General features: G+C 39.3%; 6 protein-coding genes and 2 long non-coding RNA genes across 11 annotated transcripts; 2 read left to right on the top strand and 6 right to left on the bottom strand.

Moving 5' to 3' along the window:
- Positions 1–29057: 29057 nt before the first annotated feature.
- On the bottom strand, positions 29058–31278 carry LOC124321000. 3 transcript variants are annotated; one of them, XR_006914097.1, is made up of 5 exons: positions 31080–31278; positions 30868–31015; positions 30231–30784; positions 29732–30167; positions 29058–29546 (listed from the first exon to the last, which is right to left on the bottom strand). It is a non-coding gene; the product is annotated as an uncharacterized LOC124321000 (long non-coding RNA). The 3 variants fall into 3 exon arrangements; XR_006914098.1 differs by having other exon boundaries at positions 29058–29852; positions 29988–30167; XR_006914096.1 differs by having other exon boundaries at positions 29058–30167.
- A 1240-nt stretch (positions 31279–32518) lies between these two features.
- Positions 32519–33863, top strand: LOC124329493 (voltage-dependent calcium channel gamma-5 subunit-like). The gene is made up of 5 exons (XM_046788563.1): positions 32519–32673; positions 32743–32835; positions 32911–33051; positions 33125–33287; positions 33363–33863. Exons 1-4 carry the CDS (start codon positions 32577–32579, stop codon positions 33217–33219), a joined length of 426 nt encoding a protein of 141 aa, XP_046644519.1. The 5' UTR covers positions 32519–32576; the 3' UTR covers positions 33220–33287; positions 33363–33863.
- Positions 33864–36048: 2185 nt separating this feature from the next.
- LOC124320742 (integrator complex subunit 1-like) lies at positions 36049–38420 on the bottom strand. Of its 2 annotated transcripts, XR_006914029.1 has the most exons (8): positions 38383–38420; positions 38123–38266; positions 37480–37953; positions 37115–37422; positions 36909–37054; positions 36746–36834; positions 36507–36674; positions 36049–36428 (listed from the first exon to the last, which is right to left on the bottom strand). XR_006914029.1 is itself a non-coding variant. In XM_046783624.1 (5 exons), exons 1-3 carry the CDS (start codon positions 37532–37534, stop codon positions 36920–36922), a joined length of 498 nt encoding a protein of 165 aa, XP_046639580.1. In that variant the 5' UTR covers positions 37535–37576; the 3' UTR covers positions 36049–36428; positions 36507–36834; positions 36909–36919. The 2 variants fall into 2 exon arrangements, 1 of the variants encoding a protein (XP_046639580.1); XM_046783624.1 differs by lacking the exons at positions 38123–38266; positions 38383–38420 and having other exon boundaries at positions 36507–36834; positions 37480–37576.
- A 1165-nt stretch (positions 38421–39585) lies between these two features.
- LOC124326440 (protein bicaudal C-like) lies at positions 39586–41189 on the bottom strand. Its single transcript, XM_046785276.1, has 4 exons — positions 41017–41189; positions 40772–40955; positions 40593–40712; positions 39586–40529 (listed from the first exon to the last, which is right to left on the bottom strand). The coding sequence occupies exons 1-4, from the start codon at positions 41158–41160 to the stop codon at positions 40447–40449; spliced, it is 531 nt and encodes a 176-aa protein (XP_046641232.1). The 5' UTR covers positions 41161–41189; the 3' UTR covers positions 39586–40446.
- Positions 41190–43019: 1830 nt separating this feature from the next.
- LOC124326454 lies at positions 43020–44752 on the top strand. Its single transcript, XR_006915563.1, has 4 exons — positions 43020–43280; positions 44242–44306; positions 44469–44643; positions 44705–44752. It is a non-coding gene; the product is annotated as an uncharacterized LOC124326454 (long non-coding RNA).
- Positions 44753–45769: 1017 nt separating this feature from the next.
- LOC124326449 (transcription activator MSS11-like) lies at positions 45770–47189 on the bottom strand. Its single transcript, XM_046785288.1, has 3 exons — positions 47077–47189; positions 46795–47009; positions 45770–46728 (listed from the first exon to the last, which is right to left on the bottom strand). The coding sequence occupies exons 1-3, from the start codon at positions 47120–47122 to the stop codon at positions 46480–46482; spliced, it is 510 nt and encodes a 169-aa protein (XP_046641244.1). The 5' UTR covers positions 47123–47189; the 3' UTR covers positions 45770–46479.
- A 1702-nt stretch (positions 47190–48891) lies between these two features.
- LOC124320956 lies at positions 48892–50615 on the bottom strand. Its single transcript, XM_046783869.1, has 3 exons — positions 50600–50615; positions 50268–50552; positions 48892–49207 (listed from the first exon to the last, which is right to left on the bottom strand). The coding sequence occupies exons 1-3, from the start codon at positions 50613–50615 to the stop codon at positions 49197–49199; spliced, it is 312 nt and encodes a 103-aa protein (XP_046639825.1). The 3' UTR covers positions 48892–49196.
- On the bottom strand, positions 50463–51737 carry LOC124329789. Its single transcript, XM_046788665.1, has 2 exons — positions 50705–51737; positions 50463–50552 (listed from the first exon to the last, which is right to left on the bottom strand). The coding sequence occupies exon 1, from the start codon at positions 51720–51722 to the stop codon at positions 50778–50780; it is 945 nt and encodes a 314-aa protein (XP_046644621.1). The 5' UTR covers positions 51723–51737; the 3' UTR covers positions 50463–50552; positions 50705–50777.
- Positions 51738–70507: the final 18770 nt, after the last annotated feature.

The raw sequence follows: 70507 nt of genomic DNA, 5'->3' as shown, positions 1-70507 counted from the left end.
TTTGGGGGTCTTTTACTTAAAAAAAAACCCCTTAGATTAGGTTTTCTGGCAAAGTCCCGGCGTATCCCAGAAACAAAAAGTGGAAGCACTGCACACAACGGTAACAAAAAACAACTGGCAGATGTAAGAATCTGCGTTTCTACTAAAATCGGAGAACAACTCATTAAAGGAATTAGACCCACAATCAAATCAGCAAAAACTGCGGCAGCAAAATTCGCTTTGGCTCCTGTAGATATTATATGTTAAAACTAAATGATAAATGCATGCAATTGACAGATAATAAGAGTTTAATACCAAAGTATACTTTACGAGAACACACTTCACACTTTACAGATGATAAATTCAGACAGAATACTTATATGTTGAAACGCGGTTGAAGTAGAAGAAGAAGTGTATAAGACGTCGCATAGCAGACGAAGGAAACTTTGACAAGAAGAAGTGGAAGAGAAAGGTTTTGGCAACAGTTGGGTTCAGCAAAAGAGTTGGGGGAACTCTTGAATTGGAAAACACAACAGCTCTTTTTCCCTTGATTGAAGGTAAAAATCTTCACGAAAACTTACAAACAGCTAGGCAGTACCGAGTACTAGAGGAATGAAAGTCGAACGTAAAAGGAACAAAAGTGGATTCTAAGATAAGAAGCAAAAACATTGAAAAACTCACTGATTAAAATGAACAAAATTTTCCCTCAACAGTTTTCCTCAGTTGACTTTAAAAACATGAAAACTTTTTTTTAACAATGTCACAATATTCCGTCGTCGAATTTAATTTCGATTCAGAGAACATTTTTTTACCGAATTCATAAATGTGAGAATAACGAGTTGCGACACTAATACAGAAAATGTTTGTAGAATTTCCATTTTAAAAATGTATCCAAAAACAAGGGGTTAATGTTGAAAATACAGTCAACATGAGTGTAAATAAAAAAATATATATGTATATTAACCTAATTTTATTCATTTTGATAAAAAAAAGGAACCGAAAAAAGTTGCCAGACGGGCACGGGAAGGGAGAAAATGTAACCTGTGGTAGCGAGGTCAAGAGGCGATTTGTCTGAGAGAGAGAATAAGATGTGAACTTTCTTGAAGTGGGCCTGGTGACTTCTGCTTTTTTCTAGCGAAGGGGGTGTCAAAAAAGGGGGTAAGAGAAGGTTGCGAAACGAAGATTCTGGAAAATTGCAACATAAACATAATTATGGAATAATTGGAGATAAACCGTGGACCCAGATCAGAATCCACATTTCGAGCATCTTGACTTCGCAAAGAAGAAGTAGCACCGCGAAGAACTGAAGATGGAATTCATCTTTTTAGGCCTTGGGATTCCTAGATAGATCTATTTAGAGAATAGAATGTTCGTAAGCTATAGGAAATCAAAAGTAAAATATAAACGATTTCAATTTAATTAAAATTCTTCTAATTTAACTCGAAAAACAAAAAAACGGTAACAGGAACATAGTAAACAGCAATTAGCACAAATTTACCCTTTTGTCGTTCATAGCCATCTTATTTTAAATGACAACAAATTTTTACCCCACAATATTGATGATTGAAATTAAATCAAAATTCAAGCAAAGCTTCTTCGTAGATAAAGTTGGCGCGGGAAGTGGCTCGTGGCCACCGACCAGAATGAATGTACGGTTTTTTATTCAATTCCTTTGAATAAGAATAGTTTAAGAAAAATACCAAGAGGGATTAATTCAGGTTGAATCAGCCTTCACACAAACAGATTTTGATTGTGTGTGAGATAAATTTGAGTGCGTAAAGAACTGACACAAGCTATATTAATGACATATTTTTCAGTAGATTCATCAAGAAGGTATGGTTCAAACAAGTGTTTCCTTTCGAGTCAATCCATGTAGAAAACAGATGTGTTACTGGTTTGTTCTACATACCCGTAATAAAATAGATGTCACATTGCTGTTTTATCTCTTTATCTTATCATTGGTACAGTTCTGTTTTCATCCTGTAAAACGGAATGCTGGTTTGGTTCTGTACTACAAATATGTTTTAAGTTTTTCTCTTATTCCCATGATGATGTGAATTTTGATTGCACAGGGTAAAACAGTTCTGTGGCAGGATTAAGTAAATCCAAATTTCGAAAATGCTGAATTATTATTGATGCAAATGGAGCTGAACACAGCTGATATTTTTGCAGTACTTTCCTATTTCGACTTTTAGCAAGGTAAGATGAAAAGAGAGAGAGCTTTATTTTACAAAAAATGATTTTAATTGTTGAATTTTAGTTTTACTTGAGAAGAAAGAAAAAAATGTATATTTTTGCTCGATTTAATTTTGAGTTTGAGTTTGATCTCCATTGAAAATTGATTTCGATCACGGTAACACTGAGGGCAGGAAACTGATATTGATTCTATGAAAAATTGTCGTCCTAATTTTTATGTATTAAACTGAGACAGAACCCACGGTACTCGTCCAGATTGGATTTTGAATTTGGATACAGTTTGGATTTTGAATGCACGAATGATGATAATCTTCCTTCTAAGAATCCAATGTTGGTAACTTTTCGTACGCCCACCTTGTTTCCCTCCCCCTGGTGTACCTCCTGGTCCAGCCCAGGCCCAGTCGCGCATTGAAGTGGCCTTGCGCACCTCGTGCCTCTTCTGCTCTGGCGTAAACTGCGGCAAAGGCTGGGTTCCCCGCCAACTCCCGGTTGAATCCACGTTGGTCTTCTTCTGTAGAGCTGGAGTCTTCTTCTGACGAATCGCATGTGCTTATCCAGCAGAGTTGGAGCTCGTCCTCTTCCTCCGGCTTGGGATGTTAGAACTCTTGGAGCCGCTGCCCCAGCTACCTCCCACTCGTCTTCACTCTCTTCGGCTGGGCCAAATGTATGCTTGGATGGAGCCGCTGCGGCCGCTGTTGGCTTCTGAGGCTCCTGGAGAGCTTGCGTTGGCTCTGGACCTTGGGCTTGAGTTGATGCTGGACGCGAAGCTGGAAGCGCAGCTGGACGCGGAGCTGAGATTATGTCCGGCAATGGAGCCTGAATTGGCGCTGGGACCAGTTGAGGGGCCGGGTCCTCTGCTTTTCGATAACGACTGTCGCCTTTGATTCATGGGCAAAGAGCTTTTGCGAATTGCTCTGCATTGAGGAATCTCCTGGCTATGGGTAGGATTCCTCGCAGATGATGGTAAAGAGCACCTGACGGCAACTTGTCGTCTTGGATTAGCTCTCGTGCTTTGTGATGAGGTGGTGGTTCCACCCAAGCGGGCAAGAGCCCTTCTCGACGCAACTGCGCCCTCTTGATCCTCTGGCTCCTCTTTCCTAATTTGAAGAAGGTTTTGGAGACCTTTCGGCTCCTCTACTAATATGTTGAGAGACAGAGAAGATTTTTAACGGCAATTTGGATGACAATAGCATGAGACTTGAAGGAGAGAGAGATAAATCATGATAGCTTGTGCGAGATGACCCCCCCCCCCCCCACAGAAAAAAATTATAATCGGTTTTTTGTTTTTACCGACGACACATAAGTTAAGGGAAGTCTAATGCTTAATGGCGACCAAGCCAATTTTTGAAATTTTAAGTGGCGTTACTGCTGGTAACGGGAGAGCTAAGAAATTCCCTAACGCCAATAAAATCAATCAATTTGGAGAAGGGGTGAGATAAATGGCGTCTTTTTGTTGTGTACAGAGCAGTAAGAGCTATGTGCCCACACGGAAACTCGGCGTGCTTAATGGCCACTCCCTTATGCTAAGAGAAAAAAAAATTTAGGCAGAGGTTTCTCATTTATTGTTTACGACTGATTATTAGCTAAATGTTTGAATGTGAAAGAAAGGAATCTATTACGTTCTAGGCACAATTAATTCTCTCTGATTTGCAAAAAAAGGAAGAAGAAAATGTTTGAGGGGCCTTCACTCTAAACAGCTTAACTAGTACTTTTTTTAGTACTACTTTTTAGAGGGACACGGTTCTTTCACTGACATTTTCGGTTATTTTCTGATTTTCGTGTTTGATTATTGTGATTACTCTTTTTTTCAATTAAAACGTAAGTAGGAATATAAGAGAGCAATTATGAGTACGATCTTTGGTTTTGGAAGCTGAAGGTTGTTTACATCATGTTATCACTTTGGGAAGTGAAGTTGTTATTGGAAAAATGTGCAGGTGCCCGTAGAAGACGGCCGATTGGAAGGTTGTGGAGACGTTTACATAACACCGAAGAAAAAAGTGAAATACATTCATGGTACAATACGATCTTAAGAGGAGTTGCAATGCACGACCAAGTCATCTTCTTTAATATCACAAGAATGACACCAACTACATTTAAGGATCTTCTTCTGCGTTTGGGTACAATGAAGTCATTGCATAAACAGGACACAAAATTCCGCAAGTTCATCCTACTAGATACCAAAGATATTAAAATATGAACACTAATGCATTACATATTTTGTTCTATAACTGCACGACTGGCCCTCACACTCTATTTTCTTGCTACTGGCGATAACCTCAGGATCCTCGGCTACGCCTTCCGTGTTTGGCATTCCACTGCAACGGAATCAGTTTAATACCATCACAGCAGCCTTCGTTCAAGTTCTAACAGGAGACGTACAGAAAAAACCTTCAACAGAAGAATGGAAAACAAAGGCGATTGACTTCTTAAACAGCTGGAATTTCACCAACTGCGTTGGTGCTGCTGATTGATGGTAAACACATATCAATCCAATATCCTGCCCACTCAGGTTCGTAATAATTGTACGATCTATCACATGTTTACATTGATAATAAATAATCATTACTATTATATATATTAAATATCTTTATACTACAACTATAAGGAATTTTTCAGTATGGTGTTTCTGGCAATCTTTGACGCTAATTATCGTTTCACGCTTGTTGACTTCGGAGCGAATGGCAGAGAAAACGATAGAAGTGTCTACAACTATTCAAAATTGAAAAAGCAGTTCGTAAAAAACTCCTTGGGTGGGCTAATTTGATTAAATTATTAATATTAATTTAGTCGGTATTGATATATCAAGGTTGTCATTTGTTGGTCATTTGTTTGTCATTAAGGTGATCGAGCTTTCTCGGTAGCGGGACCTAGAATTTGGAATTCTTTACCCGACATCGTGAAGTGTTCATCCTCTCTGGGTGATTTCAAGTCGCGACTCAAGAACTATCTGTTCTCGCGTGTGTACTCTTTGAATAATGCCAAATAACTGTAAATGATATCTTTTGTTGTCTGACTGTACATCCTGCCTTGACATTTATCTCGTCTTGCGCGACACTTGATCTAATTGGAAAGTGCGCGTAACAAATACAAAAAATTAAAAAATTAAAAATAATAATAGGACTGCCCCCACCTAGTCGTCTCCCAGACACGAATTCAATTGATTATCCTTAGATGCCTTATGGTGTTGTAGCTGATGACACATTTCCTCAAGAAGTGTACATAGAAAGCCTTTTCCAGGTTGCTGCACGGGTCTCATCCCCAGATCGTGGATGATATACAACTACAGGTAACATATTATTGTTAATAATCAAACGTGGGCGACATAATCTCTTCTAAAATCGAAACCGCTCTTTTAAAAATTAGCCAGGCTCTCCAGAGCAGAAAACGGGCTATTGAAAACGCTTTTGGGATCATGGCAGCACTGGCGCGTCTTCTTTAAAATGATTCCTTGTCATCCAAAGAATGTGAAACATTTAGTCCTGGAAAAAATGGTGCTGCACAATTTCCTATCAGTTGTTTATCCGGGGTATGCTGATGAAAACTAAGGTGACCGTTACCAGAACGGCAGATTATCAGCGGGCCAATGGCGTCAAGTCATTGGCGAAAGAGATGCACGACTTGCTGTTTCCAAGACATGGCTCCCAAAATGGGCCAAAATGCCTCACATGCAGCGAAAGATCGCAATTACCAGAGGAAGTTTTTTAACAATGACTGTAATGTTCCATGGCAGGAAGAGTATTTTTTGGAGCCCGAATAAAAAGTAAAAGTTGCGATATTGACGATTTTCTGTTTTATTGCTGTGTTTAAGTTCGTTCAAATTGCAATGGCATATGAATGGCACATTAAAATACATACAAGAAGACGAATGAAAAATCTTTTTAATCAACTCGAATCCTGTTTTATCTGTGTTTGAGGGCGAGTACTTCTCTTCGTCAGTCACTGCAACGTTTTTTTTTTCTTCTTCAGATCCTGCTTGGTACGGTGAATCACTTGCTCTATTTCGTGGCTCTGTGATATCTCACGACTCCGCGTCATCAATCGCAGCCACACGCAATCCCAAGTTTTTTGCGATAGTTGATCCAATCCTCTTTAATGTCGTTGAGGATTCGCTCGGGAGGTTTTGATTTCTTGACTTCGGGTTTGCTCTCTAAAACTTGCTTAATTGATTTCACCATCTGTCCGATTCCTTTGGCAGCGTCGCCCTCTGGCAATTCTTGTTGCCTGTTACATAACAACAACAATACGAAATGTATAGTCCACGGACAACACATAAACACATTCTTAATGATGCCTTTCGTCTTATAAAGAACTGGCTCATCAGTTCTAGTTACCGACGTACATTATAAAGGAAACTATGCTATGCTTTTAGCCCAAATTTGGGAAGCTAGGAACAAAGCGAAAGGTGGGAAGAAAGAAATAGAAGTGATAGGCTCACTTATCCACTGCTGGCCATGTCTTCCCGCCTCCCAAAAAAAAAGTTATAAATGAAACAGCAGTCTGTCTTGAACTTACGAAGCGGTTGCAATAGCCGCATGCAATAGCCTTAGGCTACAGCTCAATGTTGATTTTTCGGCAAGTGACTAAAACCGAAAACCAAAAACTGTCAAAATCAGCCATCATAAAGCGGGAAAATCAAAGTAATCGTAATGTTGATATAAACCACCTTTCATGCATGTCAAATATGAGCAAATGTACGTCGCCAATTACATCATTGCTTTGGTGATTATTAATAACTTTGATATGAATGTCAAACATGTGCAAAAGTCCGTCCTTAATGACATCATTCCTTTGGTGATTTATCACTTTAAAACATTTCATTATAGAACTAAAAAAAATAACCCTTTGACAGACAATTTAAAGATATCCTCACTTCCTCGTTATCGAGTTTTGAACTCAGAATCTTTCAGAAACCATCATATTCTTTACACCACAATTGAGTTGTTTCCTCAACAAAACTGATTGGTTTCCATATTAAAGGAAACAAATCATAAGATTGCCACACAATAATACATCGATGGTTTTACTGGATTTCTTGCTGCTGAGATACTGCGAATAACTGAGAAAGTCGGTATTAAGTTCAGTGAGGGACCATCACCATTGAGAACCCGGACAATTGCGTCACAATCAAGAGAGAGGAAGTTGACGGTAATCGGCCTGGGCTCCATCATAAGTGATCCAGCAAGTGATCCATTAAGAAGTGACTCCCAACAGCATCAATATTGAAATCAGTTGGAATTTAATTCAAATATTGTTCTAGCTGATTTTGAATTTTTACTGCTGAAGATTTTCTATATGACTTGAATGTTATCGGCTTAAAATTACCTTGAAAGTTGGTGGCTGCTCCAAGATTTCATATATCCATTGTCTGGTGATTTTATTTTTTTTGAACCCCGTTGTACCCTATTTTCCTACTCCTCTCCGGTCTCCTCCTGCTGACAGTAAAAGAGATTTGAATTTATTTTTAAGACATTTCTTTAAATCATGGAAGAGACTATCTTCAGTATTAAAATAAAACTAGTTAAATACATTTTTTATTTGCAGTGCTTTCATCAAAAATATTTTTAGATTCCCGATGTGGATGGTGTATTAAAAACCCTAACGAAATTTCTATACAAAGAATGATATTTAAAAAAGAAAGAAATAAAATAACTGAAACTTATTTTCAAATGAACTGAATTGGAGCTCACAAAAATCTGCAAAAACTGCGGTCAGAAAAATTTCCCTTTATAACTTTCTCTGGTTTGAAAAAAGTACTAGAAAAAGTACTCTTAACAAAGTATAACCAGAAAGTAAAGGAACAGCCGGGAAGGAAAAATGAGGTGAGAATATACAGTTTACGCCTTTTGAAGAAAATAACAAAAGATTTGCTACGATATTTTATTTTCTAATCAAAAATCAACTAGAAACAGTGGTTCGCCATTTTGGATCATTAACTGAATTAAGCATGAAAAAAACGCGGGTGAAAATACAAAGAATGCCGAAATCTTTGACTCATCCAACATTACATTTTGATGCAGCTGTTGACAGTTTCATGACTCACTAGTATTTTTCGTCTTCGAAGGTCACCGTTGGCAAATTAAAGTAAAGCTGGTCGCGGTATCCTCCCGGCTGAAGATGGTCAAAGCATTCCGAGCGAGTCTAAGGTCAGGCCATTTTCCACAAGGAAGTCCACCGTTGACCCACATTATGTGCCCGGAACGGATACAAAGAGCTACTTCATAGCGTAAACCGGGGCCTTTGAATTTGAGTGACCACCATTTGGGATCGAACTCTGTGGGCTCCATGATTCTGAAGTTTGTTCCGTCCAGAGAAACGAGTGTCGACGTGCCTCTTGGAGCGTTTTGAAAACGCTTATCCCAATCAATCTTTTATTCATGAATTAAATGACAGGAAATTTTAAAATAAACTTACGAAACAGCTTAAATGAATTTAAATTACCACTGGCAAGTTTGCTAAAAGACGAATGGAGGTGTGAGGCCACTTTTTGCGAAAGATTTTTTCACTAACACCAACAAAAACCACATTTACGCTCTCGATTGTATAGCGCTTTAAAAGCAGCAATGCCCATAAAAAGGTGTTTTGGTGATGACTTTCTTAACCGATGAACTAATAACAATTCCCAAACAACAACACACACCAATGGGGATCTCCCAAAAAAGTCTCTAGATTTTCAATAGCCTAGACTAATACTTCCCTCCATGTCGCGTTTAGTTATTTTGTGACCAAGACTCCAAAAAGTAACAACGGAGGACATGGATCAAAACTAACAAGCAGAGAATACACACAATAAACCAACAAAATACAGTGTCCTCAGTCTCCTACAATTTGTTTGCGTTGTCGGATCTGAAGGAATAGTTTTTTTTAATGTGTTAATAATTCTAGTTCAAACAACTTTTTAAAATAAGTAAGAAACTTAAATTATTGATTTAAAAAAAAATTATTACGTCAGATCTGGCCACTTCGAAAAAAATGCATTAGGCATATCTGAGCTGTAAATTGTGAACAGTGCATAGGCGTAGAAAGTTGTTCAAATTATATAAGTATGGGTCCTCGGTGGACACGTATAAATCCAGTTTGGGCAGCTCAGAAAATTCTCGACAAGATGTTTGTTGAAGGAAAGATAAGTAAAGATTCCACGGTTGTCGCCGTTTACAAACTCGATCCCGAATTCTTAGAGCACACTCTAGATGTCTTTCGTAATAATTTCAACTAAACTCGCAATAGACACGGGCTTGAACGTAAGCATTTATCAATCTAATGCTTCATTTAGTATTTCTAAATTAGTAATCTTTAAAGTTTACACATCCTGGTCAAACGATTCTTAGAAGAAGATAATGAATTCACTGGTATACAGTCCCCTCCATAAGTATGGGATCACCCCGCGCCGTTCCATAAGGCGGCGTGTATTTTTCATATGGGTTTTTCGGGTGGCAAAAATCGAAAAAATGACATAAATTCACCAAACTTGGGATTTATGTCATTTTACGTTTTTTCTATTGTCTGAATTTTTTTCAGATTTTTTCCCCTATTTTTTATGCCTAGAAAAGTGGCGCACAAAGTATCGGATCACTCCGACGCCGGCCGTGTTGTCTTATGGCGCAAATGGGCTTTTCATATTGCTTTTTATATAATTAATTTTCTAGAAGGAATTTTTATATTCAAACCCTATTTACATTTCCCTTTTATAAATTAACTGTAAGATTTCCATTATGATCGGAACCATTTCCGAATTTTCCCAGATTTATTAATTTCCCCAGTTGCTAAAATAAGAGACTGCAGAAGACTTCATTTACGGTTTACAACCTCTATCGCCAGCCGTAGGCCGGAAAATTAGTGTCGTTTCTATACGCCCCTTAAGTAAAAAAGGAAGCAGAGTGCCAGTGGTGTATAGAAACGACACTAATTTTCCGGCCTACGGCTGGCGATAGAGGTTGTAAACCGTAAATGAAGTCTTCTGCAGTCTCTTATTTTAGCAACTTGGGAAATTAATAAATCTGGGAAAATTCGGAAATGGTTCCGATCATAATGAAAATCTTACAGTTAATTTATAAAAGGGAAATGTAAATAGGGTTTGAATATAAAAATTCCTTCTAGAAAATTAATTATATAAAAAGCAATATGAAAAGCCCATTTGCACCATAAGACAACACGGCCGGCGTCGGAGTGATCCGATACTTTGTGCGCCACTTTTCTAGGCATAAAAAATAGGGGAAAAAATCTGAAAAAAATTCAGACAATAGAAAAAACGTAAAATGACATAAATCCCAAGTTTGGTGAATTTATGTCATTTTTTCGATTTTTGCCACCCGAAAAACCCATATGAAAAATACACGCCGCCTTATGGAACGGCGCGGGGTGATCCCATACTTATGGAGGGGACTGTACCTCTGACAGCAACAGTAAAAAAAACGATTTAAGTCAGACAATGAGAATCGTATTGAAGATGAAATATGCTCAGATTACAACATTGTGCATAACAATCAGCCCATTTTAATGGAGTTGTACGGAGATCCTGACACACAAAAAAAGACAAAGTAATCGTTGTCGGTAGTTTTTTTTTGTGATACAACCGACGTGGAATTCACGCTTCTTGGCAGTAGAACAGGTACGACTTGAACTCAAATAACTTACAAATCCACACTCTTTCAACATCAAGAAACTATTTGCCAAGGCCATTAAGTCCCAAACCATCTCATCTTGTTACCCTAAAATTGCCCAGCTAAAGAAAGATCTTCAGAACTGTCGCGCTTCAAAAGACGACACCCCTGTTGGTACAATCGACTTTACTCTATCAATTCCTGTTCTCACTAGTGAAAATTCTATCCCCAATACAGGCAGAAAGAATAAAGACGGCACCATGATTATGATCACTGAGTTGACTGCTTATGAATCTCTTTACTCTGTGAAGCCAGAAAGCAAAAAAAAATTTGTTTGACTACGAATCCGTGACTGAAAGCGTCTCACAATTTTTAAAAAATTTAAGCATTTCTTTTGTACTTTTTGCTTTTATTTTATTTTTTTACAAGTCAATATAAGTTGCTCAAGTTTAATTATAAAGGAATTTTACCACAGCCTCAGGAAAGAATCACAGTGAATGCAAATAGTAGAAGCATATCCCCTATCAAGAATCAATAAGCAAAAGAAATTCAAAAAAAAAGTTAAACTTTTTCCCAAGGCCATTAATGTTTACAATAAACCTCAAGAATGCTTAAACATTCATGTTTTATGTGTTTTTCTAGTACCGTTCTTTTGGTTACCGGTTTTATGCAATCCTCTCAATCCCCTACCCACACTCACACACGTAACCCCCTCAGACAAACCTCGCTAAAGTTTCGCCATTTTAATCAATGACTCCCGTTAAGTGATTGAATTATTGGAACGGTAGTTAATTCAGTGATGAATAATGATTAGATAAAAAAAGAAAAAATATTTGGTGTGAAAGAAAGAACTGTGAAATACCGGGTGAGCATCTCTTTCTCCGTCGTAAAACCTCAAGCACTAACTGAAAATTCTGTTATGATTTAAGGTAGCGTTTGCTATTTCAACTGATGTCTAGGATCAAATTTCAAAGTAAACACCACTGCCATCTAGCAATACAAATAAAGTTTTACAAAAAAGAAATCATTCTATGTCGTATATCGAATTAAAATGTCTAGCGTAACTAAAAATCATGTTTGCGTATATAAGCTTATTCCTTTCCTTACAGCTTAATACTTATTGCAGCACAAATCACATCATTCTTTTCTTTTCTAACTATGTGCGTACTACCAACCAAATTGACCTACCAACCATTTCGAATTCTCTTTCCTTTTTAAGGATTACATTTCTGGCCATGTTATAGTCTAAAATCTATTCTTTAAGCTCCTGGAAGAAGGATCTTGAAGGTCTCTTCAGTAGTCAAAAAATTTTCAGTACCCACACAAAGTTTAGCACATGGCGAATGCTTCAGTATTTTTAAATAAGACTGTTGTTTTTGTAAATAAAAAAATTTTCCCTTCTTTTCCTTTAGGGCCAGTTCGGGTGGTCTCCCTTAAAATCCAAGACAAGGCTATTGAGAAAAGGGTAGTCACCCATACAATTTAATTACACCGGATTAGTAAATAAAAAACAATTTTTAAGATTTAAAAATATAGATTTGAGGTATTCAAATTCAACTAATAATTCACTAATTTAAAATCTACCACAAATTTTCAAACAATTTCAAATGTGCTTACATTCATGATGAAGCAACCGGGATTAAACCAAAGGTAAAAACAACTTGCAGCTGCTACAAAAAAAGCAAAGCCCAGAAGAACAATAATGGTAGCTGAGTTAATCAAAAACGGAGTAAGGGAGAGCAACGATAAGACGAATGGTTTTTGTATCCATATTGGTACCCCCAGGCAAGAATTCAGAACTCAGAGAAATGATTCACGACAACTTCACACAAAGTCACAAATTTTTCATTTGTTTTATGTAGCTACTAAAACTTGCATACTTACATTAGCCCATCAAACCGAATTCTTGTAATAAAAATGAACTTGTTTTTTTCTTCAAAGTTTGGTTTAAAGGCTACTCGTCGTGGGCCCCACTCGAGTGTCAAAAGTAATTTGGGATGGGCGACGTTTGGCCATCTTCCGCCATTTTCGTTTAATTATTATTATCAATATCATTCTGAATCAAAATCAAGTCTGAAAATTCATGAGAAAACGCAAATAAATTCATGAGAAAACGCAAATAAATTTTAATTCATCAAAAGTACTCGCTAATACCAGATTGTAAGTTATTTTTTAAATTTTTATCATACAAAAATTGTAATAGTGGATTATCTAGTTTATAGATTCCTTTTTTAGCAAGTGCAATAAATAATTAATAATTCCGAGCCAACTTTCTCTGGAATGCCAAAATGAAACATTTGGCATCAACCAGTGGATTGAAGTTGGTTGCATTCTTTGTATTGGGAAATCAAAATTTTTGGGAAAACATTATTCTACTTTATGAACACTGAGCAATGTAAAAGTACCAATAACTCAGGTGAAGAAAGAACCTGAAAATTGAAAAAAATTTAATTACCTTGTTTATGATTTACTGTTATCAATGTCAAGGTAATCCTACACCTTGTGTAAAGTAGTTGGTGTGGCAGTAAAATAATCATGTTTAATGTTTACCTATTGAATTCCTCAACAATGTTGAGTTCATATAAAGCTTGGTAACTGCAGATGTGATAACAAAAAACATTCAGGAACTATGTTGCTATTACTCGGAATGACAACAAACCACGAAAATAAGCTCTGGTGCAATGTATAGCATACAGTTATATGTACGGCAATAAAAGAAGATGTCCAGTTTTCAATTAAATACTTGCTTGCCTAGCAAATTTACGTTTGAATTTGGTTTGTAAAAACAAGTAAAAATAAATTATGAAACTCTTAACACAGAGAAAAAAGAAAAAGGAAAATATATAACCTCCTGGGGGTGGGTACGTCTCTCATTGGTATCTAGTCTATCGGTTGATATCTAGTCTAGTCTTCTAAAATTGAAAAACAATTGATTCACATATTTATTTGATTACTTTTTTTCCTAACCCTGTTTAGAAAACTTCAAAGTAATTAAAAGAAAGTAGAACTGATCAGTGTTCATAGTCTAAACATTCAAGCCAGAAAATTATTTCTTTGAGTCTTGAGTGGTAATTTTATTATTTTCTGTGTAATCTACAATTTATTTCAGGAAAGATGAATACTAATGGAAGAAGCAACAGATGTCTAGTGGAGGAACTTCGCTATGGCAAAAGCAAGAGCTTCCCGAAAAAAGCCAATTTTGGAAATCTTCAATGAGTTTTGTGCAATTTACATCTAGCCTATTTTACACCCAGGTGTAGGCATTGGAAGACAATAGACAACGCCAAGTGGAGTGCTGCTCTTAAAATGATACGTAGAGATTCCAATGAAGAAAATTCGCGTAGGATTCTCGCTAAATAGCTCAAGGAAAGAGGTCGTGTCTTGCGTTTTTATAAAGGCATTGCATCCGAAGGCTTGGGATCATCTTTGATTTTTATAATGTCATGTCACGACACTTCGTACTTTACTTTAGATTGGGTCAATTTCATTTGACAAACACAAAATTTTTCGAAAACGCCTCAATCGTTTCTTTATTTAGGTGAAGGAAAAACGAATATGGCTGACAGAAACATTGCTGCCTCAAAAATGCTATCTAGCGTCGGAGATCCCTAGAGATACTCGATGCGGACGTGTATAACTCATGGACGAGTACTATTGAGTTCAACCTTCAAATAAGTTTTGATTTTTAAATTCAAATGTTATCATATTGTATGTATCATGATCAAAAATAAAATCAATCAATGGAAAATCAAAATCTATTGTTCATTAGTAAGACTGTAAGAGTCGACAATGACGTCTTTAATTTTCGCAGTCCTGCAATTGAGTTTGCGACAGACGTCAGGATATTTTTTTTTTGCTTTGAGAAAAAGCAAAAATTGTGGACTGAGTAGAACAGTAGAACTCAGAGTTTGCAGCAACTAAACAGAGCCACAATAAGTAAAGTACGTAAGTATTTAAAAGGTTTCGACAAAGGTCTATATGCCTATGGCATTATTGGCTTATTGGGAAAACTCAAAGAGAGAAGAGACAGTTCGGAAAACTTTCGCTGAAAATGGAATATAACCAGACTAGCCGATTTATTACAAAATGATGTTTTTAATGCAGACAACGGAAATGTTGTTACGTATGCTACTAGTAGAAGCATGGGATAAAATAGTTTTGACTGTGGGAAACACAAAAGAAGTTCCATAATGTTTTTATCGCATTTTGATGTGTCAAACTTTGGACCCATTTAGTCACTTATTGATTCCGGTTGTGTACTTTAATATTGTTTTATTCAGGTATTAATTAATTTTCAATTTTGATATTAGGGTATTTTTAATTTCTTGGGTAAGAAAAAAAAGTGTGTTTAGGGATTTTTGGTGTTATTTTTTATTTTTTTTAAGTGTTTTCTTTCCCTGATCTGGCAACTTTGGAGGCTCCAGCTTTACAACAGAAAAAGCACTTTGGGCAGCCGAGGATTCCTTCTGTATTCGACGAGCTTCTCGCCTAAATATGACAGACAGCTATAACAACGTAATTATTGTTGAACCAGAAAAGATTGTTGCATCTTTCACCCCTTGGCTACATTCCTGCCATAAACTGCAATAGTTTGACAGAGAAAAAGACATTTAATCCAAAAATGTGGGTTGAAATTAAAGATACTAAAAAAACTAACCAGAAATGCCTTTTCTTTCATTTTTATTCTCTTCTTCTTGGAAATCATTTTCTTCTTCTCATTAATTTCCATTCTTGTCTTGTTGGAAGTAAGTTAATCTTCTAAGGGAGGAATCATCATCGGTTTGCAAAAAGCACCAACCAAAAAAAATAAGATTTAAACTAATAAAGCTTGCAAAATTATTTTTCTCCTTTTTTTCCATTTGCCCCTTGATTTTTCTTTGTTTTCTTTTCCATTTTCATCTTATTCTTTGGAATCCTCTTCCTATTCTCCCTCTTGTTCTTTATCATCTTGTTGAAAGTTGAAATAATGTCCATCGCAGCATATTATTCCATATTTTGTCTGCCACAAAAGCCCACCTCGCACAACAGTAAAACGAAAAAATTCAACGTCCCGGGATAAAAAATGAGGAACGTGACTGGTCACGGACGAAGCTGGAAGCCGACGGAAGTTGGCCACAGCCCAAGAGAAGGACTGGGCAAAAAAATAGCAACTAAAAGAAAATTGTGGTGAGCTTGAGCTGGAGGCGCGCTAACTTTGAGGGACTGAGCAGAAAGCTCAGAGCGCGCTCGCGGTTTGTGGTGAGTGATGCCCGACTCCGGCAGTTGCTGCAGCTGACCTTCTATTGTCAGTCTCCATGCATGCTCCCAAAACAAGTTCATTAAATTTTTCTTTGGTGTCTCTGTACACGTGGTGGCCAGCCCCAGTAATTACATGGAGGTTTACAGTCGATACGATCCTTCTCTCATTGACAATCCGTCCCGGCTCCCTTACAATCCATGAGCTCGCTCCGTAGATGAAACTGATAGGAATATCTGGCTCTATTGCTGAGAGGCGATTTACCATTGGATATTTCGCACACTGATAATTGCTCCTTCCCATGATCGTATGGTGGAAGAACGTTTCTCCCGTTGGACTTTGTGAGTTGCAATAATAAAGATACTGAGTAATTGTCTCATAAGCATCTTCGACTGCTCCAGTAAACTTCTGAGCAAGATACCATCACCTTGACGCGATAGAAATTGCCCTAAACCTTCAGACAATCGGAGGACCGCCATCGAGTTAAAAAGCCCTGTGAGGTATTTTATTGGCCTCAACCAAAATGGAAGGTTTCCGTTGGCCTCTTCAGTAGGAAACCCCCACAATCTGCCAAGATTAGGTGCGCAACCCGTTCGGGATGCTGTAGGAAGTAAGCCGAAACAAGAAAACCACCCATGCCGTGTGGAACAAGAACAAAATGTCTTGAACCCAACACCATCGTTACCCAAGCCTCAATGGATTTAATCATTTGCCTTTCGACTTCCAATGCATCATTGCTGAAAGTTGGTCTTCCACTGGATCCAAAACCCAAAACATCAATTGCATGGACTGTTCTGTCTCTTGCAAGTTGATCTATGTTGTGGATCCATAATCCCAATGCCGAAAGAAACCCATGAATCAAGACTACTGGGGTCTTCTTTCCATTTTTGTTAACCGTTATATGGTCCTAATCAAATCATCTCCATTAGGATTAACAGATCTCCCAATGTTAACATAGTTAACTTCATATTCAGATGTTATTCCCTGCAGAATTTTATTTAAAAAAAATCCAAGGTTATCCATTGATGAAATCAAAAGATTATCAGTAGTGAAATCAATCAACTATGAAGAAAAATCCAGCTGACGAGGAGATTAGACAAAACTTTTCGGTGTGCTGTCGTTCCGGTCTCCAGACTAGACGTTCTGGAAGATTGACCTACGATGATCGGATAACTTTCTCGTCAGGAATGAGAATGAGGAAGCACACAACAGCGACTGAAGATCTGTTGTAGGAAAGCTTGTCAGGTTCTAACAGCGTGCTAGAAGAATATTAATCGGCAAATTCACGTTGAAAAACAATGTTCAACTTTCAACTTCAATTTCAACTTGAACTTTCAACTTTCAATTTGAACTTGAAAGGTTGAAACAATAGCAATACAATTAGCCCATACCTTGTCTGGCTTTGTTGGACCAATTCACTCTTTCATTTTCTCTTTCATTCACTTCAGATTACCTCAGACAAGGAGGTGCGGGCTATTGTAGCAGACGAAACCTAGAATAAAATGCTGCGTTCGATGATGGAATCAAATACGAAAAATAGATGTCGAACAGCCCTATATCAAAAGCACAAGCATTGTCTAATCTAACAGAGAAATGGTTATTAATCAAACAAATGTTTTTTTTAATGTTTTTCCAGGATCAACAACTGGTTTCGACCCCTAATGGAGATGTACTTTGGGAAATGGAATATCCCAAAGCATATGCTGACGTATTCGGTTCTGGGGCCACATGGATTGCGGAAAGGACACGAGAGTCGTCCGGAAAATTGTTGTTCAAACCATGGAAGAAACAATCGGTAAAAATTTAACTAAATTAGTTTAACTTTTAAAACCAAAATCATTATTTTGGTTTTATAAAACCAAAAACCAAAATCATTATTTTGGTTTTATAGTGAACTTCCTAAACAGAACTCCCGTGTGCTCATTGAAAAGGGTATATGACATAAACCCTCAGGCAAAGTTCAGGTAAATGAAAAGAAAATAAAATTTTTTTTATCCTAACTGCTTCACTTTGATACCAAACAGGAACAATCCACAGTTGCCGAACGGAAACTCCCACGTTACGCTGGAAGTGATCGCCTCGACACCATCCGGCCCCGCAAAATCTTTCCAAAGGTCAGGGTCATCATTCAAAACGACAAAGATGGTCGCCGCAAAACTTGCTCTCAATCATCTACCTTGGGTGAACTCCGGCATAAATAGGAAAAGAACTATGAACAGTTGTGGAAGCAGTAATGCCGGCGGAACAGGCGGAAAGAAGATGAAGTCTGCATGATAACCGAAGCTACCCCCACCCCCTTTCAGAAAAAACGTTACGTCGTCACTAAAAAAATTTATATTTGAAAAAAAACTTCTGCCGTTTCGCCATTTCTCGAAGCCTTTTTGTGACCTGACTAAAATTGTTACACTAAACAAATTTGATATTTGAAAAAAAAACTTCTGCCATTTCGCCATTTATCGAAGCCTTTTGTGCCCTGACTCAAATTGTTACGCTAAAAAATGTTATATTTGAAAAAAAAAACTTCTGCCGTTTTGCCATTTCTCGAAGCCTTTGTGTGCCCTAACTCAAATTGTTACGCCCCGCAATAAATTTTTTTTTGTATAGAAATACTAGTGCCGAAGCCATTTTTATTCTGACAACAAGCCTAGAAGAAGCAGACGACAAAAGCGAAGCGAATATCCGATTAAAAGTTTACGCCAGAAACTTGTTGAAAGTTCTGTCCGAATGCCGAGGGAAGCGTTGCGGAAATGAGCTGAACATTCAGTACCATTTTGAAAGGGACTTTCAACTTCCCGAAAATGTCAAATGTCCAAAGACGATTGCATCGAATCCTCCTTTTGACCTATTATCCCGACCCGGGTCGCAGTTTATATCCCCCCCCGTTCGCTTTTATACTGTTTATATTCATGCTCCATCCACACGCTAATAGATATCGTAGATCACCATTAAATTAATAAAATGAAACGCTGGGATTTTACTTGAATGATGTATGAATGATTGAAAATTGATGAAGTACACAAACTATTAATGGAAACTAGACACTTGAAAAATCCAATGGAATAATGAAAGGGGGCGATAAATCAATGAAGGTGAACGAGAGTGAAAGAACAAAGGAAATAAACACTTGGCACTTTTTTCGCACAGAGCGGTTTTCGGTTGGTTGTTTCTGAGACAGATGTTGTTTGGAATATGATTTTTCCCTGAATGGAAAAGAAATTGGTCGGCGTATCGTCGCTTGTAGTGCCACTCGACTCGGCTCCCTTTCTCCCGCTCAGAGGTCCAGTCTCTTTCTAGGGCGCACCTTCAGGCCGGCTCTCGCAACGACGGAGTTTTCTACACTCCCCCCTTGCTGGACGTCTTGAGGGACGTCTTGCAATAATTCCGGTTGATTTTCTTCCGGTTGTGAGATCGCGTCGGCAAATGACACTGACGGATGAATCTCCTCCGCTTCGGCGTCATTCTGAACAACCGATAGAAGCTCATTCTCCCATGGATTGTTTTCATTAATTTCCAGCTCACAAAGCCTTTGCACGGGTCGGCGCAATTGGCCGGAAGCAGTTCGGAGAAGAACTTGTCGGACGACACCGTCAGATGACGGGATGGTCTCCTTGATGACTCCAATGTCCCACTGCCGACGTTTCATATTGTCTTCTTGAATCAGGACAACTTCTCCTATGCGAATAGGTTCAACTCGATGCTGATGCTTAAAATTAAGAGCTCGTTCTTGCAGATATTCTGTATGCCATCTTTTCTTGAAATCAGCTGTGAGCTCCCCATAATATTCAACTCGCTCAACCAGCTCTCTTTGAGTTGCATTAGTTTCCGTTGCGGATTGAGTGATTGGGGTCAGAGTCATCAATCAGTCGCTGCACTTCTTCATGGTCGTTGTAAACAAACGTAAGAGGGCGCGAATTCACTACTGCTTCTATTTTGCAAAGTGTAGTTCGGAGCTCCTCTTCGGTTAAATGAGCCGTTCCGGTTATCTTGATTAGCGCTTGTTTCGTAGTTTTTAACGTTCGCTCCCAGAAGCCACCTCACCAGGAGTCACCTTCTGGGATGAATTTCCACATGATTCCGCGGTTGGCAAGATCGGTCAAAATTTCTGGTTCGGCCCCTTTCCAAATTTTGGCTAAATCCTTGTTGGCTCGGTGAAATGTCTTCGCATTGTCTGAATAGACTATTCGACAAATCCCAAATCTGGATACGAAACGGTCGAACGCCATAAGAAAACCGACGGCTGTCAGCGTTTGCACCAATTCCAAATGAAGAGCGCGGGTCACCGCCCATGTGAAGAGACAAATCCAAGATTTTGCGTTAGACCCACGTATATAATGAACTGGCCCAGAGAAATCGACGCCGGTGACGTCGAACGGTGGCGACATCGTGCATCGATAAACTGGCAAAGGTCCAGTCGGTTGGTCATACGGCTTTCTTGAAAATTGAGTTCAGATCAATCAATCAGATAAAAGGAGGAAAAATTGACCCGAATATTTGTAGCTGCATCTCATAAACCGTTAGCTTATTTCTTGATCCCGGAGGGCGCCATAAAAAATACACTTTTGGATTATGATCGTAAATTCTTCGCATTTCTCACATTACTGAATATTACAAAAATACAATTTAACTTTTTTATACTATAGCCTACCTCACCTGCCCAAAACCCAGTAACTGCGACCGTGTTCTTGGAGGAAATTCTGGTGGACCGCTTGAAAAACGAAAGACTACATCCGGCCCTGACTCAACCTGACTAAACCACGGCCAACCTAACAAGCTGCACAGTTAAGAACGGAGACAGGTTGGAGGTTCTCGGTGATGCTGTATTGGGTAACTTGTCGGAAAGACGAATTAAAAGATGTTTGCACTTCACGATGATTTCCCCCAATAATTTAACCCTACTTACCGGATAAAGCAGTGATAAACATTTATATGAGTTTTTCTTTTTTAAAATTTCCAGACCTTTTTGCTTTTTTACATCTTAAGTTAGATTTCCAGCCTGAATAGCTTTCATTTGTTCATGCAAATAAAAAAATTGAATAATGTTTTGAACGGAAACCTAACTATGGAGTTGGCGAATATTCCGATGTCAAATCGACATTTACATGTAATGATACATTACCCAACATTTACATAAAAAATGGCTTGCATGTCTTTATAAAACATAAGTTGTCACTGAACTCCAAATCAAACCTGATGAAATTCGTCGATCAACAGACGGAAAATAGACAGCTATTGTCCCATAAAAAAGTATTTATCCACCAAATGTATTAAAAACAATGTTCGCCTTAGTCTAACAGAAAAATGGTTCTTAATCAATCAAATTTTTGGGAAATGGTTTGGGAAATGGATTACACTAAAATCCATGCCAACATATTTGAGGCGGTACTTGGCGTTATTCACAAAGATTGCGAAAAAGACACGCAAAGGAATTCTTCAAACCATGGAAGAAACAATTGGTAAGAAATCGGAAAAATTTGTGAAACTTTAATACTTAATTTTGTTTAATAGAAAATTTCTTATAAAGGATTTCCATATGCCAGATAAGGAGAGTATTTAACATTATGTCCAATGTAATCTTTAGGTAAATAATAAAAATACAGCCATCATGACAGTAAAATAAGCAAAACATAATAGTTAAACTAATAAGCTATCCCACTTTGAAGAAAAAAACAGGACCAATCCAAAATTGCCAGAAGGGAACGCTTACATATAACCCTAGAATGCATTTCCACACAATCCTGCCAAGGGTAGGAGACAATAATAAGATGGGCTAAAAAAGAAAAATAATAAAAAGTGAAGGAGAATGTGAGAGTGGTAAAGCCAGCGGAAGCGGCAGAAAAAGGAACAAAACCGGATGCTAAACAAAGTTTAATCCCCCTTCCCAAATCTAAAGTAAAATATCCAATATCTTACAACTAAAGTTTTATGTTTTAGAAATTCACAACGTAGCTTTGATGTTCCAGTTTTTTTTTTCGTTAACCATTCATTTTTTTTTTGTTCAACGTCTATGAAATAAAGTAAAATTTGTGTTTTTTTACCTTAAAAATGCCCAATAAAGAACTAAAAAGGGTTGCAGGGTCTTAGATATTCCGTCCTATATAATTGTTTGCTAGGGCTAATTAAAAAAGGGAATAAACTACAATTAAATTTTTTTGTTGTTTTTAAATTTTCAGACTTAATTGTGAATGAATGAATGAATGAATGTATTTATATGGCACCTTTCCATTATATGTTCAAAGCGCATTCAGTTTCCAATTTCGATGCGATTAAATTAAACACATCGCAGTATATTTAACCAAATGTACTTGAAAAATGCTTTCTTCGGAACCATACATATGGGGCGGGAAAATTTTCGAATCTTAAATTGGCATTGGTGGGTAAATGATACAATGGTCGTCATTTATATAAAAAAGGGTTTACATTTCTTGATACAACACAGCTTTCCATTGAGTTCCGCATTACTCCTAAAGATCCTTGTGGATCAACACTCAGGGTTGGACCACCGCGCGGTAGTGGTAGTACCGCAATCTTTTACCGCGGTATGCTCAAAATTTTCACAATTACCGCACTACCGCATGTAATGTATACTACCGCACAGTAGCGGTAGATAAACGCCATCTATCAGCCAGAAAATGAACTATATTTAAATAAAAAAATAGATGGCAGCACGTCATTTCCTCAGTCCCTAACGCTTGCTGCCCAGATATCTATCAAAACTTTATCGGAAGGGAAGGGTTGGGACCGAAGCAGCTGTTGCGCTTTGGTACAACACCGCTAGGGTGTCAACCCTGACGCACAGCAACGTATTGACGCGTCGTATGCCAAGTCCAAATGTTGTATCTCTCTTTCTCTCTTATCTCGTCACCCACCTATTCAACTTCGAAGTTGGGTGGGTGGGTGGTGGGTTACGAGAGGGGTGGCTGGGTGGGCGGGCTAGTCACCAAATAAATGGAAGATACAACATTTGGACTCACGCGTCAAGGACGGGTGGGTTGGTGGGTGGTGTATGACGAGGGTAGGTGAGTGGGTTCGTAACCAATTCAATGGAATAAGATACGACATTTGGACTTGGCATACGACTTTTCAAGGACGTTGCCGTGCGTCAGGATTGACAACCTAGCGGTGTTGTACCAAAGTTGTTGTACTCCGTGCTACCGCAAACGAACACCACGGTAGTAACGTACCGCGGTAGAAAATCAAAATCTTGTGGTTACCGCTACTAAATTTTTTGACTACCGCGTCCAACCCTCAACAGACGGAAAATGGTCACCTTTTTTCCAACCAAAACCACGTAGAATATTCTTGTTGAACACAATAATGACTTCGATGGAGACCACGAAGAATTTGTTTGTGATTGGGCGTAAAATGATTTCCATTGCCCGTTGGAATGAATTGGGTGCGTCGCACAATCAAAATGGAATTCGAGGGTAATAGAAATGGCCGAATTAGCATAAGAAGGCAGTTTTAAAATTGTCTTCGTCTGCGATCTCTATTTTCCAAAAACCACTGAAAAGATCGAGTATCGTAAAAAAATGGTGTTCCAAACAGTAGATGTAGTATATCTTCTATGAGTGGTAAGGGGTAGCGGTTTTTTATAGTTACGCATCTCACCTGTCTAAAATCTTTTAAAACGCGAATGTCTCCTCTTTTCTTTTTTACCATTACCAAGGGTGCCCGATATGAACTAGTGCTGTGCTCGAGTTTGCCGTGTTTTTCCATTTCTGTTGGTTGTCTTTCGAGAAACGGACGGAGTACGAAGGGAATTTTTAATGGGCGTACTGATATATTTGTACCAATTATGGAGATCTGGTGTTTTAGTACATTTGTTTTCCTAACACAGTAAATTTACTAGCAAAAATTACCAAAAATTTTACAAATACTCAAAAAAATTTATTTCTCAATGAAAATTCTTTGATGTGTTAAATGCCAAAATTTATACTTGGCTGACCCACTACTCGGTATAAGGGAAACCTTTTCTTTTCTAACTGGTCCAGTTTAATTACTTTATAATTGTCTACGGTACCCATTTTCATTTGTTTTATTTTTGTTCCATCTAATGTAATGTTATGGGAATGCAAAAAATCTATACCTAATATGCAGCCTTCTTCTCATTTTGGTAAAACATAAAAAGTGTCGTGGACGTTTGCTTTGGTGTTGGTGTTTGTGACTCTGTATTTGGTCAGTTAGTGAATTCCCTCTTATTTCTTATTCAGTTGTTATTTTCATTCATTTTCGACTTTCTTTTTCTGTGTTGCCGAAGCATGTTAGTTGCCGAATTTCTGGGCACCATTCTCGCTTTTGAGGAATCAGTATTTCTGGAGACTTTTGGAGTCTCCAGTTAATTATATTTGATGAAATCTAACAGATAATAAACCAAAAATGGAAAGAGTTCGTCAGTTCTCAGGGGGAAAACTCTGCAGGGTCTGATTTCTGGGAACAGAAAGGTGGAATAATTTTTCTGGCACTAGGCAAGGCCAGTGCCAGCAGAGAGCTCTCCCTCTCTCTGTATATCATCTAGCGACCGATGTGTAGGCCAGTCTGGATCTTCAGGAATTCGCGTAGACCGAGTTAGATATTTACTTCTTCTGAACGTCTCTCTCTAGTCTCTAGCTTGTTAAAATTTCGTGAAAAAAATAAAAAGGGGGGAGTCCCCTGGTTTAACTGTGTAAGTGCTTGTGCGCCAAACATGCACCACCTATTACTCTAGTAGTCTCGGCTAGCCAGGTCGTAATCTGCATCGGTGGTACTGCCGCCGTTACCACGGTCAGAAGTATAGCAAAAAAATAATGAATTTTACCTTTTCTTTGTAACAATTGGGTGCCTCAAGTTATAATATCTTCTGTGGTATTTCTTACCACTTGAGGATCGAGACACCAGAACAACCATGAAGATCGGTCCTGTAGAAATAATTGGGATCAATTTAGGAAGAGTCGATTTTTTCAGTTTTGTAGTAGGCTGACCAGAACAATGACAGGTGTCACAGAAATGGGTTACCATTTTTAGATTGGATACAGATCCCTGATGTCCTGGGTTCATGCAATTCCATCCATGATCTTCTGCATGGACGTTAATATTTTCCATGACGTCCTTAATTTTTTTGAAACCATTTTTTCTCGGAGGTAATGGGTATAACATTTCGTCGTCCCCTTGCACTGTTAATTTAAAAATTGAAAATGATCTGTTAATTGTTCAATCTGTTAAACCCAAGGTTTTAATCTAATTTTATTCTAATTTTAATAACCCCTTGATTTTAATCTTTTAAAACCAAACCGATCAGCTCCCCGAGAGAAGAGTCTCCCCTTTCTCTTTCGCTACCTCAACAGGAAAAATACTGCCCAATACAGTCTCTTTGTTGCTTGTTTGCTTTTAACCTTGCTCGATGGCAAGGTTATTGAGGGGTTTCGTTTGAAAAAGAACGTGATTTTTTTGCCGCAAATCTCTCTCTTTCGTTTAAAAAGCACAAACGTCTTGTGTAAACAGACGGGGAAAAAACGAAAGCCTTGGCACTCGTTTTTTGTGTGCAGCTTTTATTTGAACCAAAGTACTTGTCTAGCGACTTTTTTTTCTCGTTTGTCATCGGGTAAATTTTCCCCAACAATAGTAAAAACAATCACCCCGGAAAGAAATGGTTAAAAGGGAGGAAACTTACAGAATTTGTCGAATTGCACAGCAAATAAACTTAAGCTTTCACTGTTGGTTTTCATTAATGCTAGATCCAACAAGTCATTTGCTGTCCAATCATTTGGACATGGTTTTTCCTCCACTTGCTTTTCTTTTGAATTTCTCATTGTCTTCAAGTTCTTCTATTTTTCAAATACAAATCCCAAAAAATCAAGTACACAAACACAGGAAACAAAAATACGCACAACTGTGTTAAAATTTTGGCGAATGGCACGTGTATTAAACTATTTTCCGCATGACCTACTGAAAAATACGTGACTAAACACTAACACACTTGTGGGAAACTAAAAATTCATTGTCTTATCCCTTTAACCGCAAGGTAATTCTGGCACCAAACATTTATTCTTTACCATGTCGCCATATTAATTTTCGTTTTCTCTTCAAATATGGCAACTTTGTCTAAAAAATCCCACATAAGCTGTTCAGTAAAGCCTTTCACTAGGCTATTTATTAGGCCGTTTACTATGCCGTCACAATCAGGCCTTTCACTAGGCTGTTAGGCCGTCTACTAAGCCGTCAGGCCGTTTACTAGGCAGTCAGTCCGTTTTTTAGGCCGTTAGCCTGTTCACTAGGCCGTTCGGCCGTTTACTAGTCCATTATTTTGTTTACTAGGCTCTACATTTCTTGTTCTTTTTTTTACTCCTAGTCACTCTTCTCATCGCTGTCTCTGTTTTTAAAAGAACCCATCCACTGAGAAAACGTTTTGTTCTTTTGTTTGTTTGAAATGTGCCCATTTTTCCCCGCTCTCTCCATCTATCTCTGTTCTCTTCTTACATACTCTTTTTTTTTCACAAAATCTCTCATCTACCTATTATATTGTATATTATTGGTTAACTTCTGTGATACATCCGCTCCTATCTGTCTTTAATTTCTTTATGAACTCTTGCCCAATCTCCTGTGTGTTGTCAGATCTATTTAATTGGGTCTGAAAGGGACTGATTCAAAAGAATATTTACTTACTAAAACCAGTCTCAGTCCACACAAAAAACTCGATAAAAGGAAAAAGAGTATCCCCAAATGTTTGAACCAAAATGATGTATTTCAGAAGCATAATAGTTACTTTTCCCCGGTTCCTGTAGAATTCTATTCAAACCAACTATACCAGCATCTGTAGTACTCATGTTGACTGGGCCAAATGACGTTGAAATGTTGACTTGCTTCAAACTTTTACTCAACTTTAAATATATAGCGTAGTGAAATTTAAACTCTTGTTAATAGTCAATAGTTTAAAAAAACCAAAACAAACTACGAGTAGAACTATCCTGACAAATGAAATTACTATAAAAGCAAGTTACGCAGAAGCAGGCAAACAGCTGATGGCTTTGATCTGAGAGGGAAAATTCGTTCTAATGTCAGCTATCTTTGTGTTCCGCAGCTTCTTCTGCAATCGACGGTAGTTGCAAATGTAAACTTGCTAAAGCTTCAAATTACTAACTGCATTTTGCCATTTCGTGTGTGCTCTGAAATTGAAGACGTATTTAGCAGTGCAAAAATTTGAGTTAAACCTAATCTAGTTGTTTAAATGATATTATTTTCAACCTTCTTAGTACAATTAGCCTTTCAACTCTCATTGCTTTACGTTATTCCTCCTTCATGTTTACGCTGTGCTATTTATTCCGATTTTATCATTGGCTTTTTAAAGGAAGGAAGCTGCTGGGGGAAATTGCTGTTGAAATTCTGCAATATATAGATGTTTATGATTTGAATGCAGCTGAAAGAGTGTCTGTATTGAGAGAAGCATTCATTAGTGGACAATTATGGGAACAGCTTTTTAAAAGGATTGTAAGCTCAAATCGGGCACACTATTCCCAATTCTTTTACCACTTGTACAGCCATCTCCATCTGTTTTACTCTGTGAATCAGTTATGTGTTATTAGTTATTAGAAGATTAAGAAATTTTGCCATGTTTTTTTCCATATTGTGTTGCATGCAACATGGGAAAAAAATGAATAGTTTTATAGGAAAGCAAAAAATTAATTCAAACTCTCCGTTTATCTACGAAGAAGATGATGCTTATGAGCAGTAATTCCCTGCAATGAACAAATGTCTTGTCTTGTAACAAATGTTACAAGAAAATGTGCCTTAAAATTGCTGACTCACTAGATGTACAGTACCCACCAAGCTATTAAGAACACCCCCTTGTTTTATTTGAAAACCCTTTTCTATCCCGTGAAGTTTAATCCCTCCAAAAATGAGGGACGCAAATCATGACTTCTCATTGTGCCATAAGGAGCACAAGGAATATAAAATATCATACCGATGATATAAAATACCGATCATTTGCACTTCACCTACGACTTTGTCCAGGCGTCGCTCAACGAAATGTGGGGCGAAATCTTCGGTTCCGGAGGTCATTTCTCTTTCACCGGATTTCTGGGCAAGCTGGCCCGGAAGGAAGTCGACCACGTCGTCAGAGGAATCTACATTTCTAGCATCAGGGCACCCTTAATTAGCTACACCAAAGTCTACAACATTGGCTACGAAACGTTTCTCGTTCCGGCTCCGCAGCCCTACGCCAAATGAACGGCCCTTTTTTTCCTTCACCTGGCCCACCTGGATGGCCACCATCGCCTCCGCCGTCGTTGTGGTCATCATGCTCTACCTGGTGGCCAATTACTCGTACCAAGCTTCTCCGTCGACGACAAGAAACAACGTCTTTGCTTATTTTTAGTTCTGCTGCGTCTACGTCATCGGAAACTTGTCCATCATGCAGGTCCAGTCGCAGAACATCACATCCAACGCCAACCGGATGTTCATAATCTGGTAGCTGTTCGGGGCCCTCATCCTGACGACCGGCTACCGTTCGGGACTCATTTCCTTCATGACGTTTCCGTTCACGTCGCCGAGCATCGATACCCTCCAACAATTGGTCGACAGCTGATTGAAGAAACTCTTTTTCGGTGGTTTCCTCAAGTCTATTCCCCTCAATTAAACCAAGGAGCTGGAGAAGAAGATCGGAGAGGACCTGATTCCCAACTACAACCTCGCGGGGATGTTCTTGTCACTCGAGTCCGCGGCTCCTCGGCCGCCCAATTTGAATAAATTTCTCTACGTGGCGGTCACCATGTACCCGAAGACGGCCGCCGTGACCAGAGTTCACCTCATCAAGGAGAATATCGTGCCGGCCTGGGTGGCTTTCGGCTTGCAGAAGAATTCTTAGCTAAAATCGTACTTTGACAAAGGCATCTAGCGTTTGATCGAATCCGGCTTGATCGACCACCACACGGCGATTTTCACCAAAAAACTGGGCAAGTGAAACCCGAAGAAAGCCAGCAACGAGCGCATTTCTTTCTTGTTAGAAAGCTTGCAAGGAGCGTTCTATTTGCTGGAAATAGAAGTCTTCGGATCAATTCTCTTTTTCGCTATTGAGATTAGCCTAAACAGCTTGTATCTGTATTAGTTTCTGTTGTTGCATCTGTATTAGTTGTAACATGAAATACACTGATAATAAATTTTTATGAATTAACTTAGTTATTCAAGGAAGAAAGTTATTATCCTCGGGGATGCCTGCTCTATAGCTCATCGATTTTCTTAAAATAACACTTGATACTCACAATATTCTCCTCGCAATTAATAATCATCGGCGCCTCGTCATACTCAAGAAACCGCCATGGCGCCATTACAAATCACAAAAAAATAAACAATAAAGAAAAAAAAACTCCCTGCTGTTGTTGAGAGCACGGTAGTAGGAGGCAGTAAGAGTTATCCACCTGGACGTCGGTTGGGTAGTCGCTCGGATAGTCAAATATGATGCTTGCAGCAAGGAAGAATGTAAGGAAGGAATTGCACAACAGCAAGCAGTATTGCTACTGCCGTGTGATTGAAGATGATGCTGCAATTGGTATTCCGGTATCACTGCCCTGGAGGTTTCAAAGAGCACCAAACTTCAGAGGTTTAATAAACAAAGGATGATGTGTGGTTGTGGTGATAAAATAATAGGGTCTTGGTGGTTGTCATCTGTCAATTTTTTATTGAAAACAACCACAAACTGTTTTCAATTAAACATTTAGGAAAAATAAATATAATGGAACAGCTCCATCTCTACCAGTGGATTGAAGTTGGTTGCATTCTTTGTATTGGGAAATCAAAACTGTTGGGAATGCATTTCCCTACTTGATGAACACTGAGCAATGTAAAAGTACCAATAACTCAGGTCAAGAAAGAACCTGAAAATTGCAAAAAAAATAAATTACCTTGTTTATGATTTGCTTTTATCAATGTCAAGGTAATCCTACACCTTGTGTAAAGTATTTGGTGTAGCAGTAAAAAAAATGTTACTGTAAAATATGTTTAATGTTTACCTATTGAATTCCTCAACAATGTTGAGTTCATATAAAGCTTGGGTACTGCAGATGTGATAACAAAAAACATTCAGGAACTATGTTGCTATTACTCGGAATGACAACAAACCACGAAAATAACCTCTGGTGCAATGTATAATACTCGAGAATTTGATTGAGTAGGGCGAAAATTTGACATAACTTGAAAAGTAAAATAACTTAAAATTATTGAGAAACAGTAAATCATGCTTAATACCAATTTACCAAGCCTTTCCAGAGTGAAGAGTGAAACATCCGAACAATCCTCGTTTGTTCTTTAGCACATATCCCAAAGGATGCGAGAATCCCCAATTCGGCAAGTTGTTGTAAGCAAATACAGAGATTTCCGAAAGCATATTTTCAATAAAAAATGAGCCGTTTTCTGTGGTGTACATCATGAAATTTTCAGGCGTAGAATCATTTTCGGAATTCAGAGGGAAACCTTGAAATTCATCTTCTTCATGAATGCCAACTGGAAGAAATGGTGTAACAGGAAAATATGGATGAAGATCATAGCTTTCAGCAGGTTGGTTGAAGGTCAAACTTTCAGGGTAGATTTCATAGCTTGTTTCAGGGATTTGTGGTACTGGCCAATGTTGGTGTTCGTAAAAGGTGTCTTGTCTGGGTATGAAATGGCAAGCTCTTCATGCAGTAGCTGTTTGACGGTGCCAAGTTTGCATGCACACACATTGCAGTATTAATTTGAGCCATTAAAAAGGGGCTGAGGTTTTCATTGGGCATTCTCCCTGCTTTGGGATCTGCAGCTTGCAATTGAATTTCTACAGACATACAAAATTCAAAATTACAGTTATTAAAATTGTATATTAACTAAGATGCAAATTAATAGTGAAAATGACTGCACCTAAAATCTTTATGTCATCCATAGCTTGCATCCGGCAAAAGGTTTCAGGGTTGTGAGTATCAGCTGAACTAGCTTCAGAAACAAGTTTTGGTTCATGTTTGATTCGGCCAACAAGGTCTAGCCTGCGTTCAATTTCTTTTCTAAGCCACTTTATTACAAATGAGTTGAACATTATTAGAAGTTCAATATACAATGAAAAATATTCTGTTTACCCTGGGTGCGGAATGACCAATTGGAACATGTGGACCCCTTCTCGATCGTAAAGTAAATCGCATTATTTGTCTTTTCGCAAAGATAAACAATAAGACTAACACAAGGGAACCTAATGCAATAAAAATAGGTAAATATGGTAGCTCCTGAAAAGTCACTAAGTAATCATTTTATTTCTTTTGGAGTGTTTACATCACTTCTCTTTTACGGTGCGTCTCACAGTGACGGAATCGCACTAGTAAAGGTGGCCATAAATAACAGCTTTTTTTTTTTTGCTCATAAATATATAGTGTTGAAAGTAAAGTGTTTCATAAATAAAAAATATCACTGATATTTTGATGATGTAGTAACTCTAAACTATACTCGTAAATAACTAGCTCTTTAAGTAAAATGTTTCATAATAACGTAAAGGGTGCGTAGCGCTATGACGGAATCGCAGTAGTAAAAAGGTTCATAAGTATCGTACTTTAGTAACTTGTATCGATAGTATATTTGCCATTCGCAACAGTGTATCACTAGTAAAAGGTGTCTCAAATAATAATGTTCAGTAGAAACTGAAATAATTCTTAAAAACTTAACTAATATCTTTGGAACAAAGGGCCATTAATAAATTATTTCATAAGGTGGTACATCTTAGAGTGACGGAATCGCACTAGTAAAGGTTGCCATTAATAACAGCTTTTTTTTTTCTCTCATTAATATACAGTGTTGGAAGTAAAGTGTTCTATAAATAAAAAATACCACTGATATTTTGATTATTTAGTAACTCTAAACTATGCTCGTAAATAACTAGCTCTATAAGTAAAATGTTTCATAAGAACATAAAGTTATATATGTGTAGTATAAAGAAAGCGTATCTTAAATATATGTCTCATTAGAACTTCGTTGCAAAAATACTTTGTAGTACATGAATATTCAAATTTTTCACAATAAAAAACTGTATCATAAGTATTCTGTTCCACAAGTATATTCAATTTGTTTGCAATTTTACACGCTAGATGACTCTTAGTGTATGGTAGAATTCGGTACAATTTTCTGAAATTCGGCAGCGTTGCAGCTTAGCGGCAGAATTTAAATTTGTTTTCTTCAAATAGCTAGTACTGTGCGTGTCTGGCTGCCCGCTGCCTGCCAACCCCCGCCCTCCCCCCCCCCCCCCTTCGCGCTTCGTTTATCGCTTAAATTACCGTGATACTTTTACTTTTTTAGTATAGATATTAATCAAACATATCGGAACATTCCATAAAGATCTGTGAATCATAAGGTGTGCGACTTAGTCGCCACCCCGCGTCGCACTTTTTTAAAGCTTAAGGCTTAAGTTACAGCAAAATTTATTATTAGCAATATAGAATTAGAAGATATTTGACTTTAACATATATCGCTGTCGATTTGGATGCGGTAATCCGCCTACTCCGGCTGCTCACTCCGCTGTCGGCCTCCATGGCGTTCGTCACCGTCGCCATCGGACTCGTCACCGGCCATTGCTCTACAGCGAAGAGAAAATGTCCAACCCGAAATTCAACCGAACCGGAGATCCCGAACTCGAGTACCTCTCCAAATTCACAGTCAGCGGACTCTGGACTCTTTGCTACACCAATCGTACATTTCGCTTAAATCATTTTTAAAGACCATCAAATAGAAATCAAATGACGTGGGAATTTCTTTCAGCTGGAGAGACGGAACGCTACTGTTTCAACATCGATTATTTCCCAACGGAAGAGTACAGTCCCGATCCCAATGACTCGACACTCTCAATCCCTTGTAAGAGAAGTTTCATTATTATTCCGGGCTCCTAACATTGGATACATTAATGTTTATTTATTTTGATTCCAACAGATGCGGTCTTGAGGTCGGCTCCGTTCTTTTTCATGGCCACCGCTCTGTTGGTCGTCGGAGAGATTTCCTGTTTCCTCGGCCACTTTGCACCCAGGAGACGCTATTGCACTTTTCTATCCGGCGTCACTTTTATCCTTTCCGGTATTTTATTTCGATTGGAATTATTTTTTAAATTTTGATCAAGTGTATTTTTGTTTTTAAATTTTTTATTCAGGATGGTTACTTTTACTCGGTCTGGTTGTTTACGTCTCGGTTTTCACGGCTGAAATCGGAAGTAAAAGTAAATTAAGGCCCAGCTCATCATTATAACCGCCAATATTCACCTACGCCTAGGCTACAGTTTCCATTTGGTAGTCATCGGTTTCTTAGCTGGCGAGGTATTTTCACAACCATCATTTTATACATTTAAATTGATTTTAAATTATACCTTATATTTATTTGGGATAAAACAGGTAGCCGGTACTTCTGCCATTTTTCCTGTTCATTTATTGGCACCGAAATCGAATTGCCAAAAAGGAAATGCACCGGAAAATGACTTTAGCTCTAGTGTAGACGCCAGTCGATTTGGGTTACACGGCAGCCCCACCTTCTGGCAGATAGGACCGCTGTAGGCCTATAGATCAGTACACCTCATACGTGGGCGATGAAAGCTTTGAAATTTAAACTTCACCTTGAAACGGAATGCTCGATCCTTATACTGCATATAGAAATACTTTGATCAGTGATGATCGTTTTGGGGTCAACATCCGCTTTCGCCGTAAAGGTCCAAGCCGCACCAGCAACGTCTGGGTTTCCATCAAGACCTTCATGCAATTTCACATGTTGGGTTGGTGGCCGAATGTATAGGCCGCGGCTATGGCGAATGGTCAAGGATAAGGTAATTCCTAAATATTCTCCCGATCTTTCCAGTCGATCACAGCGGCCCATCTGAAACCCCCCTTTGATAGGCTGTGGATGGCGATCACGCTGTGTGATGTATGGAGCCGAGTCCACTGAATCATTAGAAAAAATCAGTCAAAATTAAAAAAATTTTGACTTTCCGATGGGGACGTGAAAGTGGTTGATGGAGCTTGGGACTTATCTTTAGTTCCGTCTTTAAAAAAGCTAATTCGGCAAAATGTTCGTATTAGTCTGTTCAAAATTTCCAACGAAGGTCAGATCATTGAAATAGAACGCCATTTTAATGATGTAATCCCACTGTTACGTATAACTCATGTGAAAAACGTATTCATACAATTCAATTTTCAATTACTATTTTTTTTATCATAAAATCATAAATTTTAAATCAGTGCGTGGTGGAAATTTAAAACAAAGATTTAGTTCCTCCCATACTCGATAACAGGAAATCCTTTTATACGTATAAAAGCGCAAAAAGTCGATCTATATAGTTCATTAAACTCCTGATCGCTATCCATCAAGACCAGAAGGTCAGTAGCAAACTTTGGCCGGCTTCAGTTGTCCATAGTGGGTCTATATATATATTCGTGAATCCCGAAGAGAGATGATCTACAACAGCAGGCTACATTTTGTGTATTCCGATAAATGATCCGTCACCGTCAGGGAACACCCACCGAACAGTAATCCTTAATTCTGAAAAGGGTTGCCTTATGCTCGGCTTGACTGGTAAGACGGATCCTAGATCTTTGTTTTGAAAATTAAGACAGACGTCGAATAATTGTTGGAATTTATATCCATCATTTATATCTGCCCCACCTTCTGGCCATTGTTCCTCCGCCTCCCCCGCCGTCACAGATGAACCCTCACCACCACCCCATGACCAACCCCCTAACGCCAGCTTGCCTTCCCCATCATCATCCCAGCGAATCCTTATTCCAGCCGACGAATCAGTGCAACGGTTTCGTGAAAATCCCGTGCCCTTGCTCTTCCATCGGCGGCGGAGTGGCTTCCATCGATGACGAATCCGTTTCCATTCCGACTCCGCCGCCGGCTGTTACGTCCGGATACCCGAGAGATTGCCCCGTCCATTACCAGCAGCAGCTTCTTGCAACGGAACGTTCGTCTTACGTGACCGTTCACAGTCCGGCAACTGGTGCCGCTCCGCCGCTGTCGGCCATCCGGCGCCACCACAATTACCAGAAGCAGCAAAGTCAAGAGCGTGACATGCCGGACATAACGGCCTTCAGCCGGATGCTGGTCCACGATCTTCGCCAGTTCAGCACCGACTCGGAGAACAGCAACTACAAAGTCATGACCGGATCGTCGGGAGGTAATAACGCGTTGCTACAACAGCAGCAGACGACAATTTGCTACTAGTGTCACGGGGCCGGTCACGTGACGGTGCCCTGAGCTAATTGCAGCCAACAGATGCCACCCTACGTCTGCAACACTCTCCCGCGTGACGTGACCACCAGCACGCTCTGCAGGGTTGCCATGACGACTCTCGGAGACGAGGAATTCCCGGCTCGGACGGACATGAGCAGCAGCAGCCATCAGCATCGTCGCAGCAGGGATCACTTGGACGACGACGACGATGAAGATGATGCCGTTATTTTTCATCCCAGGCATTCGCGCAGTCATTCTTCCGGTACCAATTACGACGGCTCGCTCAGAAGGATCACTGCCGTCTAAAAAGATTTAAAAAGGGAAAATAATATCGTGACTCAAAAAGATAAGTTAGTGATTTTTTTAATTTGGAAAAAATTGTCCAACGTCAATCCAGAATTATATACCGTGTGTGTAAGTGTACATAATTTTAGGTATAATATTGATTGTGAATTATTTGAGTGATGCGCGTGTATAGGCCTGAAATGATTATTATTATATGGAAAGGATGAACTCAAATTTTGCAGGCCTGACAATTAAAATTCGCACCTATCGTTCTGAACAACAATAATAAAAAGATTCTTTGAAAACATTTTGGCTTTTTAATATTTTTTATTGGACGAAAGTTGACCTATCAGAAATTTAAATTATGCGGTTCGGTTGGTCAATAAAGTTAGTTGATGGCCACGCTCACTTCTTGGTCGTTACGGAGAGTTGCGCCGGCGATAAAACGATATTTCGATAATAAGTCATCAAGTTACTTTACAAGTACATTTTCTGCTGGAGATTGATCCATATAAGCAAAATGAAAACGAAAAAACCATGCTACTAACTACAAAATCTTGTATGTCAAGCTGAGCGCTAGATGGCTATGTATTAAAAAAAACGTCACTAGTCAGGACTTGCGTCCTGCTCCAAGAAAATTAGGAAATATTGGAAAATTTTGGATAAAAATGAGGAAAAAAGGGGAAAGCACGGAAAAATTATGAAAAATAAGGAAATATCGGAATCGGATGTTTACGATGACGCATACACATGGCTAGTGGTTGTGTTTCAATTAGAAAGGCGGCCCGTAGAGCAGCAATCACGGCAGGGCGTACGGCTTCGAAATGTGGGATGGTAGGTAACTGATGAACAAGCCAAGAGAACTGGGAATCGTCTCCTGTTCCTTCGGAGCATGCACCATCACTCATGGTAATATCATCGTCTTTTACTGCCAAGACCACACTCAATGCCTATGCAAACGTAATGTATAATCATGGAGCCGTATAATTATTTAAGCAAACTCGTTGATTATGAAAATAAACTCTTACCGTGAGGGCTTGGTGACGGGCGAGAGTTTTCTGAGCACTCAATCGTCTCATCAAATAGTCTAGGACTTCACGGCATGCTTCGGGTAGTTGATTGGGATCAGTCAACAAAAGTCTTAGATGCTGGACCAACTGTTGGTGTTTGTGACGACGTTCCTTGCGTTTGCCAAGCTGTTGCTTACAATCGTTCATTAGATCATTAACAGGCAGACCATCAGCTGCTTCGTGAAGCAAAAACTCACAAAGACATTGAACAGGCAGAACGTTCCAAGCACCTTCATTGGACTCGACCAAATCAGCCAGCCATGGCTTCGTTTGCGCAGCTCCTTGCCTACATAAAAAGAATTTGCATTGAAGAAAATTAGATTAGAATTTCGCTATTAAAAGTCATACTATTTCACATACCTATGCAGAATTTACAATAAAAAGTTCGGTTGGCGACTTCTACAAAGTAGGTGACCCAGTCGAAGTGTTGCGTTCAAAGTTCGAAGCTGCTCAATAACAGCCGGAGGAGGTCGTCGCGTAGATCCTCGTGGATCAAGTGATGTCAACTTAAGTAAAATATTACAATGATTTGCAAGAAAATCAAAAGTTAAGAGCGCTTTAAATACTTGACTAAGCAGCAAAGAATTGTTTTCGGTAATAACAGTTTTTGTAGAGGCGGCTCCTAGATCTGTTTCGAATTCCAAGATGGTTTGCTTTTCAATTGCAGCCACCTGCAACTCTGTCTGGTCTGTGGTACCAGAAAAAGTAGCGAAATCATTTGTGATACACATCTCCATCAATGCTCGGAGTATAGGAGGGAATGAATTCCATGCCTCAGACCCAAGACTGCCAGGATTATGAGCAATCAGCATCAATAGCATCAACCAAGCCTTCCAGTAAAGTTTGCTAACTGCCAGATTTGGAGGAGTATATCCTAAAGTAAAAAAAATTAGCTTGTGACAAATTAAGATAAGATTACACGCTTGAATACCTTGTGGCAAGACGATATTTTCAGGATAATGATAAGCAGTGAGGCGGAGAACCATGTCAAAAATTTCTTGGTTATCGATTTTTGATTGATTTTTGATTTATTTGTAACGCGCACTATCCAAGTAAAGTTCTAATGACGCGAATTTAACGTCATATCCTTGAAAGCAATCAAGGATCCTGTCTAATAACATTTTTAGTGTTATGCCGCAGCCTCAAGGCGCAGGCCAACAGTTTTATGACGGGTTCAGCAGGGGATCGAAACCAGAGCATCATTGCCTTTTTCCCAAAGCATTGACGCTCTAGCCACTACACCTCACATCACCGCCTTATCAGCCTCTAGCATAAGGAAAAGGAAAAGTTCCATCTCTCTCAAATCTCCACAGGCGACCAAAGATGCTGATTCACACACACCAGAACTTATGGCAAGGAAAATGCATAAAGTCGTCAAGGCTGCCAATGAATTCAAAAGCCGATCCTGGTATCAAAAGTCATTATATTATTTCATATTGCTACTAACATGGTTTTTTTTTAAATACTGCCAAACCTTGCATTCAAATTCTCTGATTGCAACTTTGCATGCATGATAAACAAACACGCACAGTTAAAATAAATGCAGTTAACAATAAATATGTGCATGAAATTACCTGATGTATACAGAGTTATTCAATGGGTCTTCCATTTTGAATTCAACTTGAGTCCGCTCTCTGAAAGGCTGACAATCTTTCTTTCTGCATGGACCAAATTTTACTTCACATAAATTGGCCACCAAACTCCAAAGAACTCCAAACCTGGATGTTCAAGATACACAATTTTATTTTTTTTGCAAAAAAAAGAGCAATTAACTAAAGTATGCTTACTTTTGACACAAAAAATGCGTCGTAACGACGCCTCGATTTGTGCCTACGTGCCGTCGACGCCTTTTTGTCGTCTGAACCTGCGCCGCAGGCCCGCAGGCCGCAGCTGCTATTTAACAACACGGTTACTCATGCGACGTTGTCGTAATGTTGCTAAATACTATTGGAGCATTTTACTACTGTCACGGTGTCACCTCACATACTCACATTTCTTTTTTAGACATGAAAATAAAAAATAAATATAATTATGAAACAATTTACTTATGACCATTTGTCTCTGAGACAAATGTAAAGTTTTTCAGAATTATTTCAGTTTCTACTGAACATTATTATTTGAAAAACGTTTTACTACTGATACATTGTTACGAATGACAAATATGCTATTGATACAGATTTGTAAAGTACGATACTGATGAAACTTTTTACTAGTGCGATTCCGTCACAGTGATACGCACCTTTGACGTTATTATGAAGCATTTTACTTAAAGAGCTAGTTATTTACGGGTATAGTTTACAGTTACTAAATAATCAAAATATCAGTGATATCTTTTACTTATGAAACACTTTACTTCCAACACTGTATATTAATGAGAGAAAAAAAAAGCTTTTATTAATGGCAACCTTTACTAGTGCGATTCCGTCACTCTGAGATGCACCACCTTATGAAATAATTTACTAATGGCCATTTGTTTCAAAGATATTTGTTCAGTTTTTAAGAATTATTTCAATTTCTACTGAACATTATTATTTGAGACACCTTTTACTAGTGATACACTGTTCCAATGGCAAATATACTATCGATACAAGTTACTAAAGTACGATACTTATGAACCTTTTTACTACTGCGATTCCGTCATAGCGCTACGCACTGCTCTTTTATTAGTTAGTTGTAACGAAGTAAGATCGTCTGCTGCCTTCGTTTGACAATTCTAATCATCTAGCGGAAGAAAATGGATCTATTTCAAATGCCAAAACGAGTCGAGCTGCTTCGATGTGTTTCAATTTTCATAGACCAGCTAATTGGTAATGGTAATAGCAAAAAAGGATTTTCTTCACTTAGTTCTTATCAATAGTAATAATATAGCGTAGCCAGCATTTTTAAACCGGCCAAACTCATTTATCGTTTTCGTGCTTTTGATTAAAGCTACCTTATTTTTACTCGTAAGTTAAGACAAGACAAATCCCTTGATACTTCGGTTATTTCCTAATCATTCCCACAAGAAGATGCTCCCAATAAAATCTCAAAAGTAATATTTATGCTTTAACTGCTTGTATTTTTTTTTACCTTGCAAAAAAATTGTGAAGGAAGAGCGCACCAAGTGTACAAAGTAGAAATAAATCAACATGTGAGAAAGGGAAGGCCAATAACACGCTATCGGTCATGGCGCCTTAATCAACAAGACAACATGCAAAAAATTAGGTAATAGCAATAAAAGTTCAAAAAATGGGTGGCAGGTGACAAAAAAATACATCATCCATCGACTTGAGATAACACAAGTTTACAATCAATCCTTTATGAAAAACATTCGTGCAAAATTGAGTGTTCTTACACAGCCCAATGCGTAAAAAAGGAGAGCAGAAAAAAGAAGTCAAGGATTCTTTTGGTCTTATCGAAGTATTTTTAGGGATCTAGAGGGTTAAGTTGAATAGAAAACGACTTGGGAGTATTTATGAGCGTGAAAAAAAGCTAGAGGTGAGTTCACAAAGATCAAGGTATTCAAGTTTGGAGTGGAGTAAAAAAGTCGTCATAGTAGAGCCAAACGTGTGCACTTATTATTTTTTTTTCTTTATTTTCTTTTCGTTGGTGATTTTTTTTTAAATTAAGAGTGTGAGAATATTATCAAAAATTTTCAATATATATATAAGTCACACCAAGAGAAGTGTGTAGATGGTGGGAAAGATTAAAGAGGAAATGGCAAACAAAATGGAATTATCAAATATCAAAAGATAGAAGGGGAGTGACGCGTTGTGCTTATATCGATCGAAAAAATCAAAGAGGCAAACCGTTATTAGCAATAAATAATCGGAAGGACAGAAGAAGGAAGAGATTCCGCTGCTATGAAAAAATAAGGATTTAATTCAAACAATCTGAAAAGTTTCAACTTGCAATAAATTTAAACGTCCTTGGATGCTACGGCAGCACGACGCTCGGCTCCCGGAGCAGCGCTTCCAGAAAATACGGTCTTCTTGTTCAGCTCTTCAAACACAAGCGCAAAATAAAAGTTCCTTCAAACAAAAACTAGTAACTGTGTAAACTTACCAGCAATAGTGAGTAGCATTTGTCTGCGCACGCCAAAGGCGTGAATGCCAAGATCACGAAGTTCATTCTCCGTCAGAGTTTTAAACAATTCCAAGTCGATTTCGTGTTCAACGAAAAGTTCTATTCAATCAAGCAATATTTTAAAATCCATTCAGTACAACTTAAATTAAGAATGTTACCGATATATTTAGTGAGTCCCATGGAATGCAATAGAGTAGAAAGGTCTTTAGCAGCAGCAGCAACGCTGGGTTTCGGTAAAGACGAGACAGAGTCAATCAAATTGCTACTGAAGCCAAAGTCTGGTCCATTTTTCACAGAAGAAATAGGGTCATCCCACGGACTACGGCGTTGATGGGTCCCATTCTGTTAGTGTTACCAAATTACTAAATGCCTTCGGCTGATTAAAAAAACAAATATGCAATACCTTAATGGAAGTAGTTGAATCCGGCGTATCGCAAAATAATCCCTTTTCGGATGTCGAAGTCTGGCGCGACGATTTGCTGAAACCATAACCAGCCCAAGTAGGAGTTGGCACCCGAGCTTGCGATGGATTAGGAGTTTGTCTCATGGCTTTAAAGAATAGGACAATTATAACACTGTTTTACCATTCATTCAAACAATTTCATGCAGTACAATTTTCTTAGCAGATAAAGATTATGTTTTGTGTACAATTGAATAAGAAGGATGGTCTAAGAATACTGGAAGAAAAAAAATCAAAAATAAGAAATAAAATTGAATTACCATTCGAAGCCAAAAGTTGTTTTTCCTCATAATCAGGGCAAGAGGTCACACGACGATCTCGTTCCCAGTTAGCCAACCCATCGTTCATCTGGGATGCCATGCGGTTTTGAAGTTCTGCTTTACAATTCAATTTTACAATTTATAATAAATTACACTAATTAATAACACATACTGAAACAAAGAAAAACTTGCCAGTGAAATCATGCAGCATAGTATTTTGATGGCCGAAAGGGAAATCACAAGGACTTATGGAGCCAGACGGAAAAGTCGGGCTTGAGACTCCACTGCTCGATTTCGATCCAGGCCTGCTTGGAAAAAAGAAAGTATTCCACTGAACAGCCGATAATTTTTTTACATATATACCTTGACGAAAGTCAGTGTACACGTCTGGGTACAAATGAGTCTGGTAGGCATTGATGGCTTGCAGATTTTTAGCCAAAAGCGTATTACGGTGCTGAAACTGGGCAGCAGCAGGATGAATACCAGGAACAACCCCATAAGCCTGAGGCGGTCGAGTTGGAAATCCTTGAGGGAAGCAGTTGTAAGTCAAAGCCATTGGTTGAATATTGTGATATCCCAATGGCGACGTTGATGAGCATGCGGACGTTGGAGATGTGGGTGACGAGTAACACCGAATCCACCTTGGTGGTAAACGGAGTAAATTGTTGAGTTGACAGGGAGTATGACCTATTACAATCACGAATTATTTATGCTATAATTATTATAAATAATTAAAACTCGATATTAATTGAGCTTACGGAAGCTAAACGAAGGATCTGTTGAAGTAACTATTTATGCTGATGGAATCGAATCAACCACCTTCTCATCGCCATCTGAACACCCCAAGATCATAAGGCGGGCTTCGTAGATGTTACCTAGCAAAAGACGCGAGACATTAATTACCGATTTCCAATACATGATATTCACACAACTTACCAGCATTACGCTCATAACCACGAATGTTCACCGATTTGACTGAGAGCTTGGGTTTCGGCTTAATCGAGATAATGACATCATATTTTTCGACCAGCTTTGAAACAGTCAATGGATCAGGCTCTGCTTCTTCACGTAAATCAAACGTCAACATAAGAGGAAGTGAACCCCCTGTTAATATTTAGAGTTAGGTAAAACTAACAAGACACTAAGTAGTAGAATGAAATGTTTACCATCAGCATCAAATGAGCTTAAAGTATACTATCCAACAACCCTCTGATTGAAATGGTATTTTTACAAAGAGGAGGAATGTGCAGATCAGTCAGATCAGGAAACATAATAGTAGTTCCAGTGACTGTGCGGATGTGCTGCAAATTCATTTAATTGCCACCTTTAACAACAGCATGATGTTGGGGCAAGATCTCCAGTGTCATGCAAACTTGCACTTGATTCTGCAGAACAGATGCAAAATAAGTAAAAAATTATTCAGAAATATTGCTTACAGCCAATGTTACGCAAAAATAGTCCACAAGAATTTTAACGGTTTCCTTGAGAGGAGCAACGTCCGATTCCACTTCCTTTTCTAACGACCAAACCTGGACGAGGCCCACGAGAACGAGCACGAAAAGAAACATGGTTCACTCAAAGTAGTTATTTTACCCATAGAAAAAATTATAAAAATAGTATTTTGAAGCTTTAGCATGAAAATTTACCAATGGAGACCCTCTCCATACCTTGACTGGCATAGCCTACCTAAGATACAGCAGACGAAAACAAAGATGGCCGACATTCGAAAAATTTTCGAAAATTCTCGAAGACAAGGCCATCAGCTGTTCGTCCCATCAGCTGTGCGCCCCATCAGCTGATCTCCCTTCCCATCTCTTTGCTGTTGTTTTTCACAAGAGTTCTGCAAGAATAATTTGAATTTCAAAGCTGTTGTTCAAGTCTTTTACTAATTGACTACTTTTACTAAACCACTACTTCCCCACTATTTCTACGTTGACGGGAGCAAAAGTAAGTGTTGTGAATTGTGATTCAATTCTTTTTCTCTTTCTCTCTTTTTTTCTTTCTCTTCTATTATTACTCTATCTTTATAATAAATTTACTTGGATTTCAAAATAAAATTAGATAACAGATCAAGTTACAAAGCAATAGCGAATAACCTAAGCTGAAGTTCCTTATCAGCCAAATAGACTGAATATTCTGTTATCTCTCCAGCCGTACTCTGAGGTGGCTCCCAAGACAGGTGTGCACCTTTTTTGGAAATCTTAATTGCTGACGGAGCACCAGGGAATCCAGTGAGACATGTTTTGAAAGCGAAAACTTCACTACACAAGCCTCTTCCACACGAGTTGACACCAGCTACTAGGATCTTGTAGGCTATTCCAGGTTGAAGTTCGAGCTTTTTCATCCCCAGTTCTGTATCAGGTGGGAGAGTCACCGTTTCGTGATCTAACATTTCCTCAATACCTCCACCATTTGACGGTAACAGAAAATTTTGCACCAGGGAATCCAGGGAGACATGTTTTGAAAGCGAAAACTTCACTACACAAGTCTCTTCCACACGAGTTGACACCAGCTACTAAGAACTTGTAGGCTATTCCAGGTTGACTGTTATCTCTCCAGCCGTACTCTGAGGTGGCTCCCAAGACAGGTGTGCACCTTTTTTGGAAATCTTAATTGCTGACGGTAGGCTAGTAGGTTGAAGTTCGAGCTTTTTCATCCCCAGTTCTGTATCAGGTGGGAGAGGCACCGTATGACTCTCCGCAATGTCTCACTGCAATTGGCTCAGGTTCCAAAAGGTCAGAAGCTGTGACAGGTTCCGTCTCTGTTGTAGTCGAACTTTCGTCCTTGTCCCATTCCGTAGATTTTTTTTCTCCAGGAACACCTTCCACATTAGAAACAGTGGGTGGTGCGGGATTCAGTTGCGCTCCTAATAAAAAATAAAAAATTAAATTTTGCTATTTCTATTTAGAGTGCGAATTTCGGACCAGAAATGGAACTTTCCTTATACATGGACGACGCACAGAACCATCACAGGTAATTAGTTAAACATGTGATAGTCAATGTATTGGACTTGACAAATTCGGCAAATTTTTAGTTACCGTTTTTGTCAAATCCAATACATAACCTAACCTAACCCCACACGTCTCATGAATGAGTGAGCAGAATACAGTTAACCTTTTCTTTTTCCTACTATAGATTCACGATACTCCCCCAAAACCAGTAACTGCAGCGGTGTATTTCGAAGAGATATTCGGATACAAATTCAAGGACGAGGAGATGTTACACCAGGCCCTAAAACGACCGACGGCCAGCCTTAAAAGCTCAGTCAAGAAGGGAGACAGATTGGAGTTAGTTGGAGATGCTGTACTAGGTAATTTGTCGTTACATCTATGGGGAGGTTAAATTATATTTTAATTGTTTGTTTCTTCTAGACTTAATTATGATCGAGGAGTGCTTCGAGCGGCATGAAAACTACGGAGCAGGACAATTGTCCGGAATCAAGTCTGAACTGGTTTGCAACGATACACTGGCCGTCATCGCCATCAAAACAAACTTGCATCTCCTGTTGCAAGAGACATCTCCAGCCCAAGAATTAGTCTTGCAGCATTTGTGCAACAACAGGAGAGAAACGGCCATTTATTCAGACACGAGAAACCGATTACGACCGTAACTTGTCTGTAAAAACAGCTAGTGTAGACCCAGCTTTACCGGCGAAGGAGGAGTGGAGGAGGCACTACCCTGGAATAAGTGTTTCATTCGCCAATGCCGATCGGTCATTTTTCTTTCCATGGTAGCACCTCCTCCATTCCTCCTTCAATCTTAAACTCATTTTTAAAAAATTATAAATTTAAAATAAATATTAAAATGTTTAGGAATACTCGTGTCCATTGGACTATTCAGAACCATTACGATGTACAACCCAGGAGATTTGACTCGTCACAGATCTGCCCTTACATGCAACGACTGCTTTGGTGTTTTGACTGTAAAATTCGGAATTCACAAATTCTTACTGGGCCTGCCGCCATCATGGCTGCACAACGTCAACGAATTTGCAGAGAATCAAGAAAAGGCCGCTCATCCCTACTCAAACATGGTAAAAAAACCTTTTTAATTCCAATAAATTTAAAATTAACAATGAATTTACTCAGTCTTATAGCTTGGCAAGCTCGGGACCTCAGTGTCCAATAGCAGCACGATGCATTAAGGTGCCAGACGTACTTTCGAGTCGATTGCAGGAGCCATTTCCATCGATTCCGAAGGTTCCCTTACGAAATTCATTTCAACCCTTCCTCGATGACGCTAACAGTTAAAAAAATGAATTTTAGACCTCCCATTAAAATAATTTAAAAAAATAATAATTTTCCATAGCTCACTTCAAGCCACCGGCAACTGAAATTCTGCCAACACGTCATCCGAGTATGTCAATCAGGTATGTACAAATAACGAACGTTACTTAAGTTACCTAACTAACCAACAAATAAATTTTAATAAATTAGGGAGACGAAATCGCCCGTGTTTCATATGCAATATAACCATCGACGGAGAAGTCTACAGGGGGGAGGGCAATACGAAACACAAGGCAAAACTAGCTGCATCTAAGTATGTTCTCTACCAATAAACAAACCATGGTAGACAACATCGACGAACAAACAAACTTCGTGATAAACAAAATGTAAATATTATTTTGATTTAAATAATTCAATGTAAAAAATTTGCCACTAAGTTTACAAGAAATTGTAAGAAAACAAAGAGAATGATCGAAATTGAAATTTGTAAGGGTACAGACCGGTCAGAAGTAATTGAAGGATAAAAGAAGTAATAAATATAAGGAAAACTTACCTTATCAGAAAAAAAAACAGAGTTCTTCTTCACCATTTCTTTTGATTGTTGTTGTCGGAAACACACAGTGTTTTCACTTTGCACTCACACACACACTCACGCACTCACAGCATTCACTTTGAAAAAAAGAAAAAACACAACCACTGAATCCAAGATCGCCGCGCCTATTTCCGCCCTCCGATGTGAAGGCCAACGATGGGTATCCAAAACGATAGCTTGCTGCAGTTGGGCTTGTTGATTGGTATCCAGCGTTTGCTGAGCCACTTGCTGGAAAGCCGGAAGTGACATTAGTGTCGGCTGTTGTTACTGTTGATACTGCTGAATTTGGAACAGATGCTGCTGCATCTGAAACTATTGGATCGATGCTTTAACATGGTTTAACATATAGGCAACAATCAACAGAATTTCTTAAATGTTGAGCAATGAGTTGCTGAGATACGGCATGCAGTTGTTGATTCTGTTGTTGCTGTTGGAACTGAATATGCGGCTGTTGATGTTGTTGTTGCTGTTGTTGCTGCTGTACCGGCTGTAAAAGAGCTTGCTGGCCTTGCACGACTGACGGTGCCACTGGTCGCTGTTGATTTTGTGGAGGCCGTCCAACTTTCTTGGTCTTACCCTAATCGAACAAATATTGATTATAGAAATCCTTATAGATAGCTGCTGAAAGAATAGATTTGCTTACGGCAGGTCTAGGGTTGCCAGTTTGAGCATTTGTGACCACTCCGCCTGCAAATGTTTGATTGGACATGGACAAGGCTGGCCGAATCAGTGTTGGTGCTGTCGACGCTCCCGATGATGAAGGCAATATCGTTGATAATGGGCGGGTTCCGCTTGCTTTTGATGGAGTCTCTGCTCTAGGTTTAATGGCAGCAGTAAGGGGAGGCACTGGTTGAAGTGCTGATTTGAATTGGAAAATAAAAATTAGCTTTTAAAATTGAAGATAGTATTCAGTAAAGCAACTCACCCGGTTGCGCAGCGATAGTTGGCTGAGGTGCCGTCTGGAAAAACATTCCGTCGGGTTGCCAATGTTGTCTGATAATGATGGGGCCTTGCTGACCTCCAAACTGATAAAAGTTTGGAGGTCAGCAGAGGTGGAGGAGAAGATTAAAATTACCTGTATCGTTTGATTAACACCTTTTGGCTGCAACGAAATATTTCCTGGCATGATGAATCGCGTACCCTGGGCATTACTGTGTAATTGCTGCAAGTACGGAATCTGTTGCTGGTTTACTTGAACCTGCACGTCAATATTCGCCAAGTATGTTTTAGGGAGATATTGACGACTGTCAAAACTAAAAAAATATGTTTGTCAATCAAACCTGAGGCATCCCTCCAGAAGACATGACAGGATGACCCATCGATTGTTTTAAACCGGCAGCATTCATACTGGCCATCGTCATTCCGGCCATTCCGTTGTAAGCCAAAGAAGGCATCATCGAGTTCATAGCCGACAAATTGATCGTATTCATCGCCATTGCTGCATTCCTGCCGCCATTCATCGGAGAAGGCAGAAGGGTTTCCTCCACCTCCGTTGGGTTGCTGTGTTTGAGAACCACCAGGAGATGGTCCAGGTGTGTATCTGTCTGTTGTTGTAGCTGAGGGCTAGCCATTAGTTACTGCTGGAACAAGAACTAGAGGAGAAAATAACGACATTTTACTCGGATGAATTGACATTGGTTACAAGCTCCCTAAAATGGTTGGACTATAAATTGAATTCAAGGGGTTTCATGTAAATTCGACTGTCCCCCCGGGTGACCCATGTGTCCATGTTCCGAGCCCCATGTTTGAACAGAATGTGAAATTCTTTTTTGTCTTCCTTCATCCTACTCCACTGATCAAACATGCAAACTACCACGCTACCGGCTACCCATGTAATATTGAACACGGACGAATGCGAGGAGGGTATCAGATATGGACACAAAATGAACGATGGTATATAAAGTTAAGTCGGGTGTCATGTGGATCCGTTCTCAGATAGGATTCAGTCAGAGTGAGCGCGCTATAGCGTAGCAAAGTACAGGGCGTGTTAAGCGTACTCAATATAGCCGCTGCTGTGGTTCTCTCTCTCTTTCGACACAAAAAGACGGATGCATAAATGTGCACCGAGGGATGAAGAGGGGAGAGAAAAAATTGGTTGGTAGGGGGCGCTAAAGCCATTGTGTGCCGTGCAAACTTCGAGAGAGATCGTGTGTGTGCTTATAGGAAGGAGAGGAGAAAAAAGGCCGATTCTTCTATGTTATTTATGATATATACTATAATACTACTTTTCTACTAACTATATACTTGAGTAGGAATTTGCGATGGACCCATGGGCGATTGCATGGCATGGCCTCGACAACGGAAGATGGCGCAGACGGGGTGTAATTTTGATTCGATCCAGGATCGACAGGCACCATCGTCGGGGTTCCGCCGCTCTGCACAGCCGTCGTCGTCGATGAAGATTCCGACTGGAAAAATTCTAAAAATGGGTTTTAAAGAAGATGCGATTTCAGGGAAAACCAAAAATATCTAACTGACAACACCATCTAGCGATAGATATTACGTTTACTGTGGACGTGCATATGTTTAACATATTTTTAAAAAAATGTTCATTCGAGAACACTAGATTAAATTCCAAATTCGTCATAAAATAATGAACGGAAATGAAAACGAGTTAACTTTAATGCTAGAATTTCTACCAGTTGCAGGATGCATGGCAAAAATCTGTAATATTTAACATGCAAGTAACACAAGGTTTTACCAGAACGGTAATCCAATTAAAGGATCATTACCATTCACAATTTTACTTGAAACTAGCTTTACACTTTAGCCATGAAATCATCAGATTAAAACAAATCAATAACATGTAAACCTAAAAATGCTGAGAAAAGTAAATAACTTAGATATGGATAGATGGCGTTCAATCAAAATGGAGTCTGCTTTCCTTCGTTCGTTGATTCAAAGCGGAAAGACAAAACGGAAAAAACACTTACTTTATCATCATGGAAATCTGCGACGGATAATCCTTGGCTGGAAACTCGACACGGACACCGCTGAAGAAAAGTCAAAGTTTTTTTCCAAGTTTCTGAGAAGAAAAAACTTTCTTCAGCACCAGTCTGGCAAAAAGAATAAAAATGAATAAGTTAACAAAAAAGCCGACACTCACATACAAAAATCCATCAACGCTGGAAGCAAAATCCGATGGATACTTTGCAAAAAAACAAAAGAAAAATACAAACCGGAGAAAAATGAAAGGCACATCGAACGTGATCTCTTAAAAGAAGATGGCATCTTACCGGCATACCGGGGAAACACTTCCATCACTCTAGCGCATGTTGTTCGCGGCGGTGCGTGCATAGAGACTTCCGCGAGCCCTCGAGTGTTTATAAATTAGTCAAATGTAATTAACATCAATAACGAAGCAGCTAGCTAATATATCTCTATGGATTTCTCCCGAGCCCCGTGCCTAATACAAGTATACATAGGCCGACCCGTCTATTTATTTCAACCCAGTATAGATGGCCTTGGCCAGGTATATATTTACGTATATTGTACTTTACTGCTCCTAGCGCTATACCCGGAATAGGTAAAGCAGCAGACATCTCTGAGTTCAGTTACTTTGATTCAAATTGTATAGACAAGCACTCGCACAGCTCATCTAGACACAGTAGTCCGGATTTTAGGGTTTAAGAGGCTTTCAAAGCTTTCCGTCGTGACATCGGGGTGGTGCTGGTGCTAGGGGAAACCCAGAACCCGAAAAATTCCGATGCAAATGTTTTTTGGAGGGGCCTTGTGTGTTGGAGGAGGAGGTTTTTGAAATTCTTCGCTTGGTCTAACGTCGATGTCGTTAGATTTAAGGAGCCCGCGCAGTAGGTGTAATATAGTAGGTGGAAAAGAAGAAGAAGAATAACGGGAAAGAAGGAAGAAACCCAAGAGAGAGAAGCGAACGCAAGTCTAGAAGCTGGAGGAGAAAGAAAACGAGGAAAGAGCGCGGAACTATGCGGGAATCGGGGATGAATATAAGACGGAGAACTCGTGAAATTGGAGTGGCGACTGCTGTGGAGAGAGAGAGAGAGCTAGAGAGAAGTCGAGTGCAACGGACAACGTGCAGAAATACCTTACGGACGAGAGTTGGCTGGGATAGTCGGTGCCGGGACGGAATTTTGTTTTTCTTACCATTGAGGATGTGAACGATGACGGACGACGGGTTGACATTGTACGGGACGCATGAGTAGTTGCCCGAGTGGACGCTCTGGGCCCGTCCAATGATGAGCGTGCTGGATGCGCCATCGCTGATGACTTTGACGCCGGCCGCTCCCTCGTAGTTGATCATACGCTCGTCCTGGTACCAGAAGACGAAGTCCGGGGTCACGCTGCTCTGTCTCAGGTGGCACGTCAGCTTCAACGTGCTCCCGCTCTTGACGTACTTCTCCGGGCCGCCGTCGATTTCAGCGTGCGCCTCTGTATATATTTGACAATTTCAGTTGAAATCAAATGCAAGGAAAAACTAAACGCAAGAGTCATTCATCATCGTTACATCAAATATCTAATCCATCAAATCAGCTGTCAGCTTCAAATTTTTAAAAAATGAAAATGAAAAACAAATGAAGTACCTTGGTTCTCTCTTGATATTCGCGACTGTGGACCATCCAGTGGGCCAGCAGGTGGTTCTCTTGCGCGGGCCGTTTAAGAGCAGACGTCACAGCGGAAGGCCAGTTTGACTCCGTGAAAGCGTTGTGTGTGTGTGTGAATCAGGAGCTCCGTCTCGACCAGAAAACGGGCCGGGCAGTGAGCGCAAAAGTGTAACTTTTTCCCGCCGCCACCTTTGGCGTCTTCGCCGGCCCGACCCAGCAGCAAATCCAATTTCGGTTGAGGGGCGGCACTTCCGGACGACGAAAGCGACGAACAAGATTCTTCCGCTTCTTTTCCAACCAGGGCCGAGGCTTCGCCCCGCGTTTTGAAACCCGCCACTCCGGCCAATTGGCGCAACTGCTCCTCGTCGGATCTCGAAGGATCGGCCAGGGCGTGGATGATGCCCAGGACGTTCTGGTGGACTTTGACGTGGGCCGACAAGACGCCGGCGTTGTTGCACCGGTAATTGCACATGGAGCAAGCGTGCATGTTGTCGCCACCGCCTCCGGCGGCGCTGCTGCCCGGCTTGGTCTGGTGTCTCTTCTCGTGCTCCTGGATGTTGGCCTTGCGGACGTTGACGTGCGGGCAGTGGCGGCACTTGAACATTTTGTAAAATTTCGTCCTCCGCGACACCCACGTCAGCGGAATGTCCAGCAGCGAAACCGTGGCAGAGTCCGGCAGACGGGCGATCGTGTTGGGATCCAGGCCCAGGTGGGTGTAACCTTCCGAGCCGATTCCGCTGCTGGATGCGGCCGCGACAGCCGAGGAAGACGAGCAGGCCGAGACGGGCGTGGGCGAATGATCTCCAGCAGCGGCCACCATCACTTCGTCGTCCGCCATTTCAATGGCCTCGGCGGCTTCCGCTTCGGCTTCGGCTTCCGACCCGATGGCATCCGAATCGGACGCGTAGTTATCACCGTCCATAGGCCGACGGGCGGCAGGCCGTGGACGCTGAGGTGTTGATTCAGCAAATGCCTCCGACTGACATTGTAGGAGCATTGCGAACACTTGTAAGGCGCACCCCGTGGCCGATGGAACTCCCGGTGGTAAACGTATGGGTTCTTGTTGTCACTGACGTACGGGCAAGAGCTGCAACGGAATCTTCTCCCGGAACTCGACTGTTCCGCGTGTGGCTCGGCTGTTTTGAATGAGTTAAAATGTTAACTTTCAGTTTCAAATGGATGTTATTTCAAACAATCGTACCTTTTCGACGCTGCAAGAAAGTTGGCCGGAAGAATCCAATTTCAAATCGTGCATGCCGTGCAGGACGAGATGCTGGGCCAGTTCCCTACGGAAATAAAAAAGGATAATGCATTTAAAATAAAGTTAATCAATGACTGTACTAATACGCACTGATTATCGGTGACGAAAAACGGGCAGATGGGACAGCGGATGGGCCGACCCGATCCTGTTTTGTGATGTTGCCGGTGAACTTCAATGTCCGTCAGACTTTTGCAAGCAAACGGGTAAATGGAACACGAATACTGTTGCACATCCGAGTGCATCATGTAACCTGCTAATCCCAAAAAATGATTGAATTGGACAATTAAGAAAATCGATTAAAATTTCAATATAAAAACAAATACCCATGAAATCTTCATCGGGAAGGGTGCTTTCTCTTTGGGCCGTTTCCTTGCCGGCCCTGCCATTGAGAGACGAGACCGACAAACCGTCAGTCCGTCGTCACCTTCGCGACTCAATTGTACAGCGGAATTCATCCGTCACTCGATTTTCAATGACTTGGATGTTGCCATTGTGTTTCAAACGGCCATGGCGTGGTCATGACAAAACATTATTCAAAGATTAGACGGGAATCCAATTTGCAATCAGTCCTAACTAAACTCAAACAAATAATAATTTTCTGCAAAAAACTAAAAACGTTCACACTAATCATTCCTATCTATTGGGAAAGGACAAACGGAAAATATAAGAAAAGTGAGCCAATCAGAAAAATTTAAAATATTAAATAAAAGGGAAAAGAGAAAGAGAAATACCTGAATCACGTGTTTCCAATTGGAAACTTGATTGCAGACTCCACTCACACCGAAATCGGGCGCTATGGAAGTTGAAGAGCCTCCTCCTCCGCTGGAGGAGAGGAGGAAGCCGGCGGTGGCAAAAGAATGGCCAAGCTGACAGCCTCACCCATGGCCATCTGGCCGCCGCTTGTCAGCCCCGTCTATGAAACCGACAGGGAAGGACTGCTGTGATTAGTACCGACACCCGATGGATGATTGTGAGCGCTTCGAATGTGTTGCAAGACCGTCTCCCTCCCGGTTATGATCTCTGTTGATTGAATTGATCCACGTTTGTTTTATATTTAGAAAGACGACAGAGAGAAAGAGAAAAGTTAGCCACCAATCACCACAACCAACCAATCACCTTTTTTTAGTTAATTTCAAGTTATTTTTAAATCAATTAGTTTAATGCCATTTTGATTAGTTTCTAAGGTCGCCAATTTGTTTGTTTTTATTTTCTTTTTTTCTTTTTTAATAATTTGGACAGGACGGAAACACCGAGAAGGTTAGTGTGAGAAAATACCCTAATGACACTCTGCTAGTTGGTTCCTTTGCCACAGAGGCCACACCAGAAATTGTCCTGTCTCGTGTGCTTGGCCATGTGGGCCAACACCATTCGATTATCTTTGTGCCTAATTTAGTCAGACACGTTATTTTTTGTAATAATAAAACTGCGCAACATTTTCACAAAATTCTTTGGTCAAATCATTTTAAAAATTCTTAACTAATCCTTTTATTCTATTTAATTAGCGCCGGAATCAAATAGGATCGACTTACTTGAAAACGCAGCGTTTGCATTTGCAGATGGTCCGTCGTGGATTGGTGATTGTCAAGTGATGAGAATCTTCCGGGTGGATGGCGTTGAGCGACGGAAGCTGGCGGATGGCAGGAGGTGGCGGTAAGAGACTGGAGGCGATACTGGCCAACGAAGTGGCCAACAAGACGGCGGACAAATTGAACGGCAGCGACTCAACGGAGGTGGAAGTTGCGGTGCTGGCACAACGGGCGAAGGCACAGGCGAGGGAGACGGAGACGGCGACAAAAAATCGGTCCGCCGAGAAGATGAAGCCGCCGCTCTACGTCCCATTTCTTCCATGGCGAATCGCCCGGGGGTCAACGACGGACCTCCTGAAAAAGAAAAATTTAAAAAAAGAAAAATTTAAAAAAAGAAAAATTTGTTGTAAACATTTAAGGAGACAGGGGGGGGGGGATGAGGACAACCGAGTTCGTTTACCCGATTCCGTGACGCGCATCATAACCAGGTAACGGTCGTACTGATCGTAATGACGTTCGCCAGAAGAGTCCAGCAAGAGAACTCGAGCCTGTGTATGAGCCGGGTCGCGGGCCGCTTTCAACTTGAATCAGAAAAAGTTACTCGTTAGCGGGCAAAGTTAAAGCACGTCCGCCAGCTGTGCTGCTGGACTCACCTCCAGTTGGAGCGGTAGGCGCATTGAGAACACTCGAACGGTTTCGTGTTGGTATGGCCGAACATGTGGACGTGAGTGTCCTATATACATCTATTCATCTAACCTATCTGTCACTGATGATCTGATGCCACACAAGGCCGCTGCCCTCCAACGGAGGGTTAAATCTTCTGTCTCTTTGACATCCAATAATATTATCGTCGTTCTTCTTCTTGAGTGGGCTCGGCGGAAGAGAGGAGGACGACGACTTAAAAAGACGAGAGAGAGAATATTAGATATATCTGCTAGACGCGGATAACGGGATTAGAGTGAAGCGCGGGCGCGGGCGGGTAGGTTGGCCGGCAGCGTCGTTGTTGACGACGCCCGTTTTTCTTCCCATTTTATATTCCGGAGTTCCTCAAGGACCGCGTGTGGAATGACGAAGATGACGACGACATTAGAGCCTTTAGGGATGGAAGTCAAAAAGAGGACAAAGAAACACAAGTCTTACCTACTACATCTACAACCCGTCGATGTGTGTTACGTTCATGTCAGGAGGGGGTTCCACCTGGCAGTGGGCCGGCTTGTTATCGAGTTAGATCCGCAGGACACACACATACATAAATACATTGAATCAGTCTCTCTCTTCTCCCAATTGTGACAAATCCACAAGCACCAGGAGTAGGAGTAGGCCTAGTATAGGGGGCTCTCTCTCTCCCCTATACGAATCATCTCATCTCTTCTTTCTTCATTCTTCTTCTTCTTAAGTAATAATAAGAATAAAACTTGTGTGGTCACACGATTTCGTTTTCAATCAACTCTCCACTTCTTATAGTTGGGCCAGTTTTTCCGGGGAGATGTAGTCATAGTAGACTTCCGGGTTAGACACATGACCCTCCAAAAGTTTTCATCAGATCATGCGCCTTCCAAGTCCCCGTTCGACTAGAGCCCTCCCCTCCTCCTGTTAGTCACATTGGGTGAAAGACCACTGGGCGGGCGTTGGTTAGTGGTTATTAGTTAGGGAAACGGGGCCACAGAAAAAAAGGGAGCCCAGATATGCACTTGTAATTTAGCTAACTACGCAATTTAGAGGTCTTGAATTACAGCATTCTCTCGTCGGTTTTCACCAATGGATTAAGTCCACGCAGGAGTTACTCTGTAAGGAGAATGAATATTTATTTTTGATGACAATAATATTCAAACAAGATTGTAGCGTCTATGATATAAAAGAATAATTAAACAGAACTTTATTAGTATACACTCGAAATCGTCTTTTAAACATTAAATAGACTCAAGTGCAGATCAATACTTTAAATACTCACAAAACCTGAACAGCGCGCTTTCATTAGCTTTTACCTAGACTGACACCTCCGCAATGTACATAGAACAAAACTCACTTTCTAGTTCAATGACAAATTTCCGGAAGTAAGCGATAGCTCTTCAATTGTTAAGCGGTCTTCAAATCTAACCAGATATTCGTGATCTCCATTAAATTTGGGGTCGATTTAATGTGTTTAAAACGAAATCTAAATTTGGCCACAATCGAGAAATTTCTGGAAAATTTTCGATTTTGGACAAATTTCCGATATTTTTTGCTGATACATGAAAGCGACTCCAAATTCGACGAGGATCGCGAGTATCTGTTTATTTGGTTCTTTTATGTGTCAAATGAATATTTACAGAACAATTGCCTAATTGAGAAACTAGAAGTAGACAAATAGAAAAATAACGAGAAATTTAACAAGTGAACTTTGTTGCTGGATGAATAAATATCAGTTATCACCCAAAATTATCCCCATAGTGACTTCCGATAAATGTCTTTAGAGATGTTTAAAAGTAACTGAAACTGACAGCTGAAAAATGCCAAAAGACCACGTAGCCATCTAGTGTTAAAAGTCAGAAATGGAAAGAAAAACGTTTAAAACTTACGCAAAGAAGTTCGCGCTCTAGCTCGTTTACACTTAATTGATACAACAAACAATAAAAAAAAAGGTCTAGATGAGCTCGAGACTTACGCCTCTTCTACTCACCAAATCATGATCATCCCGTCATCACCAAGAAGCCGCCAACACACCACAAACAGCTAAAGTTCAAAACTCCAAACCTGGTGATAATCGGCGTCAGTTCTTGCTCCTTGATCATTGAAAGCAAAGAGAAACGACAAGTAACAATCGATTGTGTCGCAACTTTAATTTCGGTCATTAATTTAGCCAAAGCATTCACTTTACCGTCACCGGTGAACGGAACAGTGTTTAACTCATTTGGGCAATGGACAAATTCAAATGCACAATGAAAGCGAATTGTGGTTAAATGTACCAAGGAGGCTAGGTCTTATGGCGAACTTCGGGGGATTCTATTCGATTGTGGGAGCTACAACACTTTAACGTTTCAACCGCGATTTTTCAAAATAAATTTCTAGTAGTGCGGGAAAACCCTAAATGCTACGCAATCTGATCTATTCACAGAAAATCAAATTATAAGGATTCCATAAATCGAGTGGATTTGTGGACGTTGACGTAACTATCAACTTTTTTTACGTGCACAGAAAACCAAGCTTAAGCAACAACAAGATTAAATTTCTCTAAGATTGAAAGGCATTGGAGGATGTGACTTTCACACACACAACTTTTCGACCCATTAAGTTACTCGAAGGAAAAAAGCGGTAATATTTGGGCATTAGTTCGAAGATTTGAAGTAAATAAAAAGGGTCTATTTGATATCGAAGTTTCTTTTACCCCACCATTTAGAGGAGGCAAGCTGTTTTATCTGTAGAGTGTGTTGGAAAACCAGGGGCAATAAAACGTAACTAAAGCACAAGCAAGAGATGGGGAAAATTTTAAAAGCCAACAACAAATGGCAAAGGAAATGAAGTTTTTTGTCGAACAAAACTTTCCACAAAGCCACCACTACTATTGTGTGATCCAGTAACCTTACCTTAACAGGGCTAGGGTAACTTGTGGGAGGTGGGATATCAAAAAGTGCTCGTGCTCCCCATTTTCCCATTTAGGCTGCTTGATGAATACAGAAGAATATGCAGAAGTTATTGGTGTATCCAAAGCCACCGGCATATTTCTGAAATACTTATTACTCAATTAATTTAGTTCTCTTAAATGCTTCTGGAAGAAAACAGTGGAAACTATAACCTCTTTTAATGCAATTTTGCTTTCAAGTCATCAGGGAAAACAGCGTGGAGCTTAGTTAGTGCGTGAAGTGAAAGACAGGAGGTTAGTGTGACAGCAATTTCACTTCACACTGCTGAAACCACCTAATTCAGACTTCAGAGTCATCTCATTTGTTTCATCTCTCGTGTGGTAATGAAAACTTAATATTGTTGAAAGTTTTCAGATAGCACACAATCTAGAATTTCAAGTAGAAACACGGTATGGTGGGTGAACACTTACATTCGATAAAAAGGCGTTTTTTAAAATTTTATGACGCGCCGTTAGGCCATGGTTTGGCTCACTACGGGGCGCCCCTAAACTGCGAAAGCGAAACGCGAAACGCCTAAAATGCGGAAAAGCTGTGCGAAACGGACCAAAATTTTGGGACCGTTTCGCGGGACCAAATGCCGGAGGGCATACTAAAGAACGAAACATTTTGCGAAACAAAAAGTTTTCCTTTTCCCCACAGAGGTCCAAATTTATAGAGATTGCCGCCATTTTTCATTGTCTCTCGCTATGATGAGGTATTAAAGGAGGAAGAGGGGCAATCAAATTCGATTTCTTCGGCCACTTCCCCCTGTATGTTTTAATGCGGATTTTACGATTAAAGTAATGAAAGACATAGAGCAGCACAGTATGGTGATATTTGTAAATACTAGGCCTAATATATTAGATAATGGCACAAGGATTACCAATTTACCATACATTACATTAAATGATTTAAATCAACTAGTAGGCTACGTGCACAAAGAAAGAATCGGCCAGCATGAGTGCCTTAATAAATCAAGCTAAAAATCAAAGCTCCCATATTCCAAATCAAGCTAAAATTTAATCAGCTAAAACTTTCCTTAACATTAAGAATGTTAATCTGATTGATACATGAAAACGAGAAGTTCCATTAATTTTTTATACCAATCTTCTAAATTCTAATTAAAAACACCTATTGCATTCAAAGTATTCCCCTATTCCGTATTCATGGTCAACACACAAATAAACCAGCCATAAGGTGCGCGAAACTCTAAACAAAATTTGTTTGTTGATGGCGACCATTGTCGTCTGCTACCTAGACGTTTACACTACGACGTTTCGCACCCACCGATTTCGCAGTTTAGTACGGACCCAATGACTAAAATGCGAAACAGGGTCCCAACTTTTAGGTCCATTTCGCACAGCTGTTTCGCATTTTAGGCGTTTCGCGTTTCGCGTTTCGCGTTTCGCGTTTCGCTTTCGCAGTTTAGGGACGCCCACTCACTACCCCTGACTGACTTTGAAATACCGTGGCGCCAACTAGTGTGCGTATGTGTAACTACCGAATAGGGGATGCTCCTACACCAGCTACCGTGTAGTGTAGTGGATGGCGTAGTGTAGTGTGGTGTAGTATGGTAAAATACCGATTACACTTGCCTGTCTCCCATATAGTGTAGTGTGTGGCGTAGTCGGGGCGCCTCTGTCGGGGGTAGTCGACCAGCCGTCAGGAAGAGGGAGGGTACCCTAGCCGTCAGAGCGCCCCTAGCGGCCTGACGGTGCAACAGCGCGGATAGTAAATTGACATGAATAAATCGAGTGATTTAATCACATGATTATTGTCCAAAAAACTTCCATACGGGTGGCCCAGAATTGGTGCCGAAACAAACAATAGTTTTTCATGTTCGAGGACATGTTGTTTGCATGGGGTGCCGAAACGGTTGAAGTTGGTGCCGAAACGATCGAAATTGGTGCCGAAAAGGTCAAATTTGGTGCCGAAATGGACAAAATTTTTTCATAATCGAAGAAGTGTGGTTTGCATGGGGTGCGAAAACGACGAAATCGAAGTGCCGAAAAAAGTGCCTAAACTGGTGGACACCATAAAAATACTAACATTAAGATAACTAGTTGAACATTCCATCTTAGCAAAGTTGTCGGCAACAATATCTAAGAATAGATTAGAAATCAACATATAAGATACAACAACTTTTGGTTGCTCAGTTGCGCGGCAATTTTTTCGTCCTGTACCAAACAGAGGCCATGTTGTTGAGTTGTTTTGATTCTGACTTGGGCGTCAAAAAGGCGTCTGCTGTGATGACGGATAAGGGAGTTTCACTGCCATCTATGTTTAAATATTATCAAATTCGTTATTGGGATTGGGAAATGGTAATTTATAATTTTATCACTCGGGAAATCAAACTCGGATATTTCAGTATTGTATATTAAAAATTACAATTTATCTCTATGATTATGCAAAATAGCAGAAACAAAGGTTTCCATTTTTTCAATTGATTTCAGCGCAACGCTGTATTGCGAAAATGTCGGAGGGTCGAATAAAGGTCAGTAGAAAACGAACACATTTAAGGTGGCGAGTAGGGGAGACTGGAGTAAGACGGGACGGTTTTCGTTTTCCCCAATATCTCCCAATTTAATCACCCTATTTTATTTTTTTTACATTTTTATGTATTTAACATGCAAAGGTACCCCCCCCCCATATTTTATATTTAATTTTAGAGTAAACCGTTTACCCGTAGGAGACGGCTAAAGTTTTAAAAAATTTGTGGGAGGTGCCTATGTGTCCTATCTTTTTTTTTGAGCCTGAAGATAGAGATACTTTGTTTTAAAGTTCTCAAAGATAAGATAAAGTATGATAACCCAAAATTTAGGAACAAAAAAAAAAATAGAAGATAGTATCTTGAAAAAACTAAAACAGATAAGATAAGATAGATTTGCTTTTTTCAAAATTACTAAAAGATAAGATAAGATAAGATACAAGATTGTTTATTCACCACTGATTACAGTTTATTCTTTCACCCAAGTACAGATAAAGAAAGATTAAATTCTATTTGATCTTGCTTTGTGAATTTGGAGCATGTGAAGCATTGCATTTAATGAACATTAAATTAGCAAACAAATCAGGCTTTATTCCGTTTCTCTTCGCCGACATTATATCAGAAGCGGTGCTAAAGACTCACTCAATCGAACCCGACGAGGCTGCTACGGACACAGCGTCTCTGGCAATTTGACTCAGTATTGGAAATCTACTACTGTTTGCTTTCCAAAATTCAAGAGGCTTCGTTGGATGCAATTCACTCTATTGGATTCACAGGAACCTCCATGGGAACACCTGGCTCATTTAAAGTTTAAGTTATCAAAAGAAGCATAGAACGTGGTTGCGACTACTGAATACTGACTAGAATCTTTTTCTAAGCGTGGTGGAGACTGGAGAAGACTAACGAGAGAGAAGAGGGTCTGGCTAAACAGCTAGAAAAAATTACAATGGCTACTAGAACCAAGGGCCGATCTTGAATAGTTGAATGACTGAAGTTGTAATTTTTGACTTCAAATTTCCATCACTAAATGGGAGTAAAAAAAAGTTTCTTGTATCTTATCTGGTATCTTTGGGGTTTTTCGATCAAAGATATTTTTTTTGCGATTTTCAAAGAAGATACAGAAAAGATACCAAAAGTACTTATCTAATCTTATCTTATCTAATCTTATCTTATCTTATCTTTCCGGAAAGATAGGACGCACTGAATTTTTAGGGGTAAGTGAGGACACTAGGGTGGGTGGGTTGGGACGTTTGCTTTATAAGCTTTAGAATTTGTTGTAAATAAAAAAAATTGAAATCATGTTTCTCTACATCGATTCTATATGTCTGTAAAAAAAATTATGAATTATCGTGTAAATTGAGATTTAAATTTTATGAAAAAAAAGCTTAGCAGCGCCCTATTTGAGGGCGGAGCTCCCTGTCCATCTCAACTGCAGTAAAATTTGCTTTCCCAAATTCCCGATAACCTCTCTTTTTTTTAAATGTCCATATTTCCTAAAATAATGGGTCTACAATTCCAATTTTTTTAACGATAAAGAAATGAACAAAGTTTCTTTCCATGTAAATATAGTATGCATTTTTTTGTATTTTTTTCGTAATACCTTTTATGGCGGCGAAAAATTTTACATCGAAAAGCCGTTTTTTTTTTATTTTGTCAATAACTCCTACAGTTATTGACAAAAACACACCAAACTTCAACCCCAATTAGATAACATGTTTTTACATGTTACACAAAAATATCTTTTCAATTAATTAATAATTTCTATTTTTCCCCTCACTGTCCCTCTTGACCCGGTGTCCCGGAATACTCCAGTCTTCCCTACGCTTATATTAGGAACTGTCACAAAACTGCTGAAATTAAAGCAACTCAACTAAAACAAAGTAAGATAATACCTAATCTCCGAAATTAAAAAAGTGGGGAAACAAAGAAAAACTACCCGGGAGATCAGTAACGTATGTCATTCATTATAACGAACGCGAAAGTTTCCGCACAATAAATCAGGCACAACTGAACTTGCATAAGTTGATGCTGAAACACTTTAAAGTTGTTACACCTCATTATTATAATAAAACACTTAAATTCCTGTGTGGTTTATGAGGTAATTGTTTACAAACATTTCTGCGATTGCTTTAGAAAACCGAAGGAAAGGCTAGTTAAAAATTTGGTTCAGGAGTTGAGGGAAGTTGATCAATTACATGTGTTCATTGTTCATTGATAGTTTCTTGGACTAACTTGCCTTTAACTTAAGAGGAATCTATGTCAAATTTGATACACCTAGTTTGAAGACAGAGTTTAACTGTTCAATTTTATTTCTTTTAGATGGCAGATGACAATCTTGTAATGGATGCCGAAGAGAAGAAAAAGCCTTCGTCAGCCAAATTCCCAGATAGCACAGTGCAGTCCCATATACGTCCCAAACACGTCACTTTGAGACGTCTGAGATGTACTTGGCACATAGCAGATTCCCAAGTTTACATTCCTAGGACGTCTTTTACGTATGACCAATGCCCGCTTCGCCGAGATCTAATAGCGGTCCTTATCCCGTCCCATTGGATGGACTTTAGACGTACTTGGGACGGAAAAAGGATCTCAAGAAGTCATTAATAATAAATCTTTTTCTGGACTCTGAATTTCGTTCCTTTTTTCTTTACTCTTCTTTTCCTTATGAGTGTTTGCTGTGCCGATATTTTTTCACGAACGCTGATCCGGATATCCGGACATCAAGTTCATTTGTCAGAGTATGCAGAGGGTTACCGGAACATACTTCATAAATCTATTGCATACTAACAGCATAGTTGATGAAATAAGGAACCTGAACCGGGGATCGAACCCGGATCGTCGTGGTGGGAAGATAAAGGTAATCATAATATTTTAGAATCAAACTTTGCCGCGAAAAAACAAAGACAGTTTCTCCAAAATTTTCTAAGTGTGGAGAAGGAGCCAAAAAATAAAAACGGGACGCATCAGAGACTTCTACGAGAGGGAGTAAAAAATCACGTATCCGACAAGATGAAAATGAGTAACGTGTTCAAATAAGGGCTCGCAATGGGACATCTTAGAGATTCCCCTGTGCCCACCGCACCATCCGCACGGCTTTGGTCCCGCCTTGGGACAAGAATTCCTATCTGGGTTGAAGGATCAACCCAAAATATGTTTCTCGATGAGAGGGTAAAAACATTTTGTAACAAGCATTTCTGGATTCCTCTTAAGTTAAGGGCAAGTTATTTCAAGAAACTATCGATGTACACATGCAACTGATCAACATCTTGCACTCCCCAACACCATTCATTAAAACAAACTTTTTAATAGCCATTGCACAAAGACCAACATCATCTGTGATGGACTTTCCCCTTGCTCTACCAAAAATTTATCGAGGTCATATTTTATCTCCTTAGCCTATCTAGTTAAGATATGTATCCTCAAACAAAATTGAGGTAAATTATGAAAATTAAATTAACAGAAAACCTTAGCCCAACTGCTTCACTTTGATTAAAAACAGGAATAATCCAGAGTTGCCCGACGGAAACTATCACGTTTCGCTAGAAGTTAGTGCTGCGACACTATCCAGCCCCGCACAATCATTCCAAGGGTCAGTGTCATCATTCAAGGCGGCAAAGACGGTGGCCGCAAAACTTGCCTTCAATCATCTACCATGGAAGGACGTTTCGGTCCAACCCTATACTCACCAGATAAAACACTTAAAAACATATATTAATTAGCCCCTGCAACAAATTACCAAGAGCACGATCTCCAACAAGCTCCAACCTGCCTCCCTTTTTTACTGAGCTTGGTAAGTTGGCCAACGGTCGTTTTAGGGCCTGGTGGACCAGCTCTCATCTCTGAAACGGTATCCATGTATTTTCTCAACATACACCGCTGCAGTCACTGTTTCGGGGGGGGGGGGGAGGGGGGAGGTGCGGTAGTCAAGGTTCTGTGATATGTATCAAACTCAGTTTTCGGTTGGCTGGAGATACAGATATCCCCATCTCTTAGGAAATCAAAATGGCAACATTATGAAGACATCAACGATGATGACAAACAAAACATAATAGAATTTTCATTTAAAAAACAATTATCCGCTTCAAAAGAGGGGTAAATGATGAAAATACAGTCTGTTATATTGTCATGACAGCTACTGTCATATCATTACAGTAAATAAATAAAAACATACGTTAACCTAAGTTTATCCACTTTGAAAAAAAATGAACCAAAAAAATTGTCAGACGTAAACACTCACGTAACGTTAGAAGTGAATCCCGCACAATCATTCCGTCCACCAAAATCATTCCAAGGGTCGAGAAGAACCATCAAGGCGGCGAAGACGGTAATAACGGATATAAATTGCGTAAATAGTTTTCCTGGGATTAATAGTGTCATTGACAACTTATGCAATCAAGAACATGCCTTAGTTGTACTAAGGAAACAAAAATATAAAGAATAGAAAGAGGACTCAAAGTGAGGCTCAGGGTTACACCAGCGGTGAAGCAAGCGGAAACGGAAGAAAAAGAAACAAAACAATATGATAGAAAAAGTTTCATCACTCATGGAAAAATCATCGGTAACAAATTTGAAAAAAAAATTAAACTTAAATAAATTATCTTTTTTTTTCTCTTCTCAACAAGGGCACAAGAAAGTAAAGGAGAGTTCAATGCTTTGATTTTCAATACTTTAGAATACCTGATAATCAATAGACATGCCCTTTTAAAGCCACCCGTTGATTGATTGAATTGAAAAAAAAGTTCTATGGGTTAAAATCTTTTCTAGTGACGGTGATATTGGTGAAATATGCTCAATTTTGAAGCAATAAAAAATATTTCAACAATGACTCTGAACTTTATTTTTAATTTATCCATTGACTGTGACTGACGTGTGACTCCACCCCTTATTATGTAACGGACTCCACATATGCCTAAACAAATGTGTAAATAAGTTGAATTCAATCAATTTTCAATCAACTTTTGGATGGATGGCTACCAATAAGAAATCCCATACTTCTTTTTACACGAAGAAACGAAATTAAAGGAACCCTACAGCAACCGACAACTCGGTCTTTTGATAGAGAGAGACAGAAAATGGTTGGGATGTGATATTTGAAGAGAGAGAGAAGAGAGAGAACTGAGCATTTCATTTAATTATATTTCTTCTTTTATGGAATAAATGATAATGATGAAGCTTTTTGTGGTTACATGTGACGAAACCGACGACGGCGGAGACAGCATCTCGCAAGAGAGCATTTAGCGAGGTACAACCAAGAACTAGCAGATCAGCCGAGAAGAGGAAGGAACGCAAAGAAATAAGAGTGGAAGTTAAAACATGATCTCTGACTTATTTCAATTCAGTGAATGTATTGAATACAACTTTAGTTAGGACACAGCGTTGTGTGAATTAAGAGAAGGAAGAAAAGGTAACCTGTGGTAGCGAGGTCAAGAGGTGATTTGTGTGAGAGAGAGAAAAAGATGCGACCTGCCTTGAAGCGGGCCTGGTGACTTTTGCTATTTTCTAGAACAGCGAAGGGGGTGTGGAAAAAAGGGGATGAGAGAAGGTTGCGAAACGAAGATTACGTATTAGTTAGTTACAGTAAGTAATTACACGTACTCAATGGAGAGTGTCTCGGCTGTTGCTATATGCACGGTTAAGGAACCATAAAACTGGGGAATAATTGACGATTCACTATGCTCCAAGCTCAAAATCCACATTTTCTAGCATCTAGACTTCGCTAAGGGCTAGAAGCAACCCTGACCGCAAAGAACTGAATATGGAATTCATCTGTTTAGGCTTTGATATTCCCAGATAGATCTATTTAAAGAATAGAATGTTCGTAAGCTATTGGAAATCAAAAGTAAAAAATAAACTGTTCCAATTTTTAATCTTTCTAATTTAACTCTGAAAACAATCAAACAAAGAAACAGGAACAAAGTAAACAGTAATTAGCACAAATTTACCCTTTTGTCGTTCATATGATGATGATGATGATTCAAATTAAATCAAAATTCCAGCAAAGCTTGTTCGTAGATATAGTTGGAGCGGGAAGTGGCTCGTGGCCACCGACCAGATAGAATGGATAGTTTTTTTATTCAATTCCTTGGAATAAGAACAGTTTAAGAAAAGTACCAGGAGGGATTAATTCAGGTTGAATCAGCCTTCACAAAAACAGATTAAGATTGAGTGTGACATATATTTGAGCGTGTAAAGAACTGACATAAGCTATAGTAATGACATATTATTCAGTTAATCCAGCAAGAAGGTCTATATGGTTCAAACAAGTGTTTAATTTCGAGTCAATCCAATGTAGAAAACAGATCTGTTACAGATTCCTGTTACTGGTTTGTTTTACATACTTGTAAAACAGATGTCACACGTAACTATTCACCCTCTGAAAATAATTGCTGTTTTATCTCTGCATCTCATCATTGATACAGTTCTGTTTTAATCCTGTAAAACTGAATGCTGGTTTGGTTCTGTGCCACAAATCTGTTTTAAGTTTTTTCTCTTATTCCCATGATGATGTGAATTTTGATTGCACATGGTAAAACAGTTCTGTAGCAGGATCAATTAAATTCAACTTTTGAAATTACTAAATTATTAAAGATGCATTGAATTGGAGCTGAACACAGCTGATATGTTCGCAGTACTTTCCCATTTCTTTTCGAATTCGATTCATATAAATTTTTGACGGAATCCTTGCATTCATTGTCAAAGTAATCTCGCAAATTTTTTCGAATTCTCTCACAAGCTGTCGAAGCCAGGTGCATCGAATATATGTCGAAGCGAAGTTGTGTCGGGTTAACGTCAGCACAGCTTTTTTGCACTAGAGCTTATTTCGCTCTATGTAACTCCGGTAGTTATATTAGTTACAGCAGTACTTAGTTGGTATGAATATGCAGCGATGGCTTTCTTAATCTCTCTAACCAGCATTTAAATGACTTAGTTCGTTACGAAATGTTGATGAGCTGTAATATTTTAGTTATTAGAATTTTTATTTGATTTTTAGTTACAATTTCTGCACGCTGTATCTGTTGAGCGCATTTTGCATAATCTCTTATTTTTTGTAGGCAAACGTAACTAGTTTTTAAAACGTAATTCATTTGCTCTTCGTTTAAAATACACTTTGACTCATTCTTTCTATCTCAATGGCATTTTTTAATGTAAAATTTAAAACGTAATTTGTAACGTTTGTAACGCCCTTTAATAAGGGCGTTACAATTTAATTCTTGAATTAAGTAATATTTTTTTGTCATTACTAATTTTTAGGTATGATGTAACTGTAACTCACCTTGCACTGTGTTTATGTGAGCTTCTGTTTCAGCGGGATATTTAATATTCTTTGAATGGTTTACAGTTTGATGCTCATAGCCCATCTTCAAATCATTATTATAATTTTTACACTCCTACTATATTTTTTTAGTTATGGTCAGTAAAAGAGAACAGAAAAGATCTGTATTTTTAAATTAATAAAACTGCTTTATTTTGTTAAAGGAACTAACAATCGGATATAATTATTGTTCCTGGTTGTATCAACGTTTATAAATGCCAACAAAGTTTTTGCTTCTATCATGCACAGGAAAAAAGAAAACATTTTTTAGTTTATCTATCGATACCACCAAACACCCACTGCCTGAATACTCCTTTTCCCCTGTTATACTTTCCTATTTAAATTTTTGTTTAATTTTGAATATCTTAACATTCTATTACTGACTCAATTTGGCCAAACTTTGACTCGTTTTTTTCAATGACAACGCCTATGCTACCAAGTTTTTCACAATCATCAAGCATTATCTCGATTACTACGTTACAACAAAAAGACGCCCATTTGACAAAAGTATGGACACTCAATCCAAGTACCCTAATCAATGATTGTTTGTTAAATAAACGGTATTATAAAATTCTGATTTGATTTTTACTACATTGTAACTTGCTTTCTACTAGCTAATTTAATTTCGCTTACATTTCTACTTAACTAGTTACTTTCCCACCCAAAACCCAATGTTCTTAATCTTCGGTACCGTAAGGTGGGAATTTCATTTTTATCAGTAAATTGATTAGTAAATTGATTAGGCTACTTAGTGGAGGGATCGGATCAGCAGTTTTACCAGGACGGTTACAAAAGAAAAAATATAAAATAAAATAAAATGAATTTTGAGTTAAAGTTTTAACGCGAACACATTTTTTATAGTTAATCACCTAATCCATTAGTTAACTTGACTTTCCCTTTGATAGATCCTTCTATTTGTATGTCATTCACTTGCTCCTTTGGTTCTTCAAATGAAGATTGCTGAAATAATCAATCGAATCAATGAAGAAATGCCGTATTTCATGCTTCCAATGTAGATTCAATTGGTTCTACGGGTGGTTCAGCTCGTACACCATCACTCTCACGATTTCGCCTCGAAACAGATGGTTTGGACAGATCAGAATCAGAATCCTGAAACTGTTTAGGAAAAGAACAAGTGAGCGAAAACTTAGAATTAAGTATCGAATCTTGAATTATGATTTAAAGAACAATTACTTGTTGATACTCTGGTTTGACAGGATTTGTTTGGTTGGGCGTGACGTTGTGGTCGTGTTGGAGCAACAGGCGGAGGAGTAGCATTGGGAGATCTAAGCTAAGAAAGCTATAAAAGAACAGGAGACATTAATAAATTGGGCCTACTAGAGATTATTGTGCCCTCGGAGGTTCTCTTTGGCAAGGATGAGATGGTTTTCTCTAACGACAAGCAACAGTACAAAGAACGGTACGTTACTTGAAACATGTTAGGGATCGATAATTTCCCAACGATTGACTGTTTTTTTCGTTCGATCAGCAACTATAGCAGCAACCGCCTCGACGTCATTCCCATCACAAGAACCACCTGATGCAAAACTTTCCAGTTTCAGTTACATTCACGAACTTCATCCCTCACTCATTCACTCACTGGCTGCCCATATACTTTCATCTTCTGACAAACTAGCATTCGCCTAGTTAAAAGAGGCAAGTTAAGAGAAAAGTTATTAGCGTTAATTATTAAATATAATGAATTTTTCTTGACTTCAAATCTCCAAATTATCAAATCATCTAAAAGAGTCTGTACACTATCACAATACACTTTGCACAGCGGTAGTTGGTGTAGAGATCTTTCCAGCTGCGATTACCACCTCTAACAACGAGAACTCCGCAACACGAACGATGAACTGGAACCTGAAAAATAAGACACCAAAATAATTGCACCAACCTAATTAACCATACAATACTTACCAGAAGACTCCTTCCTCTTATCAGCAGACGTCAAGTTTCTCTATCCAAGAATACCATGGAAGAAGGGAAAAGCATCTGCATTTCTAAAAACAAGAAACATCCACATTCTTCAGCGGACAGCACGCACAGAGAAGATACCTCCCCAATAAAACCCCAAGCTTTTCGTGAAATCCAATCCTTGGTACTCACCAATATCAACTATATTTTTATTGTAAAAATAAAAAAAAAAAGTTTCACAAACTATAGTACATCTCCAAGATGTTCATTCTCACTTTATTTCGCCAATACCTTCATGTACTATAGAAAACAAAAACAACTCACTGAAAACACCCCGACGATGCTAATCTACCTAGATCCCTACATAGACTACCTCATTATAAGGATCTGGACTGGAGCTCCAAACAACAACTCATCTATCTTCAACAAAATCGTTGGTGAATCACTGAAACTCATTTACGTCTTCGGCAGTAATAGGTCAGAAGAGATTGAACTCCGAATCTTCCTCGAACCGGATGGCACCTTCTACTTATCCCTCTTCAGGAAACGTACCCATGGTCACCTTTTTCTGCATTACACATACAAACCATCCGCCTTCCTCAAAGAAGAGCCTCACCCTCCTTCTTTAAAAACTTGCGCGCCCTCGAAGACTTTTTCTATGTTACAAATCATCATTTGATGCGACAAATTCACTTGATATAGCTTATTCCCACATCCCGAAAGCAGAATAATTTATTAAATATAACTGAAAACGTCTTAATTGTATCATCCTTCATGCATTTTTTTTTATCCAGCAATAAATCCAGCGCATGTAAAAGTTCACGATGAACCTAAAGCACTGTAATAGTGCTACCAAGTGCAATATGGTATAAAATATCCAAACATCGAATGGAAAATAGGGTCGTTGCATAAAATAATTTACGTAACACTTTAATAGCTCGTATCTAGTGTAGCCCAGGCTTTCTCTAATAAACCAGACCCAATTGAATTATATTTCTGTTGTTGCATATTGATGTTAGGAATGTTGCATTAAGAGTTATTTCACCTTGTTTCTTTTTAAACACCCTTTTGTCGTACGAGAAGATACGTTTTTTGTGGATCGTGTAGGAAGAACTACTGTTGTTGGTTGTGAGTTGGCAATCTAATATTTTTCTCTAGCTTGCTGCCTCTTTTCCATGCATCTCATGCAAATCCAATTTGTTTTCCGTTTACAAAATGGCTTGGTAATACAGGCTATTTGTGCGTTGGAGTTGAAGGTTAGTAATGCTCATACCCTTATTACTAAAAAGTCGTCACAAAGGAGTCATTTCTTGTATTCTGTTCTTTAATTCTGGGAATGTCATACAACGATATACACATTACCATGCATTCCTTCTTGACTGCAAAGTTCACAACCACCATAACCTCCATGACCGGTGACAGCTTTCAGAAATTGTCTAGCAATAAGAGCGTCACAAACAAAAGAGGTTGTCTCGACCTTGTATACATTTCCTTCGAATTTAATGCCTTCATGTTGAAATTAGACCAATTCATCCAGAACAAAAATAAGGTATTCGGCAAGAATCGGAGGTTTCCCTTTTCATGTAAAAATACTGACAACAAAGGTGTCCTTAAAACGAATCGGTAATCCTAAAGACAATTGGTCTCAAGTCGAAAATATTGCAATTTGATAACAAGAA

This window comes from Daphnia pulicaria, chromosome 1 (assembly GCF_021234035.1).
Source record: "Daphnia pulicaria isolate SC F1-1A chromosome 1, SC_F0-13Bv2, whole genome shotgun sequence".
NCBI lineage: Eukaryota > Metazoa > Arthropoda > Branchiopoda > Diplostraca > Daphniidae > Daphnia > Daphnia pulicaria.
Note: the sequence above shows the minus strand (reverse complement) of the source record. Positions and strands in the feature narration are given on the sequence as shown.

Bases quoted from the DNA above. Each gene is read 5' to 3' on its own strand.
- LOC124329789 (XM_046788665.1), bottom strand. From the start codon at position 51,722: ATGCTCCTACAATGTCAGTCGGAGGCATTTGCTGAATCAACACCTCAG.
- LOC124326449 (XM_046785288.1), bottom strand. From the start codon at position 47,122: ATGTTTTTCCAGACGGCACCTCAGCCAACTATCGCTGCGCAACCGG. The intron at 47,010-47,076 runs GTGAGTTGCTTT...AATTCAAATCAG, and splicing joins AACTATCGCTGCGCAACCGG to CACTTCAACCAGTGCCTCCC. The intron at 46,729-46,794 runs GTAAGCAAATCT...TTGTTCGATTAG, and splicing joins CTGGCAACCCTAGACCTGCC to GGTAAGACCAAGAAAGTTGG.
- LOC124326440 (XM_046785276.1), bottom strand. From the start codon at position 41,160: ATGAGACAAACTCCTAATCCATCGCAAGCTCGGGTGCCAACTCCTACT. The intron at 40,956-41,016 runs GTATTGCATATT...TAACACTAACAG, and splicing joins ATTCAACTACTTCCATTAAG to AATGGGACCCATCAACGCCG. The intron at 40,713-40,771 runs GTAACATTCTTA...TTGATTGAATAG, and splicing joins GGGACTCACTAAATATATCG to AACTTTTCGTTGAACACGAA.
- LOC124320742 (XM_046783624.1), bottom strand. From the start codon at position 37,534: ATGGTTCTCCGCCTCACTGCTTATCATTATCCTGAAAATATCGTCTTG. The intron at 37,423-37,479 runs GTATTCAAGCGT...TTTTTACTTTAG, and splicing joins AAATATCGTCTTGCCACAAG to GATATACTCCTCCAAATCTG. The intron at 37,055-37,114 runs GTATTTAAAGCG...ATTTTACTTAAG, and splicing joins ATTCTTTGCTGCTTAGTCAA to TTGACATCACTTGATCCACG.
- LOC124329493 (XM_046788563.1), top strand. From the start codon at position 32,577: ATGTCCAACCCGAAATTCAACCGAACCGGAGATCCCGAACTCGAGTAC. The intron at 32,836-32,910 runs GTAAGAGAAGTT...TGATTCCAACAG, and splicing joins CTCGACACTCTCAATCCCTT to ATGCGGTCTTGAGGTCGGCT. The intron at 33,052-33,124 runs GTATTTTATTTC...TTTTTTATTCAG, and splicing joins CGTCACTTTTATCCTTTCCG to GATGGTTACTTTTACTCGGT.